The 70,640-nt window shown below is 52.6% G+C and overlaps 1 protein-coding gene and 2 long non-coding RNA genes across 4 annotated transcripts; all 3 read right to left on the reverse strand.

Moving 5' to 3' along the window:
• Positions 1-2,768: 2,768 nt before the first annotated feature.
• On the reverse strand, positions 2,769-5,037 carry LOC308634755. Its single transcript, XR_014019080.1, has 3 exons — positions 4,841-5,037; positions 4,002-4,145; positions 2,769-2,885 (listed from the first exon to the last, which is right to left on the reverse strand). It is a non-coding gene; the product is annotated as an uncharacterized lncRNA (long non-coding RNA).
• A 3,757-nt stretch (positions 5,038-8,794) lies between these two features.
• Positions 8,795-14,039, reverse strand: LOC308634754. Of its 2 annotated transcripts, none has more exons than XR_014019078.1 (3): positions 13,924-14,039; positions 12,438-12,559; positions 8,795-10,511 (listed from the first exon to the last, which is right to left on the reverse strand). It is a non-coding gene; the product is annotated as an uncharacterized lncRNA (long non-coding RNA). The 2 variants fall into 2 exon arrangements; XR_014019079.1 differs by having other exon boundaries at positions 12,438-12,570; positions 13,288-14,001.
• Positions 14,040-51,670: 37,631 nt separating this feature from the next.
• LOC308634047 (uncharacterized protein) lies at positions 51,671-53,234 on the reverse strand (the record flags this gene model as incomplete). Its single annotated transcript, XM_081267633.1, has 2 exons — positions 52,439-53,234; positions 51,671-52,292 (listed from the first exon to the last, which is right to left on the reverse strand). Exons 1-2 carry the CDS (start codon positions 52,840-52,842, stop codon positions 51,671-51,673), a joined length of 1,026 nt encoding a protein of 341 aa, XP_081123759.1. The 5' UTR covers positions 52,843-53,234.
• Between the last annotated feature and the right edge of the window lie 17,406 nt (positions 53,235-70,640).

The raw sequence follows: 70,640 nt of genomic DNA on the forward strand, positions 1-70,640 counted from the left end.
CCACCCCTCACCAAGATCCCCAAGCCACCTCTCAACACAACTGTGCAGCTGGCTCTAACACCTGCCCATGCCACCTCCACCCCCAGAACGCCCTCTCCTCATTCCCCTTCCCAACTGTCCTCAGGGAGCCCTCCCTGGCCACTCTGGGTCCAGAGTTCAGTCCATCAGTCCCCCCAGCTCCCACCTTTTCAGACATTCACCTGGCCTTGTGGCCACCTTAGTGTCCTGGTCCTTCCTTTAGGGACGATGCTCCCAGAGGGCATCAGTTTATTTGTCTCCATCTTCTGTGTCCCCACCACTCCCCTTTCAAACCTGATGCACGACTTTATGTCCAGGAAGTGCTCAAAATATGAACCATGACACCAGAGGGTCACTGCTGCCAGTCTTCTTTGCCCATCTCTACCCAACACGGTCACATGAGCATTTCTACACAGCTCTGAGGACCAGGACCAGCCTCCTCAAAGGGGCTTCTGACCCAGACAAGAACAAGGACCAAGTGCCAACGAACTTGGAAAATACAGACTTAGGAAGGTAAGAGTGTCCTAGGCTCTGACAGTATTGGGGGTGGCAGACCCAGGTCTCAATCCAAGGTCTTCTGGCACTGAGGTCTATCTCCCCAGAAAGTGTGGTGGCCCACCTGAAGTCACGTGGTGGAGGCCAGGCAGGGCCGTGAGAACCTAGAGTGTGGGCCACCTCTGCTATATCTCCCTGCATGTCCCTGACCGTCTCGGCCTTAGGATGAAAGAGATGAGTAGAGAAGAAAGCCACCTGTGGCTCAGACAAGTTCTGAGTGGAGCAGCCAGGCCAACTGTCCATCCAACCCAGGACCAGAAAGGACTGGAGTTTGGGAGAGGCCTCAGGGCTGTGGGGACCTATCAAGCCTCCCTGGACAGATGCCAAGCCATATGCGTCCCCTGTTATATAATCTGCTGGCTCTCTACAGACCATGGCTGTCCGTGGCATGGTCAGGGAAGAGGTGAGACCCCATGGCACTTGCCCACCCAGGTGCATTTCAGACTGAGCCAGCCCCCAGGGCAATGGGCAATTTAGTTCCTGAATGTAATTCTCAGACTGTTATCTATTTGAAGCTGCTCAGCATCCACCCACCATGTGGAGCTGCCCAAGCTGACCCAAGAGTCACCAAAAGCCATGTGTGAGGCCATGTAGTCCGGCCCTAGCCAGAGGCTTCCCCAAGGTGTGCTGAGGGAATGAAAAAGGCCCAGTATTGGGGAAAGCTGGTCAGTATGAAAGGCTCAGATGAGGCCCCAGGAGAAAACAGGACACATTTCTTAAATACCCTGTGTGCACATGTGTGTGTTTGCATGTGGGTGCTTGCATGGATATGCTTACATGTGTGTGTTTACATGTGGGTGCTTGATGTGCATTTGTAAGCATGAGGAGAGTTGTGCAAGGACACGTAGCTTGCTCCGCAAGGTGAGAATGATGGAGGGTGGTGACAGCTGATATTTGCTTTATATGACTCCATACTCCTTTGCACTCCAATTAGTTCACTGAAGATGAGTTAGGAAATGAGAACTGGCAGCTTTGTTTAACCCAGCCTTTCCCAAGCTCATTTGATGATGTTTTGTGCCATGTCTAGAAGCATCCACTGCAGAGGAGATTGGCACAGAATCTAGTTTGAGGAAAGATAAATATGTCAAGCTTCTACTAGAGAAGATCACGATCCCTTCTGAGGCTGAGAGGCAGAAGGTAGAATGCAGATGCCTGGTCAACGGCAGAGCCCAGAGCTCCCTACAGCCCAGCCCTGCCCCAGATGCTCTGGCAGGGGTGGTGGAGGCAGTTCAGAAGTGACCTGCTCCTAATGGAGAGAAGGTGAAAGGGCCACAGAGGAGCAGAGTGAGCCAGTGTTGGGCAATGCAAGCCCTTCCAAGAAGAGAACTGAGGTTTAGGATTGCACAGCGACACCTGGACTCATGGACCGAATCTCTGCTCCACTTCTCCTGGTCCAGCCACTTGCAAGGTGCTTGACCCCTCTGGGTGTCAAGTAGGGGCTAGGTCAGATGACCCCTAGCATTCCTGAAAGGCTCCAGGATTATGGGCTTCCCAATGATCAGCACTGGAACTATCCAGTGAATTATCACTTCTGCTTTATAAGTGAGGTAACTAAGGCTCAGAGAGGTTAATCCGATTCTTCAAGGTGAACAGAGAGAATGGAGCTCAAAATCATCATCCTGGTGTTGGCCTTGTGACCAGGAGTCCTCTGCTTTGGGGCGTCAGGAGCAACTATCTGCTGAGCCAGGCCTGAGACAGGTGGGTGGAGCTTCCAGTCCCGGCTCTAACTCCTATTGGTGTGCAAGTTGGACCAGTCAATTTACCATTCTGAGCCTCAGTTTACCCCTCTATTACTGGAAATACCATCTCACTGGTTACATAGGGTCATCCACCACATAAGACAGCCCCAGGTCCATTACGTGTAAGTCTTCACTAAATGAGAACTATTATCGTTACCCTCGCTCTATGAATTATCCCAGGGTGGAGAGAAAAGGAGACACAGGGATTTAACTCAAGGTGTGCTGGCCCTGTTTGAAGCCTCAGACCTCCCATCTATAATGGGATGACCTCTGGGAGCCCCTAGATCTATAATATGGATGAAATAAGATCTCTGTGAAATGCTTTTACACAAAAAGGTCTGGAGAAATTCACCCTCCAGCAACCAGAAATCTTTCACGGGGAAGTGGGTATGTAATTGTATTAGTCAGCTTTCTGTTACTGTAACAAGTACCTGTGACAACTTATAAGGAAGAAAGGTTTATTTCAGAAGTTCCAATCCATGGTCAGTTGGCCCAGTTGCTTTGGGCCCGTGACAAGGTGGCACATCATCATGGCAAGCTCGCGGTGCAGCAAACAGCTCATTTCACTACAGCCTGAAGGAAAGAGAAAGAAAAAGGAGCAGCCAGGCTTCCCATGTCCTCTTCAAACACATGCCCCCAGCGACCTAACCTCCTTCTACTAAGCCCCACCACCTCCCAGCAGCACCAGAGTCTGGGGCCAAACCTTTAACACAAATCGTTTTGAGATCCATTCAATATTCAAACCATACCAGTGATACATTAGGATCAGGGGACACAGGGCAGGGACAAGAGCCAAGACACAGCAAAAAGAACATGACAGACACTCCCTGTGTGCCAGGCTCTGAACTAGGAGCTGTCTGGACCAATTCATTCAGTCCCTATGAAGTCAGTACCTGTTAACCCATTTTATAGGCAAGGAGATAGACATCGGAAGACATTAATTAACAGGCTCAAGGTCACAAGTGTGGTGAAGCAGGACCTGAACTCAAACTTCCCAGACCTTTTATCTCCAATGTACACACCCTAGCCCGCTGAGGGGCACAGGCTTTGCTATAACTGCAGAGCCCCAGGACAACCGAGGCCCCTCATCACAGAGGGGAGTGTGAATCCCATGTGGAAACCAACCTGTGCCTCTTCTGGGGGCCTGCTGAGTCTCAGGATCTCTGTTCCCCAAGCAAGAAGTGCAAGTCTCTCTCCTTTAGTGCCACAGGGTATTCCCAGCCCCCAGTGTCACCAAGAAGGTGGTCCCTGCTGGCCTGAGAGAATAGCTGGGCCTGAACTGCTCTGTGTGGTGACAAAGAGCCACTGGCCGGGTGTGGTGGCCACAGGGTGGAGGGCTGCCTCATCCGTCTCCACCCTGGACGCACCAGCCCCAGCGACCCCACTGAGGCGCTGGCTCCCGAGCTTTCAGACACCGCGTGCCGAGTGTTTGTCAGCTCCTGACACTAATGTTATTTAAGGCCCAAAGTCTAATGTAAGGCTTCCTTTTAGCAAGATTGTCTCATTTAATAAAACTCTCTGTCTCTGTCCCCCAAGGTAATCACGTTGATGATAACGCATTCCCTGCGCTGTGATTTGATCTGGGAATAGAATTATCGCACAGCCTGGCTTTGCTGTCAGATGTTCTATTTGTTTTTCCCCCCCTAGAATAGGGGAAGAGGGAACATCCAGGTGAGTGGCTCTGCTCACCTGGGGCTTGCCACTCCACTCCTCATCCCCAGGAGGCACTTTCTCATTGACTCCATCAACAGCGTCCCCCAAATACCTGTGCCGTGGGCTGCCCCTACTTCACTGCGCCTCGGGCAAGCCAAGCCGCCTGAACCGCTCGAGCCCCTGTGGATGGTGGGTAAAAAGAACAGAGCCAGCACTGGAGTTGAAGAGTCGAATATAGCTGGGTTCCAATCCCGGCTCTGCCTGTCACTAATCATGTCACCTGGAACAGGTCACTTCACCTCTAAGGCTTTTGTCATCGTCTCAGACACGAGCTATATCACAGGGATATTGAGGAAAGTGGCTGAGCCAGCAAAGGCCCCTGGCACATTAGAGAGGTGCTTATCCCCGGCACCCCCTAAACTTGCAGCCCTGAGAGAGACCCTCCCGAACTTCTGTGTACTCTTAAGAAGAAAAAGTGAGATCAAGCATTTCAAGTGCTTTGTTGCTCTCTCCATCACTATCACTGCCATCAGTACCACCATCCCTCACTATCATCATCACTGTCATCATCATCACTATCGTCACCACCATTCTTCACTGTCACCATCAACATCATCAACATCATCACCACCATCATCATTACCACCATCGTCATCACCATAATTCTTCATCAACTGAGAAGGGAGAGCCCTTTAAAGCCTGCAAGGGGCTGCCCTGATGTAGGCGGGGTGGATGCAAAGCTGGGAACTCTACGCTCTTGAGCCCTGGGCTAGTCACTTCACCTCCTCAGTCTAAGTGCTTGTCTGGGAAGCAGTAGCATTCTTAAACCTAGTAGCCCAGGTACATGTGCACCTGTGGGAGTGGGTATCACCTACCCCACTTTGCTGTCCATCCCTCAGTTAGTGGACCCAAGCATGGTGGGGGCCTGGTGGGCTTCCAGGAGTCCCCCCAGCCTGCAGATGCAGTTCATGAAGTCACATCTGGCCAGCAACTGGGTCCAGCCAGCAGAGCAGGTGCTTGAAGGCTTCAGGCGGACTGGCTCCTGGGCTCAGTTGGTGTCTGCAGGGCTGATGGCTTCTTGCTGACCACAAAGCATGAGCAGCATGAGCAGCTCCTTGGGAAAGGGCACAGGATACGGAGCTGGGAGAGCAAAGTTCTAACCCTGCCTCCTGTAGGCATTCCCTGGGGGCTTGGGGCATACTGAGCCCAGATGCTTTCTATACATTTGGTATATCATGACAGTCCTGGCACTTAAGAAGGTGACAGAAGATATGATGAAAGAACTTTTTAAAAAAAATGTATGGGCAGGGTTAAAAGACACCAGAAAGGGCTGGTAATCACCCCCAGGGTTTGCAATAGAGGGATCTGCTAGCACCCTGAGGGCTAACAATGAAAGGGCAGGGAATGATTTCTGAATCCCAGCAGGATCAGAGCAGCCATGACCACAAGCCAGCAATTACTGACCTCCAGTCAGTCAATCCTGGGGCAGATCATATTTTTCAAATGGCTGCTTCAATATCTCCCCTTCTACAAAGTCTTTTTCTACTGCTTCAACTTCTTGAATCTGGATATAGTTGTGATTACAGCAGAAGTGACACTGTGATTTTAAATGTTAGGTCATAAAAAAAGAGGCCACCTAACCTCTCCGGGATGCTCTCTTGGAAGGTGGCCACCATGCTGGGAGGAAGCCCAAGAAGCCATGTGGAGAGGCCACATACAGGTGACTCCAAGCTATCACAACTGAGCTCCCAGCCCAGAGCATCCATTGTAACACATGTGAGTGAGGGAGACTTCAGATGGGTCCATCCCCAGCCTCTGCGTCTTCCAGCCTGAGATCCCAGCTGCTGTGGAATAGAGGCAAGCCATTTCCACATGTACCTTCCAAATTTGTGACCCATGGATCTATAGGCAAATTCAAGCACTGGTTGTTTTAGGCTATGGTATAATGAGTTGTGCAGAATTATTAAGTGCAACACCTCACACTGGCTGAACTCAGCCAGGAGCCAGTGAATGAGTGTATTCTATGCTTCCATCCATAGGGACCACACTCACAGAGCACGTGACAGGGTAGAAATGGGTGGTGACTGAAGATGAAGGGGCAAGGGAGGAACTAGGGAACATAGAAGGCAATGGCTTTAGGACCAGGGACCTGATGGGTACTGCATCCAGCCTGGCAGATCTAAAGACCCTTTCCTACATCAAAAGGTTAGTCCCTCTGACCTGCTCAATTGTCCCAACTGCCTAAGTATCTTTTGCATCTCCCATCTGCCTTCCCCATCCCTCGCCCAATCCAATCTTGCCCATGCAGCCTGAGAACCTGACACCCCTCTTTTCTGATCACCACTGAAACTCAGAACCACGCTGCCTCCCTGTCCTGTTCAAACTCCTGAGACAGTGGAGGCTCAGCAGTGGACATGGAAAATGGGAGGTGAGTGTGACAGCTGCCCTCAAGCTACCCCAGCCTTGCCCTCCTCCTCTGGCCTGGAATTTTCCCCTCACCACACTTCTGCAGCCTCCTCATCACAAACCCTCCAGAGAACCAAACCACTGCCACTGAAGCCCTTTGCCTCCTGTACTCCACCCCAAAATACCAAAAACAGGAGAATTTGAGGCAGTAGCTGAGTAAGAGGGCTAGTACAGATGAGATCCACATCCCCCAAAACCTAGCAGGGGCTTCTCCAAATTCCACATGCTGTGCACCTTCCTTCTGAAGGGCTGGGCAGGGTCACCGCTATGCTAGGAAGTCATTACCTATTCAAGGATATCCCCTGCTCCCGAGCCACAGCTTCTCCTGAGTGCTGCCCTCCCCACCTCCAGCTCCCGGGATCTTAGCTATTCACTTACTGAACCATGACTGCCCCGTGAGCAGGGCCGTGTCTTCTTATTGTTCCTAATAAAACAATAACTACACATGGTATTTCAGTGGCTGTTAATAAAAAAAAAATCTTCACATTTTCTTATCATGAAAATTGAAGCGCAGAGAAGGGAGGTGACTTGCCCAAGGTCACCCAGGTGGCAAGGAGTAGAGCCAGGATTGGAGGTCAAGCCTCCCCCCCCCCATAGAATGGTTGATCACATCTCCAGATCCAGCACGTGGCTGAACAAGGAGAAGGCACTCGATAAATATTTGGGGAACTGCACCAAACCTTAGCAGATTCCTATTGCATGAATAAAGCTCTGATAACGAATAGAAACCAGAGCACCTCGGTGATTTCCAATTCAAACGCTGTCATCCGCCCCATGAATTCTGATGCACTGATGTCTTTTGTTTTTTGGAGGGGTTTTGTTGCTTTCAGCAAGGAGAGTTAGCGGGAGGAGGTACGCGGAGGTCGCCTAGGGAATCGATTCTACACAGCATTTCAGATGAGAGATGGGGAAACGTTTTAGAACAAATAGATGCTGGTTATCACAACACCACCAAGAGGAAGATGCGCCAGGATTTGGGGTCCCATTTAACAGATGAGAAAACTCTGGCCCCAGGACTCAGGGGATATGTTTGAGGTCACCCAGAGAGGGACCAACAGCAGCTGTCTTGACACTCAGGCTAGGGTGGGGATTCTTGTATTTCCTCTGCTACCACCACCTCCAAAGTGACTTGCTCTGAACATTATGGCCTCATGGATGGACAGAGGGCTCAACTCTAGGAAAGGCATATGGCAGTGTCACTACATCAGAAGGCCAGGCTCTGAATGCAGATAGAGATCCTGAAAACAATCCTCCCTGAGGCAGGAAGCACATTGCCCCAAACCCAGTACCTTTTCTCATTTCTCTTCTTCTGCATACAGCAGGCAGATAATCAGAGCATGCAGACTGACTATCCTTCACCAATGATGCCTTGCAGAGCAGAAGGAGGGAACCAAGCAATCCATATGCCTCTTGGTGACACCGAATTGGTGACACTCTCTGGGCATGGGGTTCCCAGAAGATTGCAGCCCTCAATGATGCTCTCTTCCAGAAGTGCCTAGAAACTCCCCTGCCCATCTTCTGGGATGGAAGGAGTTGGAACAGAGGGCACCCAGCACGAAGCTAAGGCAAAAGTTCTCTTGTCCTTTGACCTTATAACCTTGGGCAAATCACATTTCCTTGCAACTCTATTTCTGCATTGGTCAAATGATGCTCAGACTACCCACTTGGAGTAAATGTGTACCTCCAGAGATTAAATGGTGACACAATACTACACCTGTTTTATCACCACTGTGCTTCCCCTATTACAGCTTAGCCCCACCCCTGCTATATGACTAGCTCCCAGCCCTGCTCCTGACTGGAGCTGTCCAGAGCCAGTCCTCAGGGCTGGAGGTCAGCCACCAGGCCTAGGCCAGAGAAAAACCAGTGGGCCAGCCTGGATGGCTAAGTGTCGTTGCCTATGGCAACTGGCATCAGACTGCATCCAGAGTACAAGGTCAATGTCTTAACTGAGGAGGGAGCCGAGCCAGTTTCTCAGCAGCAGTAATAAGCTTCAACACAGAAGGAAGACAAGGAAGGGGTCAGGAACCACAGAGACCAGGCCAGTCAAGAGGCCAAGAGTAGTGTGGGGAGGCCAGCAGCTTAGGAAGAAGGCCAGGAGCCAGGCCCCTTCTTGTTAGGAGAGAACCACACATGGCATAGCTCAGACTGCCAGGGGTCTATGTGGCCAGAGTCTAGAGTAAGCCAGGCATCCATGACCAAGAGTGTGGCCAGCACCCACACTCTGGGTCAGCCTGGGAGTGTCATGTTCTGGAGTATCTGTGTGTACACCTATACCTGACTTGCCTGGTCCCCCACCTCCAAAAATGACTTGGAGCCTTTACACATCTATGAGAGATTTATAAGGATACATAAAAGACCACAATAGAACATAAATTAGAAATGGATAGGGACATAAGAAGAAAACAGAACAAAGGATATTAAATGCCAAAAATCTTACTAATTCCAAAACAAAGACTCTAAAGTCTTAAATATTGTTTCAAAGTGTCAAAACCTTAAAACTAAGATTTCTGGTAGCAAGTGCAAAAGAGAAATATAATCATTTACATAAGTAACAAGGACAAGTAGCAGAGGCTGGACCACCAGAAGTCTGGGCGCCCGAGGAGCCCACTACTACCCAGAGCTGCTCCTGAAACCACAGCTAAAGGTGGCCCAGCATCTTGCCACACTGCTGGCACCCACCTGAGGCAAAAGAGTATCAAGCTGTGTATGACTGCTCTCGCCCCCTGTCTGGACCTTTCAACCCCTGGATAGTGCCTCTTCCTCCTTTCTCTGTGTTGATCTTGCTGCCTAGACTCAGGGACATGGGTCTCCTAGGTGGTTCCCAGCTAGGGCAGAGTCAGCTTGGAGAGGAGCAGCAGGTGTCCTGTGGACAAGTCACTCCTGGATACAAAAACACTAAAGTCAGCCTGAGTGTCTTAGAGCAGAAAAGGTTCTTAGACATCAGTTGACACAACTCCTTCCTCTTACAGATAGCAAAAGTGAGGCCCAGGAAGAGAAGGGAGTGATCCAAAGTCACATAGCTGGGTAACTCCAGAAGTCCTGAGTCAGGAGAAAAAAGGCCAGACCAGTAGGAAACATCATCCTCCAGAGGCTGCCATGCTGGGGGGAAGCTCAAGTTGCACACAGAGGCCATGACTAGGCCCTGATGGAGCCAATCCCAGCAGAGCTCAACCATCTGGCCTCTCCAGCTATTTTTCCAGCCAAGGCCCCAACACCATGGAGCAGAGCCACATCATCCATGCCATGGTCTGCCTGAAACTTGACTTGCAAAATCTGGGCACATAATACTTGCACTTGCATTGCAAGGAGTTGCTGGGAAGGCCAGATGGCTGTGCTCTGCTGGGACTGTCACCAGCAGGGCCTAGTCATGGCCTCTGTTTGCAACTTGAGCTTCCCCACAGCATGGCAGCCTTTGGAGAATGATCCTTCCTATTGAAGTAATGGCTCAGGACTACAAGAGCAAATGTTTTAGTGAGCAACATGGAAGTCATGCCAGCTATATTGTCGTAGTTTCTCTTTGGTCACATTCAGTGTGGTGAAGAAGTCAAAAGGAAATTAATGAGACAGCAGCCATGATTTTAAACCACCACAATCGCATTGGTGGCTCAGCAATCTGCAAAATGCACAACAGGAATCCCTCCCCGAAAGGTCCACAGAGGCTGAGTGGAGTCACAAACACTTAGGACCCACCCAGATGTTCACTTCCTGTGCCTCTGGCCTCTTGCACCCCACCATTAAGTCTGATATCCTCCCCCAAAATGATCAGGAGATTAGACCTGGTACCTACCAGGGCAGGGGATTCCTAGTCTCTGCTTGCATAGCTCTAGTGACAGGAAGCTCACCACCTCACCAGCAGCATTCTAATCTCTAGGCAGCACAGATAATTAGAAGTACGTCCAAAATCAGCCTGTCCTTTAACTTCTCCCTGTCAATCCCCAGGTCCACAGAGAAGAAGGCAACATGAAACAGGAAAAAAGGGTAAAGACTCCGGGATCAGGAGAAAGTGGCTTTGCTTCAAATCTTGGCTTTGCCCTTTACAGGTTCTTCAGCCTTGGTATCTTTGAGCCTCGGCCTCCTCATCTGTAAAATGAGAATAATGCCCATTATGAAGGGAGGTTGGGAGAGCCACATGCCATAGCACCCGTGAAAACATCTGGTACACTATAGAGGTCAAGGACATGCTATCTCCTCCACGTTCCCCCTTGGACACACCATATTGAGGTGGCTTCTTTAGGCTTACGCACCAGAGACACAATGAGATGATGCAAGTGACTGGCCTGAGGAACCACTGGTACAAAAGGACATGTCCTCTGCCATAGTAGCACCTCATGGTAAGCCAGAGGGGCCAGGCATTCCCAGCTGTCTCATGTCAGCTTCTTGGTACAACTCATTGTCTACTAAGTGTAAAAGAGTCCGTGGTGGGTGGGTGGAGAGATGGATGGATGGGTGATGGACAAGTGAATAGCTTAAATAGGTTTCCAAGTGCCATCAGGAAACACTCATCCCCTTTTAATCCTGGTCCTATTGAATGTCATCTTTTTGGTAAGAAATAGTACAAAATGGATCAGTTTAAACTCAGAAGAGGGCTGATAAAGCACAGATTGCAGGGGTTCTGACTTGGAGGAGAGTGGACCTGGGCGGCTCTGAGACTGCAGTTCTGGCCAGTTCCCAGGTGCAGCTGTGGCCATTGCCCCACAAGTCATGCTTTGAGTCACTCTTGGAGGAAAACAAAATAATTGGCTTCCAGAGGCTTTGCCAAACAAGCTCATGGTCAGACAGAGTCACCTTGCCTGAAAGAAGTCAGCAGGAGAGGAAAGGAAGGTGCCCCTCCAGTCTGGGGGTGCAAAGGAGGCATGACATGGCCCCTTCTCCCATCTCTGCCAATCTTCTGCTCTCATCTCCAGTCTGGACTTTCATGAAAGTCCCTGTGAAACCAGAATGGCTTCACTACAGCAGGGGCTAGAAGACACCACCTCCCTATGGGAGCTCAGGCTGCCCAGAAATCCCAATAAATAGACAAGGTATCCAGAGGCCAGGCAGGCCACTCACCTGCTACAACCCTGGCAGCAAGAAGAAAAAGCCCTGGGAAGAAGAGAGTCCCCTGGCTTCTCAGACACACACACACACACACACACACACACACACACACACACACATACACACACACACACACGGAGGAAGGTCTGACCTCCTCTCTCAGATATCCGCCAGGTCTTACTCACTGTAGGTCCCTTGGCCAATGGTAGCAGAGCCTTGATTCAGGATTTAGCTCAGGCTTTAGCTTGCTGTGTGACCTTAAACATATCTCTTCCCCTCTCTGAGTCTTAGTTTTTTTCAACTGTGAAAGAAGGTAGTTGAACCTGGCCTTGCCTAGGAAAGGGACTCCTATCCCAGGAACCACTAATGTCCTCTTTTTTCTCTCTCTCTTTCTTTCATCCAAAGTCCTGTGACCCAGGACTGAATCTCTAGCAACGAACGAGAGCAATGAGAGGAGCCCAGGCTCCTTTTGTGCACCTGATGCATTATCCTTATCTCATTTTGCCTTAACCTCACACAACCATGATTCTGGGAGTCACCATTCCTGATTTACAGAAAAGGAAACTGAGGAACAGAATAAAGGGAAGAGCCAGGGTTCAGAAGTTAGTGTTTCCACAGATCATCATACACCTTTAAGCTGTGATCTCCACCCCTGACCCAGCCTTGGTCCTCTAGCTCTATGCTGGGGTGGGGGTCACCCTTCCTGAGCAACCTCCATCACCCTCCAAGATCCATGCCCTACAAGGACATGGAAAGACCCAAGGCTGAGGGGTCACCCCGATCAGACTCAGGTGTTCCAAGCCAGGCAAGGGCTTCTACTCCCTCACTCCTGAGAAGGCAATGCCAAGTCGCCAAGTCAGGTTGCTCAGACCCTCCCTCCACAGTGGTCACCCTGAATCGTAAGTGCCCTGGGAGTGCTGACAGGGGCTTCCTAGGCTCCTGCCCCCACCTGGACTTCTCATCACTCACCATGAGTGCTCACATGTGTCCCAGGCCGTGGAGCAAGCCCCACTCAAGCAGTAACAGCATGGCACAAGAAATGGAATGTGTTTGGCTTCTGCACACTTATCCACAATCTTGCAATCCTGAAACTAGAAGGATGCTGTTTTAACTCCAACATACAAGGAAGTTTAGTGTCATTATGGAAAATGAACTTTATCTGGAGTTATGCAGGGTGGCAGCGTGACCTTGTCAGTGCTTGGGGCCTAAAGGTCTCAGCCACAGTAGGCCCGAAGCCTTACCCTTCCACTTTGAAGATGTGCCAGTCACTTCCTACTGCCTGGAACACTTCTCCTCTCCTCTTCTGCCTCCCCCAAATATGCTCATCTCTCATGGCTTCCTTCACCTCATGTGCCCTCCAGGAAGTTGCTCCCAACCCCATTGCCACCCATCTCAATCCCAGCTCCAGGCCTGAATTGCTGAGCTCTGGAACTCAGGTATTCCTTGGGTTGTTTTGTAGGTTCCTCTGCTATTTTTCAGGGTGAGGCAGGTGGCCCAACCAAAAGGCCCTGCGGGGACATCAGACACCATCCAAGACACTGGTTCTTTCACAAGGTCTGTGAAGTTGAAGGCCTTATTTACCAATGACGCCCTCCCTTTTGCAAGCACACTGTGGCACCTTCCAGGGGTGACATGAGATAGCTCAACAGATTGAATGCAGAAGCAAGCACGAGAACACAGCTGTCTCCTCTGAAGTAAATAACTAAAGAGTAGCACAAACCTAGTGATGGTGCTGTTCTGCTCAAATTTCTCCCTTTTAGGAAACACTTATTTTATGAAAAATACGTTACCTATGTTCACGGAATGGTACTTTTGGTACTTTAAAAGTACTCTTGGTACTTTTAAAGAATTAACAAATATTTTATAATTTCTCTATTTCAGTTACTAATATGATAAAAATTGAGAGACAGGTTGTTAGCCATGTAACCGAAACAACTCGGGGCTCCCAGCAACTTAGAAGAGTAAGAGTCCTGAGGCCCAATTTGGGATCCACTGATTGGAGGAGGTTCCCGCCTATCACAGCTGATTGGATGAGGGGTGGAGCCTGACCAAAGGTCAGCCAATCCAAAGGCAGACAGTGTTATGTGAAGAGGCGGGACAGAAAGATGACTTCCGCTGTGCTGTGCAGAGTGAATTAGGCTGGCGGGTCGCCAAGAGGTCTGGGAGAGAAGTCAAGAGGAACTTCGGGACCATGGGGCGGCCACATCTTTGAAGAGGAAGAAGGAACGCGGTAGTTTGCACGGAATAGAATCAAGTTAGAAGCAAGGGACCTGGATATACACAGCGTCACGTGTGAACTGCAGCTCCAGAACGGATGCAACCCGTGCTCCCTGGTTCCCAAAAGGTCTACACCACACACCCGGCTCTGAAACACCCTGGTTTCATTCACCCAGGCTCCGAAGATGGGGCTTGTCATTTGGCCCTCCTCCATTCCTTGAGCCCCTCTGTCCCTTACCATCTTCAGAGCTCAACCAAAATAGCCTTGATGTCTGCGCGGCTCCCGGCCCCTCCGGACCAGCAGCTGAGCAGCAGTTCCTCCCATCATCACCGTGGAGCTGATGAATGCGGCTCAGGGAGCAGGGAGGGCTCTGGAGGGCTGACATCATCACACATGGACAGGCTCTCGACAGGTGCAGCTAATATTAGGACGCTTGCTCCTGCCTCCACCGCTACTGTTATTATTAGTGGTGGTATTAATATCACAGCAGGAAATGGTCTTCAAGGTCACGGAGCTCCAGCGCTTGATTTTATTGAGGGATAAACAGGAAGGCCAGGAGTGGGTCAGAAGCAGAGCTGGAGTCAGCGCTCACTCTCCTGTCCTATCTGCAAAGTCCTAGTGAGACTGTAAGCTCCCTGGGGGCAGGGGATATCCAGCAGTGTCCACACCCTGGAGACCATCTGTTCCTTCTCTCGGGAGTCATTTCTTTGAACACATCCCATGAGCCAGGCACTATGCCAAATGCTGTCTGCCTACAACAGGGCTTGGCCCCAAATTGGTTCAATCAATGTTTGTAAATCAAACCTTGGCCTCTCCCATCTGGCTGTACACTGGGAATCCAGGCCAGGGGTGGGGGTTGGAAAGGGCTTCAAGGGCCAGCCCCCTGACCACCAGTAACCAAAACACAGCTGATACTCCCAGCAGTTCTAATGTCAGTTGCCTGCCCTGTACCTCTGGGGTGAGCAAAGCCTGAATCCTCAACCCTTTAGTAGTGGAGGAAACAAGGGCCAGAGAAGTTTAGTGCCTCTCTCAGGACACACAGCCAGGGATGGGAACATAGATCTTCCAATGTAAGTTCCAGATCCAGAGCATGCCCAGCTCAGGCAAGTGGAGGCATGTCAAAATGTGACTGAGCATGAGGAGTTGAGGGCAACTCCTTCAAGGGTCTTCATGGGCAGAGAGGTAGGCAGCGTAGACACCAAGCCACCTCTCCTACCATCTGCTCAACTGAGCAGCTCAGCCTCAGAGATTTCACACCAAGATAGCAGGGCATCTGTGCTAGGCAAAGCCTGGAAGCCTGAGAAAAGAAGAAAGATGAAACCACTGGTCCTAGGTAGGGTAGAAGGTGGAAGAGGGGTGGTGGCAGTCCCAGATCTCAGGGACAGCTCCCTGGAGGAGCTGGAGGGGCCAGCAGAAATGCAGGAGGCATTCCTGAAGGAGCAGATTAGTCAGAGCTGGGAGCAGCACCTCTCCCAGAGAGGAGATGGGAGCCTGGAAGTCTGGGTGGGGAGGAGGCCAGGTCAGCTGTGAGAACCCTTCCTGTGCACTCTTCCCCCTGCACTAGGTGAGAGGCTCCCTGCAGGCAGGGACTATTCCCAGATGCTTACATGTGCTGGCTTCAGTGAGAACATGGGGATGCTCTGGAGGCAGAGTCCTGCACACAGGAGAGGCACCAGCCCTAAGAAGACACAGGCTGAGCTGTGGTTTCCTGATTTGTTTTGGGCATTGGGATCCAGTGGAAAAGGGGGTGCAGATAACAGGGCCTGGAGGGGGTTCCCCTGACAACTGAGGGGTCAGCAAGACTCAATTACGAGGTCAGACATCTTCCCCCCAGTAACATCTCTGTTGGCGGCTGACGTGAGCTCCTGAGTCTGGGGACCCCCAACATCACACCACAGCGTGAGGCCACAGGGCCACCTTTGGGCTCCCACTGGAGCCTGGCTGAGCTGAGCCAGCCGAACAGACAGCAGGATTGGGGAACAGACGCTCTCGCCAGGTGACAAGAAGGAACCAAGCTGCTGATACCTGGGTGGCTCTTCATGTCCCTGGTCCAGCCTGTCTCTGGCTCCCTGGGTGTCCTTGGGCAAGTCAGTGACCAACTGTCCCTGAGGTCTACAAGGAGGGCTCTGCTGTGGGTTGAGGCCATGACTAAGTCCGTGCCTCCCACTCACACACACACACACACACGCGCACACACACACACACGCGCACACACACACACGGGCACACACGGGCACACGCGTGCACACATACCTGCGTGGCGCTTCATGCCCACGGGTGCCCTGCTGCAGGAAGGGCTGAGGCGAGAGCCAAGCAGAGCCCACAGCAGGGCTCCTAACAAAGGCGGGGAGGGGGGTTGGCAGCTCGAGGAGCGGGGGAGGCTGGGAGGGAAGTGGCTCAGAGCCTAACAGGCCACCAGCAGCCGCAGCATCTGCTTTTTCTCACCTCTAAAGGGAATCGATTTGTCTCTGACTGATTTCCCTGACGTCTAGTTTTCTGCTCCGCCCGGCTGTCAGCCCAGCCACCATGCAGGGGAGTGGGAAGCGCCTGGCCGCCAGCCCGCACGCCCTCCCCGCCTCGCCACATGCCCCCACACCACGCTGCACCCCGCACTCACGCAGGCCCACAAAGAAGCACACACCCACCCTACCCCCAGCAGGCCTGCCACACACAGTACACACACACACACACACACACCATGCCCCCTGCAGCAGCCCTGCTGCATGAAGCACACAACACACAACACAACACACACATACACACCACATCTCCAATTCCCAGGCACTGCAGAAGTGTCACCCTCACCCTAACACACTATGCTCACAAGGTGAGGCACACTCACTACGTGGCCACTTGCAGACACCAAAATGACATTCACACACATAGTCCTCACACTCCCAGATGGCACAGATGCTTACACATAAACGTCCACACAGCCATGAAAAATTCAGACCAAACCAACCAGCTGCAGATAATGGTCTACCTGTCCTCAGAAATGTCATGAGGCCACCAGGGTTGGCACCTCTCCCACCTTGGAGAATTTGAAAGAATCCCTCAGCCTAGTGCTGCTGGTGAGGTTTGTGTGTGGAGGTTGTGACAGTGTATGATTGTCAAGGTGTGGCCAGGTGCATTCAGAATGGTGGGTAGGGTGGAGCAGTTCCTGTTGGCAGGTGTTAGAAGGGGCTGTGTCTCCATTGGGTGCACGTGACTATGTGCAGGGCATGTGCTGCCTAGGGGGTCCAGATGTAGTAGTAGGTTCACATGCACAAGAGGATGCAGATAGGAGGGGCTGTGCAAGGGAGAGGGGACTGTGTTTGTCCAAAGATGTGCACCCTGGTGTGAGTGTGACCATGCACACTCCTCACAGGGTGCCCACTTGAGATGAGGGGCAATTCCCTTCCAAGCCCTGTCTCCTGCTCCCCTGCCCTCCCCCAGGGCTTTATCTGGCCAGGCAGCCCTGCTTTCAGCTCAGGCAGCAGATAATTGATTAATAGAACTGGTTCTTGGCTCTTCAAGGTCTGGCTGGAGATAAGAGGAGACGCGAGTACCAGTGAGGAGGGGTTGACGCAGAATCCAGGGCTGAGCAAGAGGCCACAGGCCACAGGCACTCCTGTCCCAATCCCTCATCCTCCTCCTTCAGATGCCAGGGTCCACATACCTGCTTGGATAACGTCAAGGCAAAAGTCACAGGGAGTCCCTGAAGGGCAGGGGCTGGGCAGGGTCCACCTGCATGTCCCGTGGATGTGGATACTGTGCTGAGCCCTGCTGCTGGACAAATTAGCTCCCAGCTGATCATCTGCTCCTTATCCCCCCACTTCACATGCCCACTCATCCCAACACCTGACCCCACATCTATTAGGTAAGCCAGTTGGGGGGTGGCTTCTTGAACCCCAGAGGCCAATGAAACACTCCTTTTCTCAGAGACTTTGCTGCCCCTGTGACCTCTGAGGACCCCCTCCAGGCTGGTGAGACATGTGGGGAGACTATAACACCAATCTGAAAAGTCCAGTCACCAAAAGAGAGGCCATGAACCCAGAGCTGAGGTTATTGGGGGTCAGGGACCCTGGAAGATGTCCAGAGACAAAAAGTGGACATGAAATCCAGATTCAACACCAATGGGAAGTTGTCTTGCACCAGTTATTTTCTGCTTTATGCTAGACACTGTGCCACTGAGAGGTGAGACTGATTGCCATATTACCTGTAAACACCAAGTACTGTTACTGTCCACACTCAGCATCTCATCCGTAAGACCTGAGAGAAATGCAACAGGTAGACAAATGAGTTCTTAGGAAGACATACCCCTGACCTTAAAGGAACAATAGAAAGATACGGGACCATCAGGAGGAGACACCCAGTTCTCCCAGGATGCCAGAAATTTCCCAGGATGGTTTAGGCTCCCAGGGAGGAGGGCAAGAGGCTAAGCAGTGAGTGGTGCATGATGGTGCCTTATCTCAGGTGGAGGCCTAAACTACTGCCCCTTGCAGTTTGGGGCACGGGTATGCATTCTCAGCTCCCTGGATGGAACTTCCAGAGTCCAGAGGACTTCTGAGTACCATCACTTTTCCGTCATGGAACAATGCTGGCTGGTCAGCCTCTGGAAAAGAGCCAGGGAGTCCTTCTGGAACATTCCCACCATCTGGCCTGGCCCCAACACAGCATTCCCTGCAAACCTCCCTCAGCCTGGTCCACTCTGATTTGGAGAACTATCAAAGTCAGGGCCAAAGGGTCAGCAGACCTCATTTACCAGTGGAGAAACTGAAGCTGGCATGAGGGAGCTGCAGACAGGCTGACGGCCACACAGCTGGACTGAGGCAGGCCTCACCCCTGAGCTCAGGTCTCCTGATGCCTGGATGGACCTCAGCAGGTGCAGGGGCAGAAGCCGTCTGATGTGAGACATGGTGCAATTTTCCACCCTCCTTTTCCCCTCCACTCAACCTCTGCCTGTTTCCCTCTGCTTCTGTTCCATCCCCGTGTCACCTCCTTTTCCTTTTTTCACCTTTTTCCTCTTTCTGGAGGGTCACTTGTGCCTAGGCCAAAGTTCTCAGGAGGATAGACTCAGTCTGCCAACCAGCAAGGCATGTGGACATTACGGTTTCAACTGGCTGTGTGGTCTTAGACCAACTTATGCCCTCTCTGAACCTCTGATGCCCCATCTGTACAATGGGATGGAAACCCATGAGTTCTGTGGAGAGCCACAGGGAAGGATGGTTCTCACTCATGCTCACTCCTTTGCCAACACAAGTCTCAGACACCTGCCTTCTTTCCATGTTGCTTGTCACTAGAAGAGAGGGGAGAGGCAGAAGGGAGGAGAGAGAAGAGGAGGGGAGGAGAGAGGAGAAAGGATAGGGAGGAGAGAGGAGAAAGGATAGGGAGGAGAGGGGAGACATTTGTCCCTACAGAAATTGTACTCAAATGTTTTATTATGTGCTCTGGCTCGGGCAGCACCTTAGTTAATGGTGTGTCAGATGATGGTACAAATTTATAGCTAAAGGTTTACATCACAGACAGCTGGAATGAATGACAATAAATTAATCTAAAGTGCTACCAAAGTGTTCCCCAAAGTATATGTGCTTATGAGCTCTGGGCTAATAATTTATAAATGCATGCCTTTTATAATCCTGGTCTTAAGTCTTGAAAGCAGCTAGTTAAAAAGCAGTCACATGACATAAATTATTTTTATTAATATCACAAGTGCATGATCAGGTGGGGATGGTGGTCACCAGCTCATGGTTTCTGCAGTCAACCATCTCTCCCTTTACTCCCCATCTTCTCATCCTGAGGGGCTTGAGCCTCACGGTCCCAGACTCTGTTGTGGCCCAAGACCCCCTCAGGCTGCCAGGGCCCAAGGATACCACCATGCCCTGAGCTACCTTTCCTGGGGGTTGGAGTGAAATTTCCACCCATTATGGGGTCTCTCCTCTAAGGAGGTCATGACATCTTCCTTCCCCTTGGGCAGAGCAGATATCTTTTGTGTGTTTGCAGAAAATCAGCAGAAACACACACAAGAGTAAGAGAGTAAGAGAGTCGCTTAAACTCAGTTGCTTAACCTGTAAAATGAACATCACAACGCTTACCTCCTAGGGCCATCAGGAGAATTCAGGCCACCTGTGAGAACTCAGTATGTTGCATTGTTATTAGGGGATTCTCCACTACTTACAAAGGGAGGGGAAATTTAGGAGTGGATTATACCACTGGGATTATACAACTTGTGGTCTGGTGGCCTGCTCAGACCTTTTTGATAAAATGCAAGATGTCCCTCCCCTTCTGGACCCCATTGCAAATCCTCTGAAGCCAAGCCCAGAACATGGACCCTGCACCCCATGCCCAGCAAGTGTCTTGGTGGACCTGTGGATCATCCTCTTGTGGGCTCACACTGGCCTGTGTTACATTAAAAATGGCCAGAATGCTTTGCAACTCCTCCCACCAAGAGCTAGGGTCTATTCTCACAGTCCTTGAATTAGGCTGGTCTGTCACTTGCTTTGACCTATAGGATGTGGTGGCAATGATACTGTAACTTTCAAGATTAGATCTTAAGATGTCTGCAGCTTCTGCTTTGGAATATTTGAAATACTCCCTTCTATAACCCAGCTGGTGTGCTGGAAGAAGCCCAGTCAAGGCTCAAGGACCATGGGAGGAGAGACAGGACATGGTATCGGCAGCCCAGCCAAGCTCCCCGGGCAGCCAACCATGCAAGTGAGCATCCTAATTGTTCCAGTCCCTCCCAGGCCAGCAGTCAGAGCCCACACCTCGTGAACCAGAAGAGGCAGCTGGCTGAGCCCAGTCAACCCAAAACCTGAGTGACAGTATGTGGCTGTTGCCTTCAGGCCCTAGGTTTTTCATGCTTTGCTCCACAGCAGTGGGTAACCAGGGTGCCCCTCACCACTGGCCTGGGCATCTCAACAAGCCCCATCAGAAACCTCCCTGGATCCCACGTTCCCCATCAAGCTCCATCCACCACCAAACTGCAAGGGAGAGAAATGCCTCTGCACTGTCCCCTGCTCCCCGCTTCCTCCAAGAGGGTCATTGCCAAGTCACCAGGCACTGGCTGTCCTTGAGTCCTGCAGCCAATCTCAGGTGACCCTTGGCAGTCTGTATCTGGGTGCCCACACTCTCTTCTTTGGATGTCCTCCTCAGGACTCTTTGACACAACCCTCTGGCCCTCACCTCTACCTTTCCCTGTCATTCCCTCAAGTTTCCCTCCTAGGTCCCCGTTCCTCCTCTTGAGATCTTGGCCTCTGTCTCGACCCTGCATTCTCTGCCCTCTTCATCGCTTCCAGGCAAGTTCACCCAGTGCTTCCCACGTCTGGTCGTCCATGCAGGATTCCCTCCCCAGGCCACAACGCACAACTGGACTTTTCACCCTCACACCCTGCAGACAAGCTGACCGTCCCCCATGCCCACATTTGCTCATTGTCCCCATGCCTCTGCCCTGTCCTCACTTGCCTCCCCTCCACGGATTGGTGCTACCATCTATTTTGTTGCCCAAGTCCCCAATGGGGGAATCCAGTCTTGGTCCATTCTTCCCAACCCCACATGCAATCAGTCTCCCGGTCCTGGCGCGGAAACCTCTAAATTGTCCTAAAACCTGTGGTTCCCGTTGCCGCTGCCCCTTCCTGACTCCCCAGCTTCCCTTACTGGGTCACAAGGAGCCCTCCCCACCACCTCTGCTCACACACTCAGTCCTTTCTCTACTCAAAAGTAGAGACACTCATTATATCACTTACCAACTTCAAGTCCATTGGTGGCTCTCAGCTGTCTTTCTAATCCAAGCCAAGCTCGATGTTACTTACGGGTCCTCCACATCTGTCCTGAGATGACCCTCCAGATCTGACCACTTCCCACAGTCACACTGAGTCTGCTCCCATGATCTGCTGTGTGTCTTTATGGGGGCCTTCACAGCACATTTCCTTCTGCCAGGACACCCTTCCCTTCACAGGCCAGCAGATACCACCTCCTGCCGGCCTCGGCCTCCCCAGGAAGTCTTGCCCGACCCTCCACCCTCCCTTGAGTGGTGGCCCTGCTGGCTGCCCACGGCTCTCCCTTGCTCCTGGCTCTTATCTCCCTAGTGTCGGTGAGTTGCTCCTCTCAGCTGAACTGGCAGCTTGGGGCGAGGGAGGAAACTATCACAGTCTTGCACAACGACTGGCACAGACTCAGAACATACCTGTGAATTAATGAATGACAAACCTCATCACCTTGCCTCTTCAGTCCCCACCAGGCCCGGCTCTTGCAGATTTATAAAGGAGACTCCGCCTCCGTCTTCCCTTCACCCACTCAGCCACTCAACACCCATTTACTCAGCACTCGTCACATGCCAACCCCCGAATGGACAAGCAACTGACAGATGAACTGGGTAACAGCATCCTCAGCTGTAAAAAGGAGCAGGGTTCTGAAACATGCAGCAGCATGCTGGGATCTCAAACAGCAATGGGCAAAGAAGCCAGAGACCACCCTCTGGATGACCCCACCTATGTGACATTCTAGAAAGGGCAACCCAGAGGGACAGAAAACAGACCAGGGATCCCAAGGCTACGGTCTCAAGAGAAAGTCACCTGGGAGCTGAGTTGCCTTTAAAACAGCCTCGGGAACCACCCACATCACTCTGCCCTTTTTTCTAGAATGGAAGCCATTCACTAAAGCAGCCCTCACTAAAGGGGAGCGGAAGGAAAGGTCACCTTTGATGGGGACATTGTCAGATTATGTGAGGACCTGTTCTAAAACATCATCGCTCCCCACTTGACAGCCACATCCACCAGGCGCGGTGACCGGTGCACACTCACCGTTCTGCAGGTAACACCCACAGCAACAAAGGCAGCTCTTATTGCAAGAACATTATTCCAGTCAGGCTAACTGAGTATTTGGGAAGAAAATCACCCCTAATTACTACTTAGCCTCTGAGTGACTGTAAGTTATGTGCCGTCTCTGTGCCTCAGTTTCCTGATCTGTAAAACAGGCATAATTATAGTCCCTAACATGTAATGTTATTGTAAGGATTAAATGAGATAATTATGTGATGTGTTTAGAAAAAAAAAAAAAAACATGGCACACAATAATTTCTAATAACATTGTAGTGGCTTCCGAGCCAGCTGGAGAAATAAATGAGATAATTTATGGAAAGAGTTTAGAGTAGTATCTGGTGCATGAAAATTAATCAGTTACATATTACCGTCATTATAGTTAGGATAATAATTACTAGTCATAGTCTCCTCAAGACCTCCAGGATAACATGCAACACTCTAGACTACCCCTCAAGGACCTTTGCAGATATGTCCTTGCCCATCCTCTGGCTCACCTCTATCTCTCCCCACACAAGCGTCACAGTCGCCATTCTGAATGTGCCTGGAATGCCACATTCCCCACTGCAGCCCCTTCTCCTAATATGCCCTCCTCCAGGCTCTTCCTATCACAAACATCAGACTGGGAGTCAAAGAGAGATTGTCAGGAAGGCCCTCTTCTTGCCATGCCAGAGTAACTGGTAGCCACAGCAGCCCTACCAAAAAGAAAAGAAAACAAACAAACAAAAACAGAAACACCAATTTTCACATAAAAGCACAGATCAGTAGTTTCTGAGAGAAGGGAAACAGATAAGGTAAGGTCTACAGCTGTCTCACTTTTCTAACTGAAGACATGTTCCAGATCACTAAACAAACAGAGGGAATCCAAGGAGAGTTCAACAATCTCAGCGAGCTGTTGGACAGAGGTTGGAGCAGAGGGAGGCTGAGGATGCGGGAAGTTGTGGGCAGAGCACCAGAGAGGAGGGATCGGGCCAAGAAAGAGTTCCAGGGATCTGCATAGGGTTCTTTGTGAGACTTTGGCTGAAGTATAAGCTGTGTGTGCCTATAGCAAGACTCAATGAGGCCAGGCAAAGACAAAGGAAATCACTACCGGAGTTGGACGGCTACTCTACCCACACAGAGCTTGGAGACTTGGAGACCCAACTAGTCAGAGTTGAGAAGCCTCATTGATCCGCTCAACAAATCTTTAAAATTAGCCTCCAAAAGAGCAAACTGATCCACAAGTAAGCTAACTGCCTGTCAAATATCTTTAACACTCTTTAAAGGAAGACAAGAAAATCCAATCACTTGGCGACATATTATCACAATGTCCAGCATCCAAACAAAAACTACCAGACACACAAGGAAGAAACCCGCAACTAGGAGAAGAATTAAATGGAAACAGACCTAGATAATAGATATTATAGCATTAGCCAACAAATGCATTAAAATGATTACTATAAAAATATTCAAGGATTATAAAAAAATAAGAAAGTAAAGAAGAGGTAAATGGAAATCATAACAAAGAAACAACTTCTAGAGCAGAAAAATAAAATATGTGAAGTGAACATTTCACAGGAAGGAATTAAGAGCAGATAACCCACTGAAGACGAATACACCTAGAAACTTGAAGACAGGGCAACAGAAATCATGAGGGAAATGAGAAAATAGTTTAAACTAAGTGAAACCATGAAAACACAACATATCAACACTTGTGAGATGCAGCTAAAAGGTTGGCTAGTGAGAAATGTGTTGCTTTTTATCCTTATGTTAGACAAAATGAAAATCTTAAAATACTTGTACAGAAAGAGTTGACAGCGCAGGCCAGAGACAGTTTGCCATAGAAAGTCCTCACAAGGTGGGCCCTTGAGTGGCATCTGGCAGTTTGGAATTCAGAAAGGTTCCTGTCAGTCCCTGATAAAAGTGACTTCCTGTGCCTCGACTGCTATTGTAAACAGCGTGGTTTGTGTGGAATGCTGCTTTCCTCCTGGGAGACTAGGACGCTGGTATATGCCACACAGAAGGTGCCTAGGTGGTGTGCCCCTAGCCCTGGTAAGAACTCCAGGTATGGCGTCTCTGATGAATGCTCCTGGTGGAAGGCATCCCACATATGTTGTCACAACTTGGTGCCAGGATCATCAAGCGTGACCTGGGTGACTCCACCCTCAGCAGACTCAGAGGCCTGTGGCTGGTCTCTTTCAAAATTCACCCATGTGTCTTTTTCCTTTGCAAATTTGCTTTGTGTCTTTTGCCCTAATAAATCTTAACAAGGAATATGACTGCAGGCCAAACCTGTTGTCTGCCTAGAAAATTATTGAACTTGGGGTGTTCTTGGGGACAGACTCCCAACACACCATGGATTCACCTCAGAAAATTTGCAAAAAGAAAACCAAATAAAATCAAGACTAGAAGGACAGGTACGCTAAAGAACAGAAACCAATGAACTAGAAAATGGGTCTCTATTAAAGATGAAACCAAGAGCACGTGCTTTTGAAAAGAACATCAGTAAAAATGAATGAAACTAGCTGGACTGATCAAGGAAGAAAAAATAAAACACAATTACCAACGTCAGAAATCAAAGTGAGCTCACTACTACAGATCTTAGAGAAATTAAGGATGATAAAGGAATATATTATGAGCAACTTTATTAATTAGTAATTTGGCACCTGAAATAAAGTAGACAAATTCCTTGAAAAACTCAAAATACCAAAATTGACAGAACAAAAATAGAACCTAAGTAGTTCTGAATCTATGATAGAAAATCAATTCATAAAGCCTTCTCACAAAGGAATTCCAGGCTGATATAACTTTGTAGTGAATTTCATCAAACTTTTAAGTACCAAGTAATCCCAAACATAAACTCTCAAACCTCAGGGCAGGTGGGAGACTTCCCTAGTTGGTTCATGAGATCAGCATTACCCCAACACCAACATCAGACAAATATATTAAAAGAAAAGTACAAACCAATGAAAAATCCCAGCAGACCTTAAAAAAAAAAGAGAAGAAAATTGACAAGATGAATTCAAAATGTATGCAAAAATGAAAAGAATCTCCTAGAAAAAAGAGAGGACTTGGAGGACTTACATTGCTTGATTTAAAGACTTACTATACCATAAAAAATAGCATTTGGCACTGGTATCAGGAAAGATATGCAGATTGATGGAATAGAATAAAGACCCAAAATAAATACATACACCTAAACAATTGATTTTTTTTTTACAAAAATGACAAGGTTATTCAGTGAGTAAAGAATTATATTTGTAAGAAAAAGTTGTTTAAGCAAATGGGTATCCGACTTCCGGTTTCCATTCTAGCACATAAAGAGTTTGGGAGTTGTCACTCTGATTCCTAACAATAAAAAAAAAAAAATAAAAAAAATAAAAAAATTTAAAAAGCAAGACAAATTGAAGATCAACAACTTTTCTTAGATTCATCAGAGATTTAAAGTAATGGGGCAAACTGATGTTCCCAAGGCCAGAGAGTCACACACATGAATACCAATAATCACAAGTGACAGAGCAGATACCTATGAGCAGACACCTCTGCAGGGACAAGGGTCAGGCTCGTTTTTCTCAGTACATCAGGCCTAAAAATTATGAGACATTACAAAAAGGCAAACCAGACAGCATAGAGACACAATTTGAAGAGACCAGAACAAGACTCAGTTATGGCAGGGCTGTTGGAATTATCAGACCAGAAATTTAACATAATTGTGATTCACATGGTAAGGCTCTCAAAAGAAGTGGACAAATGCAAGAAAAGGTCAGTAATATGAGCACAGATATGGAAATTCTAATAAAGTATCAAACACAAATGCTAGAAATCAAAAACACTATCATGGAAATGAAGGATGTCTTGGATAAACTCATCATACTGAATGAATTGAGCTTGAGGAAATGACAACAGAAACTTCCAAAACTGGAAAGCAAAGAGGACAAAGACTAAAAGAAAAGGAACAGGCTGTCAAAGAACTGTAAGTGGGAATATTAGAAGGAGAAGAAAGAGAGAAAGGAACAGAAGAATTATTTGACACCATAATGACTCGGAATTTCCCAGAATTAATGTCAGACACCAAACACAGAGTCAGGAGGCTCAAAGAATAGCAAGTAGAATCAATTCCCCCCAAAAAAGCCACATTGTCATATTGAAACTGCAGAAAATCGAAGATAAAGAAAATCTTGAATAAGCCAGAAGAAAACAGAAAACCCTTATGTATAGAGAAGCTAGGATATGAATAACATCACACTTTTCGGAAATCATTGGTGCAAAAAGAGAGTGGGATGAATACTTCATGTGTTGAGAGAAAAAAAATCAACCTAGAATTCTGTTTTCTGCCAAATTATCCTTCAAGAGTGGATGAGATAAACACTTTCTCAGATGACAAAAATCAAGGGAATTTATCTCCAATAGACCTGCCTTGGAAAAAAGTGTTAAAAGAAGTTCTTTGGAAAGAAGGAAAATGGTATAGTTCTGAAACTCAGATCTGCATAAGGAAAGAAAGATCATGGAAAAGAAATAAATGAAGGCAAAATGGAAAGGTTTTTTTTTTTTTTTTGTATCAGATATTGAGCATTCAACCACTGAGCCACATCCCCAGCCCTATTTTGTGTTTTATTTAGAGACAGGGTTTTACTGAGGTGCTTAGCACCTTGCTTTTGATGAGGTTGGCTTTGAACTCAGGATCCTCCTGTCTCAGCCATCAAAGCTGCTAGGATTAGGGGCGTGCACCACCATGCCCAGCATTTTTTAAAAATTTTTAATTGATTCAACCAATGATAGTTTGTTCAAAATAATAACAAGAATGTATTCCACAACTATAGTATATGAAGGTGAGGTGTGAAATGAAGGACAGCAAGGATGCATAGGATAGGAGGGAGGAATACTTTGTTACTAGGAAGTGCATGAACCACCAATGAAACAATGTAACATTCTTTGCAAATGGAATTAGATTCTTTGCAAATGTATTGCATTCATCAGCTAGCAGCTATAGCCCCATGACTCTAGAAGCTGGGGCAGGAGGATCCCTTGAGCCCAGGAGTTTGAGCCCAGCCCAGAAAACATAGCAACACTCCCCCACTCCTCTAGTTATACATGGACACATATCTTCATTTTGTTTATTTATTTTTATGTGGTGCTGAGGATCCAACCCAGTGCCTCACATGTGCAAGGCAAGCACTCTGCCACTGAGCCACAACCCCAGCCCCTCCATCTCTTTTTTTTAAAAATGTATATTACATATTCTAGAGCAAATAAAAACTAAAATAAGATTTTTATTAAAAAATGAGTATAATTGATATATTGAGAAGATGAAATCATATAAAGTGCTCAAAACCACAGAAAGTAGAAAAAGAGTAGAAGGCAAAACTAGTAACAAAGAACAAGGGCAACAATCAAAAATAGAAACAAATGTAGTGGATAAAACACCTGGCTGTTTGTTTGAGACTCATATATACTTCACCCCATTCACAAAAATAAATTCAAATGGACCACACCTCTCAACACAAAAAAAAAACTGAAATTATAGAACACCTAGAAGAAAACTTAGGAGAAGATCTTTGCAACTTGCTGATAGGCAAATATTCCTTAGGTTATCAAAAGCACTAACCATATAAGCAAAACCTCATTAATTGGACTTTTGTACTTCACACAACACCATCAGAAAAATGGGAAGACAACATACCAACTGTGGGAAAATATTTGCATTACATAGATCCAACAAAGAACTTATATTGAAAATTCATATGAAGAATGCTCAAAACTCAGTAATAGGAAAACAACAGCCCAAGAAATTTGGCCAAAAGAGTCAAATACATATTTCATCAAAGAAGATATTTGCACACAAAAAGATGCTCAAACCTTCAACATGATTAGTCATCACAGAATTGCAAGTTAAAACAGCAAAGAGTTAGCATTCCATACTCACCAGAATAGCTCAAAGGGAAGACTAACCATATCACGTGTTGGCAAGAATAAGGGCAAGTAAAACTCTTCTACACTGCTGGTGAATGGAGTGGTGTGAACTCTTCAGGAAAAGAAAAAAAAAAGTTTGGCAGTTTCTTATAGTCAAACACATAGATAGCTACCATACAACCTAACAATTCCACTTCTAGGCATTGGCCCAAGAAAAATGAAAAGTTATTCATCAACAAATTTACACATAAGAGTTTGTAAGTGTTTCACTCATAAAACCCTGAAGATGGAAAGATGGCAAATATATGTTGATTGGTAAATGGGTAAACTATAGTATGTCCATTCACTGGAATACAACTAAACAATGAATAAGACCAAGCTGCTCATGCATAATACAACATAGATGGGTCTACACAGAAGAGAACATACTGTTCAACTACATTTATAGAAAGTTCTAGAACATTCAAAGCCAACTTATAGTGATAGAAATCAAATCAAAACTTGCCTGTGTGGGGGCAGGAGGGGATTGACTAAGAAGTATCAGGAAATGTTGAGGGATGATGGAAACTGGCTACATGTCTGTTGTGATGGTTTTTGTCCCACTGTATACATTTGTCAAAACTCACTTGACTGCACAATCACAGTGGGTGCATTTTGTAAATTATTCCTTAAAACATTGACTTTCAAAGAGGGGGGAGGAGCTTGGGCAAAGCACTGGGAGTACCAGATCAATGGTGCAGTCCAGGCCCCCAAACAGGCTGTCGGGTGGGCGACTGAGCTGTGTGAGCAGCAGTTACGGTGCTCGCGCAGCTACAGGAGGCGACAGTGGCCAGTGGTTCCTAGAAGTGGTACCCGCACCACAGGATGGTGGGAAAAGCACAAGAGTCAGGTGAGTAGGAGGGACGTTCCAGCCCCAGGGAGCAGCATGTGTTGGCAAAGGCACAAAGTAGGCCAGCAGGTAGCAAAGCCACAGCCCACAGGGAGGTGGCCAAGGAGCCTGGAGGAGGTCCCGCCTACCAGGAGTCTCTGCCTGAGACCCCCAGAGCTCAGGTGCCTGCTGCTCAGGCCCCTGGGGAACCAGATGGAGGAGGTGCTCCTGGGAGACCCCTCCTGCTCACAGATCAGGGACCAGGCACTTTACCCTGTCCTTCTAGGCTCGGACCTGTTACCCCCTCCTCCAGGAAGCCATCCATGCCTGCACCTTGGCTCTCAGACCAGAGGGCCACAAAGTGAGGTGATATGAAAGAGCTCAACCAAACTTTGCTCTTGCCTCTGAGTTGGGCTCACAGCTCTGTGTTGAGGAAGCCATGGGACAAAAGGCATCCAGCATAGGGTGGACCTCCTAGGGCCATTCAGCAAACATCAGTGTCTGCAAGCATCGAAAGAGTAGACTCCATTCCTCTCATTCTATACAGGAGGAAACTGAGAGCCCAGGGAGCTTACTAGACAGGTTTATGAAAACACATGGCTTATAAGTGGAGAGAGGGGAATTCAATTATCCACACCCGCTGGCTCCCAGGACCATAAATTCAGGGTCGAAAAACAGGCCCAGAGAGGGCAAGTGATTATGCAAGGTCACACAGTTACCGACAGAACCCACACTTGGACTGTGGGTCTCCTGACACCAAGCCTGACCTTTCCCAAGGAGCCTCAGACAAGACCTAGGCGTTGCTCCCCCGGGGATGCCCACGTGCCCTGACTACGTGGGCAAGAGGCGGCCACGGCGAGCCTGGGCAGGTCCAGGGCTAGACCTGCTGCCGCCCGTGGGATTGAGACGGCTCAGGAGGTCCAGAGCGGGCTCTGCAGCCAGCAGAGGCTGTGGGAAGTGTCAAGGAGGGCCAGGGCCTCTCCCTGCTAAACAGAAGGCCAGGAGCCTGGCATAGCTGGCCCCAAGCCCCAGGAGGATCCTCCATGAGCCATGGGCATGAGTCTCTGAGCACAGACGGGGATCCTCCCTCGCTTCCTGGCTATGGGTCTGCCTGACTGGGCCTTCGTTGTCCCAGATGTCCCCCAGGTCAGTGGTCTCGCTGGTTAAGGAGACATAAAAAGGCAAAAATCTACAGGAGCTTGAATACAAGCGAACCAGGGTTCTGGTCTCTGCTCCACCAGCTCCAGGGCACCCACAAATTCTCTAAGCCTCGGTTTCCTCATCTGTCAAATGAGACTAATACTATTACTAGGGCCCGATGCTAGACAGAAATTTACAGGTCCATGAAATGTCGCATTCCACCCCACCCTGGGCTCGGGTTTTATTTGTTCCTGTTCTTGTTTTCTGTGTTGAGGAACCCAGGGCCTCACATGCGCTCGGCAAGTGCTTTACCACTGACCTACATCCCCAGCCCAAAATATCACATTCTTGATTTTTCCTTCAAGAAACTTAATTGTGGTTGGGCTTTCACTCAGGACAGAGGCTTCATAGTGCCTGGGAAGAAGGGTGGGGCCCCTGGCATTTGTGGTGTCCTGCTTCACTGGGCTGAGGTTAGAGCCAAGTATCAGAGCGGCCTCCCAGAGGTGGAAGAGACCAGGCCCAGGCCCAGGCCCAGGTGTCTGAGCAGCCCAGCCCTCTCTTATCTGCCTTCCTCCCCAGCCTGCCCCTCCACACTCCCCCCTCACCGTCTCCCGGGGCCTCGCTCCTCATGACATCTTGTCTGAAATGCCCGAGGAAGCCCTGGGCTGGGAGCAGTTCCTGGTACAGCCCTCAAACCCCAAAGTAAAGACACCCAGCCCAGCATCCCCGATCCACAAATCTAAAATCCAGACTGCTCCAAAATCCCCAACTTTTTGAGTAGCAACATAATGTCTCCTGTGGAAAACAGCCACATCCTGAACCTGTCTCATGCACAAAATTATTTTAAATATTGTATCAAATTACCTATATGTGTATGTGTATCAAGTATCTATATGAAAAATACTGAATTTCATGTTTAGACTTAGGGTCCATCTCCAAGCTGTCCATTTACATTCATGCAAATATTCCAAAGTCTGGAAAAATCTGAAATCAGAGGCAGGTCCTATGCATTTTGGATAAGGGATCCTCAGCCTGGTTTAATATCTGTAAAGATCCTCCTGAGCTGAGGCCCCCCTCAGAGAGCTGCTGGTAGAAAGCAGATCCGCAGTCACCAGCTGGGTGTGATGTGTAGGGCGGCTGTGAAGACAGAATGAGACCCCACAGGAGGGGCCTGCCTAGCCTACTGGCTGCAGAAGGGGCTTCCAATCCCTTGTACCCACATCTGTGGGTCCCTGCCATCCCACAGGCAGGCACAGAAATGAAGGAGAGACCAGAGAGGGTAAGGGCCTTTGGGGATGAACACACAGCAAGAGAGGGTACTCATGGCATATGTGCAGCAGTCTCTCTTTTGTCCCAGAGACTTCTGTCACCAGGAGAGAAGGCAAAGTGGCTTCTTCTCCAGGTTTCTGATTGCCAGCCTCCTGTGGGACGCAGGCCTAATGAGAGTTAAAATTAGAACGCTTCGAGAAGCAGTTTTCTTACCCGAGCTGAGCATACGGGCAGTAGAGGAGCCCGGTGTTGCAGGAGCAGGCCAGGGCCAATGAGGAAGAGCCCCTGCCCTGCCCTGGCCAGACATCTGGGAGATGGGTGCCGTGGCCTCGAGCCTGCTGTGGGCCTCCAGCCCTCCTTTCCCTGGCCATTAGAGAACTTTTGAGAACAAGGTGGTCCCTGTCCGCACAACTCCTCCTTCCAAGAAATTTGGAAAAGGAGAAACTCTTGTTTTCCTGCCTCATTGACCACTGTAACCAGTGGGTCATTTCCAAGGAAACCCCATGCAGGTCTCATCTTTAAGAACACTGGGGCACATCAGGATTTTTTTTTATGTGGTACTGAGGATTGAACTCAGGGGTGCTCTACCACTGAGCTCCTCCCCAGCACCATGTGTTTGCTTTAATACAGGGTCTCACTAAGTTGCTGAGGCTGGCCTTGCACTTGTGATCCTCCAGCCTCAGCCTCCAAAGTCGCTGGGATTATCTGTGTGTGCCATGGTGCCTTGCCTATTACAGAAATTTTTAACTTTGCCAAAAAGCTCCACCATCACAGACGATGTCCCCCAGTCCCTGACATCCTGAGCTCCCCTCTGCGTCCTGCCAGGGCCTCAGAGAGACCTGCGGGGTGGTGGGTAAGATCGGACCAGCATCCAGCTTGCCCTGCTCTGAGGTGGAGGCTGCAGGGAGGGGGCTCAGGGCTGGGCTCGGGGCTGGGCTTGGAGCAAGAGTCCCTGGGAGCCTGGACGATGGGGTCAGTGAGACACAGGTGCCAAGGACCTCAGAGGGGCCTGCCCTTACCCACAGTCTCCAGGACACCGGGGCTGCCCTGAGTACCCGGGCCCCACACCTGGCTGCGGGAGAAGGCTAGGACTCTGTCCTGGCAGGAGCCTGGTACAGGCCATGTGGGACAGCCTGGCCTCCGTGTTTGTGCGCCTGGAGGGAAGGGGTCGTTTCATTTTTGTGAGATGTCTTCATTTTCTCCTCGGGTGACCTCCCATCTCGCTCCTCTGCCCTTTAGTCTTTCTGCACTCAACTGGACCCCCTTTTCTGAAACAAGATCACAAAAGCACTCCCTGGGCCCCCCACCTTCAGTAGCTCCCCATCATCTCAGTGGTCTCCCCAACCAGGCTGATGGCTGAAATCCTGAGGCTCCTGCGAAGCATACTAAGACCCCAACTCCCTGCCTCAAAGTCTCCTGGGAATTTCTCCCTATTCCCCATTTGATAGCTAAGCCATGGATGATCAGAGAGGCCCAGTGACTTGCCCAGGACCACACAGAAGGAGAACTTGAAGTTCTAATCCAGCTCACAAAGCTTATGCCCCTGGGCTCAGGGTCCAGGACAGAAGTTTCAGGAAGCTGTGTGGCTTGGCTGGAGAAAGCCAGGCCCTCGTCTGGGTAGGGAGAGAAAACCGCAGGTAAGGAAGAGGGAAACCAAATGATGAGCTTTGAAAACAGCCCCAGATGGTGAATCCAGGCCTCAATTGCCTGCTTTGAGAAATGATTAGCCAGACCCAACCTCACAGGGACCTCATAGGCCTCGGTGGGAGGTGACTGGACAGTGGTGCCACCGAGGGACGTGCAGGAAAGCTCAACTCCACATTCTGTGCCTTAGCTCAGTACCCAGAGGCCGGGGATTGTGGGCACAGGCTCAGGCGCCCCAAGCCCCACAAGTCCCCAGCCGCCCCCCCCCCCGGGGCTCTGCAGGCCCAGTAAACAATCCCTCCCCACAAAAGGAAACCTTAAAGCAACAGAAACGAACTTCTCTGTGTGTCGGTGGCAGGAAAGGAAACCTCACTTCAGAAAGGAACCGTCCACGGGCTGGGGGCGGAGCCAGCGGCGGCTGCAAGGGGGGAAGGCAGATCTGATAAGGGGGCTGCTCAGCAGGAGGCTGGGGCTTTTGCCTGGGGAGCCTCAGCCCCCTCTGGCCCCTGAGCTACAGCTAGGGGCCTGAGGTGGACTGGAGTGGCCCCTACCCTGCTGGGGCACTCAGGCCACAGGCCTCAGCAGTCTCCCCTCCCTGGGGCTGGCTGTTCCTTGGGTGTCTGTCCAGCTCTGGGTGCTGATGGCTCCCGACCAGCTTTGCAGCTGACTTTCCCATGGCCCCTCTGGGCTCAGCATCCCCCATAGGAGAATGTGGACCATCTCCAGTGAGGGTGTCAGGGCAGGAGGCTGGGCTGAGGTTCAAGGTTGTGCGCTGGCCCTGCAGCTTCAGGAAGGGGGACAGAGACTGTTCCAGCTCAGCACTGGAAGTTCTTTATCCCAGGCTCTGATCTGCGCTCACCGTGAGAGCTGGTCCTTCTGACCCCCTCTGGGTTGAGATTTCCTCTGCTGAGATCCTAGAGGTCCTGCCTAGCTCACTGCGTGGCCTTCTCCATGCCAAGGACCCTGGCTGGAGTGAGGGGCATAAACCTTCCTGGGACAGCCAGGCAGCTGGCAGGCACCCGAGCCCTGACACTGGACAGGGGTGCAGATACAGGTGCTGGGGCAGCAGCTGGGCTAGAAGGAAGGTTCCTGAGGGCCTGGCTGCGTGGCTACAGACGGAGGAGCAGAGAACAGGAGGGGCATTCTGGAGGGAAGGAACAGCATGCACAAAGGTGGGAAGGGCTGCAGTGGGAGTGAGGAGTCTGTCCAGCTCCCTACAAAGTGCTCCGCTCAAGACTGAGTCCCAGATGGTCTCAAGGACCCCGCACTTGAACCCCTAGGTCCACTGCCTTCATTTTCAGGATTCCATGGCTGCGTTCACTGCCAAGAGATTTGCACCAAAATACACACAACAAATGAAACTCAATACACCGTTTGGGGTTTGTTGGTTTTTGAAGTGAAGATAGGTTTTTCCCAGAAATTAAAAACCCCAAGAAGGGTTCTGAAAGTGGGTGCCTACCTCCTAATGCCACCGGATTCCCAGTGCACCCTGCAGACCACCCTGGAGTGAACAACCAAGGGCCATATGGACAGTGCCTGCCTGGGGTGTCTGTGGGTCCACTCTCACCAGAGGGTGGTGGCAGGAAGCAACCAGCCCATCCTAGTTGTGTGTGCTCAAGGGACCTTGTCTTTAGGTCTCAGTTTCCTAGCTGGGCTGCCTTGAATAAGTTGCTTGTCCTCTTGAGCTTCAGTTACCTTATCTGTAAGGAGGGGTTAAGATTGGTTGGTCCGAGCTCACAGTAGGTGAAACAGCAGGCCTGCTTCTGTGTTGGGGGGAAGGGGCAAAGGAAGGGGCTGCAGGATCTGGGGACAACAGTGTTCAAAGTAAGCCAAGGGCCCATCTCAGCCAGTCCAGGGCCCCTGCAGGGGGCACGTCTGCCCACTCCCTGCTCAGCTCCTCCTGAGGATCATGGCTGGATCCCAGTTCCACTGCGTTTCCATGCATATCACGCCTGATGGCTCACTGCTTTCTCCTGACCCTCTGGGAGGCCTTTGGGTCCCCACTGCTTCCCTCCATAAACCAAGGCTGGAAAAGTCCAAGCGACTTGCCCAGGATCCCACAGTTAGAGCCAATGGCGGACCACAACAAGGTCTGCCCAAGAGGTCTGGGTTCTTTCCAGCACCTGCCAAGGAACCCAGAGTAAAAGTCTCTGGTAGGAAAGAGGCCCCTGGGGGCCACCAGTGTCTGAGAGGCCTGATAAGGTGGGTCATGGGAAACTGGACCAAGGGCCTCAAGCCTGAAGACAACAAGATCAACAGAGGGGCTACGGTGAGCCTTGGGTAGCTGGGGTGCAGAGAGGAGCAAGGGGTGAAGGAGGCTGGGAGGTCGGGCCGCCTGGGTCTTGCCTCCTCCTCTGAGGGCCTTATGGACAGTGCCTGCCTGGGGTGCCCATGGCAAGAGAACGAAGAAAGAAAGAAGGTGACCGGGGTGGGAGGGTGCCTGGAATGTGCTCCCAGCATTCCCAGCGCCGTGTGCCCGGCGACCTCCCCAGTCAGCAGTGGGGCCCCGGGAGACGGCGGTGATGCCCCGGGGAGAGCCACGGGGTGCCCTCCCCCCCACGCTGGGCTCCTGTGCCCACCGCGTCTTCCTCCGCTGATTCCCCATGCTGGATTGATGAGCAACGTAATAAAGGGGGCAATCACATTATTCCTGAATGCATTTTAATAAAAATCAAATAAAAGCAATTATGTGAATTTCCAAGAGGATCACCTCTCCTCCTTTCCCTGAGGTAGGAAGCGGAATGAATTCAGGAAATCATTAAAATCAGAAACCCGAGCGGTCTGTCACCGCGGCGCTGCGGCTGCCACACAAAGGCAGCGGGGAAGCGGGTCCTGGCGGCAGGCAGCGTGGGCGCCTTTCTTGAGCTCTTTGAGTGGAAATTCCACCTATGGGTGAAGAAGGGTAATTAGGGGCCAGGAAAGTCGCTTTGAATGCAGGTCGCCTTTGCCCCTCCAGTGCAAATGTCCCAGCTTCAAAGGGGCCTCAGACGTCCCCAGTGGGAGCGCAACAACCTGGCAGCTCAGGCTGGTGAGGATAGCAGATGCAGGGCTCTGGGAGGGTCCCTGAATGAACACGGCCCCCACTCTGTGGGGGACATGAAGCTCACCCCCCAACTGGGAGCCAGAGGCTGGGTGCACAAGGACAGGGGCACAAGAGTGTCAACAGGTAACTCTTCCTGTCTCCCAGCATCCTCCAAAGGGCATAGCTTTGTGACTTCGAGGCCCTCTGATGTCAGATCTGTCATCCTTGCCTCATGTGACCCTGGGATCCGTGTGCTCATTTGGGACTGAGGCTGCTACAGCCTGGGGGAGCCAGAGACATGCCCAAGGCCACCCATCCAGAAAGGTAATGAATGCCAGGACTGGGTTCATATTTCTCTGAAGCCAGGGGCAGACCCAAATCCTGTGGTGCTGGTGGCCGAGACACCATAGAGCTTGACCAGGCATGGTGCTTACAAGCACTGGCCACCCCAAAGGCCATCTTTTGAACCCTGGCTTTGGCCAGCACGGGTGTCCAGACTGCCATGTGAGAATGCTTGTCCCACATGGTTAGGGGACAAGCACAGGTTAGGGATTACCTTCAGCCCTGTGACATGGCCTCTCCGCAGTCCCACAGCTGGAAGCAAGGAAGCTGGTGTTCTGCATAGGACATCAGCGTCCACAGCCCTGGGCTCTGCCTGCCAAACCCCACTCGAGCTCCTGACAGGGACAGCCTTCACTCAGGCTTCCAGCCACATTCGGGTACTGTAAGAAGCAAAGACTGGGATGCACCAGCCCCTGTATTCACACTGGCTAATAACCCATGTCACCCTGCCACCTGAAAGGTATGCTGAAGGTGTCCGGGGGGGAATTCTCTGCTATGCCTCAGTTCGTCTCCCTCAATCTCCAGCATTCTGATTCTCAGGCCAGACAGGCAGAGGGCACAGGAAAGCTGGCAGCCATAGGTCTGCTTTGGGGACAGCCAGAGCAGATGACAGAGTTCACCAAGGCTGGGCGGCAGAGAGCTGGCTTTGACTCTGCCTGTCCTCAGGTAGCTCGCAGGCCTCCTCGGGCACACTTACACATGCATGTGTGCATGAGTGTACGTGTTGGAGCAAGGGTGACCTGGTCTCCAGACATTGGTGTCCGTGTCCCACTGTAGCTCAGCTCAGAGCTGCCCTTAATCCCTGCTGCTGCTAAATGCTATGGCGCCCTCCTAGAGGACACTCAGGGAAAGTCTCCGCCAAAGTGCAGTTCCCATCAGGGAGCAAGAGGAGCACAGGGGAGGTGTCAGGGCCCCCCTTCCCATGCCAATTCCCTCCTGGAAGTCAGGGGTTTGGCAAGCTCTGAAGCATCCTGCACTCGGGATAGAGAACAGAGCACTGGACACAGGCTGCTGATCTCATTGTCCCAGACCCACTGTAGATTCAACAGGTGCTCACTCTGGCCTCAGGACCTCAGGGTTCTCATCTGGGGAGTGGAGCCAGGGGCAGCTGGTCTTTAGGGCATAAGAAGACAGTGTATGAGTGTTCGGTCATTCCTGTCCCTTCAGGGCCAGCTGCCCTGCACACAGCTCTGTCACAACCCCTTGGTTCTTGCACACAGCAGTTACTCCATAAAGGTAGGCTCAGAGAGAAAGCAGGCCTGTCCAGGACAGGGAATTGAGAACAGGAAAAAGAAGCACCCCTACATGCTCCGCAAGGTCTGTGGACTTCAGGCCATGTTGTGCACAGGTGTGTGCAAGCACACGAGCAAATGTGAACATTCCTTTGATCACACCTGCCTGTGAGCAGGCCCACTGACCTGCCCCCATAGCTTGCACCTCAACACAAAAGTGTAGCCCCAAGCCCCAGGCCATCTCCCATAGCCTTGCCTCTCAGTCCCGGTCCAAACTGACCTTGGAGAAGATTGGTAGGATCACGGAAGAGGTTCAGGCCCCTGGGGTTACATTACACATGGATGCCCATCCACCGTTGCCCTGGATTCTGTCGTGATCTCTCTGGGAGTATCAGTTTCAGGTGCAGGACTCCAAGGAACCTAGGAGCTGGGCACTGACTACAGGTGCCTCTGCCCTGGGACAAGGGCTAAGGGAGGGATGCCCAAGGACAGGGTGCAGGAGGCAGGTCCAACAGGAAGGCCTCTCTAACATGAACCCTTGGAGCTGGAGTTGGACGAAGGATCCGGATTCCCTGAGCAGCCCAGATGGGAAGGGTGCCCCAGGGCAAATGCAAGACGGATGGAGGTGTGGAGGCAATGTTCCTGATGGCTGCACCAGGAAGAAGTGGTTTTGTTCCGAGCACAGGCTGGAAGGGGGAGGGGGCAAACAAGGTATTGGAGGGCACTGGAGGGAAGAGACACACGGGGCGGGGGGGGGGGGGGGGGGGGGGCAGGTTGATCCTCAAAGCTCCTCCTCTCTCCCTTTTAAAGAAGGCACTTCCCCTGGGAATGCAGAATAGAATGACTCAAAAGTGCACGGGACCCAGGGGTCCTCACATTGCTAAAATTATTTGTCAAAAAAGAGGAATGGAGCCATTAACAAAATTTGGGTAGAGGTTCTCTCCAGGAATTAGGGGACCAGGAGGGGTGGATTTTTCCTGGTGTCCGTAATCATCCAGTTCTTAAGTGGAGGGGTCATGAGCCTTCCTCTTCATGTGTTTCATAGCTCACAAATAGTCTTTTATATGTATGAAATATAATGTAATAAAATTTTAATTGTGTTTATGCACAAGTTTATGGGGCTGTTCTGAGGCTAGGTTGACTGAGATGGGTATCCTCCATCACTTGAGCTGGGTATCCTCCCAGGTGTCCCATCCCCTGCTCTGGAGAGAGAGTTCGGGGGCCGACACTCTTGTTCCAGCTCCACTAGGTCCATAGAAGATTCTAGTCATTTTCAGAACAAGGCTGGGTATAGGGGATGATGGGGGCTGAATTCTGGCCAACAATTTCCGTGAATTTGGACACATCCCTTCCCTGTCTGGGTCCATGTCCCCTCTATATGGTGAAGGACTCTGATTGGCTTGTGTCCTGGGCTTGGTCAGATTTCACCACTTCCTGTATATAGGACAGTGTGTCCACCTATCAATCAAGTCTAACAACAACAGGATCCTGGGAGAATTATACGAAACATATATGTTCAGGCAGCCCCTGGTTTGGAGAGAAGCCTTTGTAAATATTGGTTTCAAAAAAAAAAAAAATCATCAAAATAAACAAAGACCCTCCAAGGAAACAGGGCAGAATTGGAGTCTGGAAAGTCTGAGCTGGTAGCCTGGTGGCTCTGCTCATGGCCAATGCCTGGGGGTCCTTGCTGGGCTCCTGTGAAATATGGGAAAACCAGAATCCCACTCTTGGAAAGAAGAGGAGAGGGCTGGCCTAGGAGAAACAGAGAGAATGAGAAAATTCCGGCAAACGAGTGTGCCTTGCAAAGGCAGGTCAGCAGCCAGGGCTCTAATCCCCCAGTCCCCTCCCAGGGACAAAACCCCAATCTGCTGCTTGGAAGGATATGCCTGGGGGCTTCACCCAGGGCAGCCCTAATCTCAGGCCAAGCGCGGCACCGGGCTCTAACTCAGAGTTAGGGGCCCAGGCTGGGGAGGGGGGTGGATCAAAGGCAGAGAAAATTAACATCATAGTGAGCCCCCAGCAAGCATCCGAGGCCAGGATTAATTCATTCTCCTCTTCCTGCTGTTCCTTCCAAAGCCCAGGGAGCCTGCCTGGGTTGGGGGAAGGGTTACCTTCCATCCCGAAAGCCCCTACTGTGCACCTGAGTCCCAGCTCTTACTGGAGGAGGCAGTGCAGGGGCAATGATTTGGGTGGGAGCTTCAGGGGAGAGGGAAGCCCTGACTGAAACGGAGAGAAATGGAAATGCCTAAGCCAGAGCCTGGACACGGGACCACTGGGAGCCTTGTGAGTCCTCAGATCCTGTGTGTGTGTACGTGCGCAGGCACACACTTGTATGCATCCAGGCGTCTGGGAGCCCATGGGTCCTATGTGTGTCTGTGCAGGGTGGGCACACTGCCTGCACACACATAAGTGTCTCTGAGCCTGTGATTGTGCATGAGTGTGAGCGTTGTGTGTGCCTGTGAGTTGTAGTGTGTGGATGTGTGTGCCCATGTTTGTGTAAGGGTAGAAGGACTGGTTCTGGAGCCGCCTGAGAGCTCTGAAGTTAGCACAAGGCACAAGCGTGCGTGGGACTCAGGACTGTAACGTTTCCCGTGGAGATTCAACTGACCAGCTCACCTCCTCCTCCCAGGCTCCACAGGGGTCCCCATCCCTCGACCTCCCTTTCCCTGTCATGGAGCCCCTGTGGGACCACCTGGATGAACCTCTCCTGCCTCAGTTTCCTAATTTGGGATGAGGGCACCTCTAGGGTGGTTGTGAGGATTTACATGAGCCCTTGGTGCATGGTGAATGTTCTGCAAGGATTCTTCAAACCATCAGTGCTACCCGGAGGCAATGTGTTTGAGCTGCACTGAGTTGGCCAGAGGAACAGGGTCCAGCCCAGAGCTGTCCTTGCAGAAGCCAGAGAGGTGGGCAGCCTTTGGCAGTGCCCAGAAAACAGAGCATGCAGAGCCAGAAGAACCCAACTCTGCTCCCACTGGCCAGGCACAGGGGCTCCTTTCACTCCCCCTCCCTTCCAAGTAACCACCACCTCCTGTGTCAGATAGACTTTCCACAGCCCTGCTTCATCCTTCAACTGACTCCCCAGGTCCATTCTTCATACCCATTCTGCAGAAGGGAAAACAGAGGCTCAGAGAAATTGAGGGATGTGACCAGTTCAGGAATCGAGGACTGTAGAATCTCACAACAGCTCATAGAGAAGACAAATGCCAACCTGCCTTCAGAGCCCCCCAGCTGGCCTCAGTTCTGTGGGGTCGGCCCTGGCTTCCAACAGCCTCTTCAGCTGTTCCCAAATCACAGACTGCAGCTCACAAGGCTCTCTCCCAGTACATGGCTTCAGATCCATCCCACCCACGGAGACCATGCAAATGTCCATCTTGACACCTAGACAAAGCCCTCCTAAGCCCCTCCCATCTCTATACCTTTGCTCCTGCTACTCTTTCTGCCTGTCCACTTGAGGCCAAATACTCCTTTGTCAAAACCGACTGCAAATGCCACCTCTTCCATGAACACTCTTCCTATTGCCTTACCCAGGAGAGACCTCTCAGTCCCCTTCCTCTGATGGGCACTAATCACTTTACCTTTTACCTCTAGGATCTTCTAGAGGGCCGAGCAGGGCTTTCTCTGTATCGCCCCACTTCTATCCCACAAGTGAGAGCAGGGATGTGCAAAGACAGGGATGCATCCACACCTCACTCGCCACCCCACTCCATAAGCCACCAAAGACTTTGTAGCACAGTCATATAAGATGAAGTACAATAGCTAAGCCTCTAGAGCAGATTTTCCTGGGTTCAAATCTCAGCTCTTCCACTCATTAGCTGTGTGACGTTGGGCTTGTCATGTAACCTCTCTGTGCCTTACATGGTCACCCATGAATGGAAATGAAAATAGAATTCCAATGTCACAAACTTGCAGTGAATTGACATAACGCTGTACATGGCATGGCTATTTTCATGGATTAGAGGTGAGATGACAATTTTGACAATGCCATCATTATTAATATTGGTCTTTCCAGAACACTACAAGGAGGCATTGAACCCTTTCTTTTTGCAAAGAGGATGGGAGTCCAAGCTGGAGCAAGAAAGGGGGTCTACATCTTTAATCCCATGTCATGGACCACCGTGTTGGAAGTAGTTATCACCATCCCCACTTTACAGATAAGGAAACTGAGGCTCCCAAAGGTGGTGTGAGCTCCTCGGGATGGAGGGCCAGGTCATGAGGCTCCAAAGTCCACACTCTTTCAACAAGCCTGTGCTGCCTCTCTGTCTGGCAGGGAGATAAGCCATGTACACAAATAGCTGTAATCCAAGGTAGAAAGTGATAAGTGCCAAACGGCGAGATAAAGGCTCTGGGAGGGCGGGAGCTGCCGGCTGGGGAAGGGAAGAGGTGGAGGTCAGCACAGGCTTCGGAAAGGGACAGCATCTGACCTCAGTCTGGAAGGTGGGCCAGCGGAAAGGGAGGGTGGTATGCTGTCTCCTCTTGGCTCCAGATCTTCCCCCTCTCACAGGAAAAGTAGCCGCTTCATGGGGGTCCCCCTTCAGACTGGAGTTCCTGACAATCAGATGCTTTGTTCAGTACCAGAAAGAACTTTCCAGCAAGTGAAGCCAGACAAGTCCCCTCTGTGGACTTGTCTGTGTGGTGTGCCGCCGCCTGCTTGGACTGACTCGTGAGAGCTGACTGGTAAATTTCAGGAACGCTGTAAGCTGGTGTATGTTAAACTGGCTGCTTGAAATTGGCCATGGTGGGAATATTTACACTATGGAAATCAGCAAATACTACAAACCAGGTTGTCCCCACTTTGGAGAGCCAGATGTTAAACATTGACTGGCACACCACCGGGCAGAGGTCTGCTCTAGGAGGGAGCAAGTACCCCGTGTCTGAAACAGTAAAAGTGAAGAACTTCGCTTCTCAGGAAGCCCGAGGCTGAGGTGCTCCTGCTCAGCCAGGGATTCAAATCAGATGACCTCGGAAGTCCCTTTCTGGCTCCAAGTGCCCATGAAAAGTTGAGTTTAAGAAAACACTAAATCAGGGTAATTATTCATGCCAGGAAATCATTAACCACTTGACCCAGAAGGTGGGAGTAGGCAGGAACCTGAGAAAACGTGCAAGAAGCCACGGGCTCCCAGATCACACAGGTGGAAAACCTCATCCAGTGTAACACTGACAGTTAGGGGTGACACTAGGACAAAGACCTGTGTGTCCAACCTCTCAGCCCCAGGCTCCTTCTAGGGCATGTGGGCTGGAGCCCTGGGAATATGGCACAGCAAGAGCGTCTTTCTGCAGAAAGTTTGGCATCTGTCTCGACCACTGGAGTACCCACTCTGTGGATCTGCTTCTTTACTCTTGGGGACCTGCACCTGGTTTCGTGCCTGGCACAGCACCTGGTCTCCACATTTGTTGAATGAATCAATGTTCCTACGTCCTGTCTCCTGACAGCATTTGAGGGGCTGGCAGAGCTATTCTCTGAGACCACCAGGCCTGGATGTCCATTCCTGCTTAGTGTCATGGAATCAAGACCAGGGTTCAAATCAGAGCTCTGCCCTCGGCCTCTGTGACCCTGGCCAAACCTCAGGCCTCTGAACCCCCGGTTTCTTCCACTATGAGGTGGGTTGTGCAGTTAACCTACCTCCAGAAGCTGCTGCAGCATGCGCAGGTGAAAGAACGAGCTTCCACAGACTCTCAAGTGCTGGGTCTGCAGGAGGAAGGAGCGAGCGTGGGAACCTGGCTGTGGTGGCTGCGTCAACCCAAAGGTTCCTGGTGGACACTGGCCAGCTGCCAGGGTGTTGCTGTCTCAGGGTTGATGTGTGGGGTAATCTGGGTCAGACCAACATTCTCAGGGCCTGGGGAGATGGGGCCCAGGTGCCAGACGGCTCACAGGAGGGGAGGGGAAGGAAGATGAAGTAAGATGGGAAGTATTGGAGAATCATTTTCCTCCTTAAACCAAAGGTAGAAGGCAAACTACAAAAAGCTTTTTTTTTTTTTTTTTTTTTTTGGTCCCCATAGAGCTGTTTATCATGTCACTTTTCCTCCAAGGTCTTCGCCACTGCAAATGGCCTTAATGTGCTAGTGGAAGCCAGGCACATGGGGTTGGGGTGGGAAATCCTCATAGATCCATCCATCAGCCCTGGAACCAAAACAGTATTCCAAATGCTTCCTGGGAGGAGGGCATCTGAAGTCCTCTCCTGAAAGGGAGGGAGCCAGGCTGGCAGAGAGGGGGATCCAGCTCACCCCAGGCTGAGGGGTGGATGTAGAAGATAAGCACAAGGGTAGGGGTGGTGCAAAGCTCCTCTGGCTCTCCCAAGTGGCTCTGATTTTTGCAAAGAGGGAGAGGACAGAGGGAGGCTCAGAGCCAGGGCCAGAGAGGCAGGTGGAGAGTGTCCGTGGAGGGGGCGCAACATCAGCTTGGGCCCCCAGTGGAAAACAAAACAGAAAGGCCCTGTGTCAGCAAGCAGGCCCCTGGGTGGCCAGCGCCGGTTCCATTCCGTTCAGCAGATCTCTGGTTGGCACCAGCTGCAGTGAGGGACAATGCTAGGTGTCTTCCTTGCTCTCTCTCTTATTTCTCTTCTCTCTTTTCTTCTTCTTTCTCTTTTCATTTTACTAGAGGGGGAGAAGGCCCTGAGTCACTCATGGAAGAGCTCAGCACCAGAGGCATCAGGGACGATGTATCCTTGAAAGAGTACAGTCACAGGTGCCCCACAGTTGGCTGCGAGGTGCAGGAAGGCACATCATGCCATGAGCCCCGGGTTTCAGCCCCACTATTGTCCCACCAGTGCTGTGTGACCTTGTGCAGTTTCATGCTCCACTCTGGTCTGTCTCCCTACAGCCACCAGAGCTCACCTTCTAGGCCCCACTCAAAGCTGATGTTTCTCCTTCTCCAAATGCTTAAAGTGGTATTTGATGTGGGTAGTCCTCCCTAGGAGTCTGGAAGCCCCTGGAGGGCTGGCTCTGGTCCATTCTTGTGGGCTCCTATACCCCACACTGTACTGGACCACCTGCCAGCACTTTAGGCCACAGCTCCATACCTGTCCACTTTGTGTACCTCATGGCTCAAAGGATGGAGTAAACCATCCTGCAGCCGGGCCCCTGGCGAGGAGGCCAGTGAGTGCATACCCAGTAACTAGCCCATGGTGTCCTGCCGGGCAAGTGACAACTCTATGCCTCAGTTTCCTTATCTGTAATATGGAATGGTTAATGCTAACCCTCAGCTCAGACAAGGTCTGAGAAGTTCAAGAGAATGACTACAGGGATTCTTGGCACATGGTGAGAACAAATCTTGCTACGGTCACACTGATGGGGAGGCAGGGCCAGCAGCATGTGGGGCTGAGACAGGAGGACAGCTGGTCTCTTGGAGGCATCAGGGTAGGCTCTCAGCAGGTGGCTGAAGATATGGCCTCAAAAACTGGGAGGGGTGTGTCCCAGGAGGCAGGAAGAACTTCAGCAAGGACCCGCAGGAAGGAGCCTGTATATAATTCTAGCAAACCTGGAGGCCACCTGGCATGACTACAGGGCAGGGGTGCAGGCCTTGAGGCCTGGAGTGTGTGCCTCCCTGGGTGTCCTTCTTGCTCTCTCTTGTTTCTCTCTCTCTTTCCTCTTCTTTCTCTTTTCATTTTAATAGAGGGTGTTGCTCTGAGCCCTTCTCCCCCCCCAGCAGGATGGGGAAGCAGAGTTCTTCCGGAAGGGGCCCCCTGTGGCTCACACCCAGTCTCTGCCTCAGAGCTCCATGAAGAAGTGCTGGGGCAGGGAAGGGGGCTGCACGTGGGGATCTGGCTCTCACGCCAGCTCTGGTCCTTTGCAGCTGTGGGGCCCTGGGAAAGCCACCACCTTCCTTTGGAACTCGCGTTAGTCACCCACACATGCCATCGTGCAGCTCAGAGGATGAGAGGCTCCCGTGGGGAAGACTTCAGAGGCCTAGGTGGTCCTCACCCTTCCTGTACCTCAGTTTTCCTGCTCCTACACCCACCAAAGGGGCCCTGCTTCCCAAAGAAGGGCCCCCCTCCAAGTGAACTTGAGGTTAATCCAAAGGTGAAGATTCACAGGACAATCAGAGCCACAGCTCCATACCTGTCCACTTTGTGTACCTCATGTTATCACACATGGTAGATGGGGAAACAGGCACAGAGAGGCTGTGATGTACCCAGGTCACACAGCGAGCCAGGCAGTGGTAGGTTAGGCAACCAGGTATGGCAGGCTCCTGAGGCAGGCTCTTAGGGCCTCCCAGCAGGGGAAGGGGATGTTGGTCGAGCTGGGTCTCAAATCACAACCACAGGTCAGAGCTCTCTGATGGAAAGTGAGTCAGTTTGCTGGGGGAAGAGTCCTGGAGCCAAGGCCAAGTGCTGAAGGGGTGGGCTTAGAATGGAGGGGTGATCCACTTGGAATACCAGGAGGAAAACAGAATAGGGGAGCCCAATGTGCTAAGGACACAAGCCCTCTCTGCTGGACTTGACTGGCCACACCTGAGACACATAGGCTCAGGGCTCAGGGAGGGCTCAAATGCTTTCTAGATTTACCAAGGGATGAAGACTAAATGTACTCCCCCTAACCCTCCTACCATGGGAAGGGCCCCGATCATGTCCTGGTAGATGGGTGAGTCTTTGCCCCTGGAAGTACCGGGAGGGTCATGTCCTCTGTACCACAGCCTGGTGACGAGTGGAGGGCAAGAACCCATTCCCCCATCCCAAGGCACAGCCTAGACCTGGAGCCCATCCTGGTCTCGCTTACTCAATAGCCCCAAGATCCTGAACAGATCACCAAACCTTTCTGAGCCCCTTCCCTCCATGGGGAAAGGGTGATTTGGGGGAAAGGATGAAAGAAGAGAATTTTTCAAAGTTCCTAGCCCACAGTAAGCCTTAGGAAAGGGTGACTTTCTTCCCACCTCTAGAACCAATTCCAGTGTCTCTTGGCTCCTTAGGGGGAGTGAGGGTCAGAGACAGAGAAGGCAGCTCTTAAAGAGCAGGAATGGTGTGCCTGCACCCACCCCCAGCCCACTGAGGGCTTCCTAGCCCAGAAAGTTACAAACCATACTCTACAGAACCCTGTGTCCCACAGGCACCTCAGGCCTCCCACCACCACCTTCCTCCTGGTCTCTGAACTTCCTGCCTTCTGAGACCTAGACCCAGGCCGAAGCAATTGCCTTTTTTCCTTGTTGTGTTGATAGATTCTGCAGGGCAGGGAAATTAATAGCATTGAGCCTACTGGGAAGGTGGGTGCCAGCCCAGCCCAGCATCAGCACCGGCAGCCCAGCCCCATGCAGCCCACACCCCCCTAATGGGCAGGCCCTGACGCTGCCTCTGGAGCCAGGTGATTTATGGGCCTGCACTGTCTGAGCAGAATGTATCTCCCACCTCTCATGGCTGGGATGTGATGGCATCTTCCTTCAGCTCCAGACTTCCTGGCCCAGAGAGGCTGAGGCCAAGAGACGGGAGACTCAGGACACATATTCACATTCTTCAGCAAGGTCTGATTACTGCCATGAGAACTTGCCCCTAAACTACAGAAGCTCAGAGAGGGAAACAGCTTGCTTAGGGCAACACATAGTCTCTAGATTAGGATGCAGAGCTGGGGCTGAGGGGTCAACAGAACACTTTGTAAATGAAAGCCTGAGTATGCACCCACCTCAGGAAAGTCACTCGGTCCAGTCTCCTCGGAAGGGGAGACAGGAAGAGCTCCTAAATGGAGTGATGTACGAATTCAATAAGCTAAAGCCTACCATGCTCTCGCCACAGTGGTCAGCACACACCAGACACTAAATAAATCATAGCTTCTTCAAAGATCCCAGAGGGATCCAACCTGCCCTGTTATGTCCCTTAGAGATGAAGAGAGGTGGCAAGACACTTAGAGCTCAAGGACTGGGGCCCAGGCTCTACGTGGCCTGAACAGGATTTCTCAGATTTGCTGCCCTAAGTGCCAGGCTTGCACAGCTGTGGAGGGTTGGCATTACCACTGGCTCCTTGTCACTAAGACTTGGTCCTACTTGGCTCTCCTGCCCTCTGCAGCCACTTCCTGGTTCCCAGATGTAAATGTTGGCTGGAAAATGGGGATAGGGGACTTCTAGGCAGGAGGTTACCTGCATTCCCTACTTCCTGGAGGTGGCCAGTTCTGTACTCATTAAGGGATTGGGTAAAATGTTGAGAGTGCTGGGTGTCCTAACTTGGTGGCTATCAGGCGATAGGAACCTGCTCAGTTGTCAGCTAGGGCTGGAATCTTGCATTGCAAGTCCTTAAAACACTCAGAAACTCTGTACTGGGATTTTGGACCTGGGGTGGGGGTGGCTTTCTGGTTGTTGCAATGCAGTGTGTCCCTGGAGGTGGGACAACTGTGGTTCCAGCCACCATCAGCAAACTGAATTTCACCTTCAAGACAGGTCTTCCGGGATTTCTTAGGCTACCCCCTACCCTGCAGTGAACTTGGGTCTCCCATAGGTTGAAGAGGGCTTCCTCCTACAGGAATGTGCTTGGATCATGCCTCCCTGTTGTCTCTATAGAGTCTGGAAGTGATTTCATACCACCCACCCTCCCCAGGGATGCTCAGCTGCCACCTGTGGGTGGGTGGGGGAGCAGCAGTGGTAACAATCCATTCATTCCATGTGACAAGTTAGAAGACTGGGGACCGGAAAGGGCCTCCTTCAATGGCAGAGGAAGGCAGAATTTCCCTGGGAAAATCAAACAGGTATACACACACACACACACACACACACACACACACACACACACCCAGCCGACCCTGTGGACCTGAGCTGCAGTTCTCTGAGCACTCAGGAATTCCAGGCTGAGTTCACCTGCTGTCAGACCATCAGGGCCTTGAGAATGAATTCAGAGCTGGCAAATTCATTTTGCCTCCTCTTTCTTGTGGTGGAAGGAGTGATCTCTCCGGCCCTAAAGGAGTTCAAGCCGAGGTCAGAGCAGTCCTCTGAAGGATGTTCTAAAATGGGGATCTGCGGTGGAGGGAGTACTACGGCCTGCTCCCCCTGTTGGCCTGGGATCCGCTCTGATCACAGCCCACGAGGCACAAGCAATCCGCGAGTCTTCGTGGCACGTCTGCGCTCCCATGCGGACCTCGTCAATCAGGCAGTAGCCCCGGAGAGGCCAAGACTTCTTCCGCCAGCCCCAGGCCCCGGGGGAGACCCCCACCCGGGCCGCCTCCCGGTGCCCGCCCCCGGCGGTGTCATTGTTCTCTGACGTCACGCTTCGACCCCGCCCCTCGCCTCCCCCAACCTTTCCTCCCCACCTCCGACTCCCCTCGTCCGCGACCCTGCAGCCTCCAAAGCCCGGGCAGTGCAGGGCTCCCCCCGCGTCCCGGCCAGGGCTGCGCCCCCTTGCGCTCTCCCCAACTTGCCTTTGTTATTCCAGCTCCCTTCCTAGCCTCGCCTCCGACACTGCGGCGGCCTGCAAAACGCGGAAAGCGGAACAGCCGCCACACCTGGATTCCGGAACGGGCTCGGGGCCCAAGCCTCCCCCGCCTGCCCCGGAGGGGAGTGCGTGCGTGCGTGCTTGTGTCCAACCCCCGCGCTGATTGTGATTCGGAATGGGAAGGGGTGCAGCTAATCAGGGGTGGGGGACCTTGAGAAATGGGTGTGAAAGGGGAGGGGGTGTGTTTGTGTATATACGTGAACATGAGATTTAGTGCACAGGGGAATTTTTTTGTGTTTTTTAGTGTACGTGGGGTTGTGCACAGCGATGTTAGTGTGTGTGTGTGTGTGTGCGCGTGTGTGCAATTGCGAGTTTTTGAGTGTGCTTACTGAGGCCATGTACTCAGAGCATGTTTGTGAGAAAAAATGTGAGTGTGTGCGGGCGCGTTTGTGAGTGTGTGGCGTGGTAGCATGTTTGCACTGCTGAGGGTGGGAGTGAATGTGTGTGCCATTTGTGTAGGAGTTTCTGTGTGAGTGGCAGTGGACGTGAGCCAAAGTGGGCACGCTCTTGGATGCTCTTGGAGGTGGGTCTGCGAGGGGGAACCCCGCGAGTGGGCGCATACAACTGCGCCTCGTGAGTGCTATCGCTCTCCGCCACCCCTGGAGCTGTTCCCAGGCCTGGACAAGGGCTGGGTCCGGGTCTCGCTGGACTCCCTTCGAGGCCTTGGGGCATCCACACATCTTTGGACTGTGTCTGGTGCCGAGGATGTGCGGCGCGCACCGCACCCTGCTCTTTCCCAGTCGTCGAGGCCGGGAAGGGGGGCGCGGTGGAGCGCGCTCCAGCCTCCCGCAACATCACCTTTGGTGGTGAGGGAGGGGGGTCCCTTCTCGCCTCATCCACCAGTCCCAGAGCTTTAGGAACAACCCCCAAATCTCCTCCAGGGAAGGTTTTGGAGATCTTATTAGCAACTCGCTCACCCCAATTCAGGTACCTGGCAGCGCCCGCGGCCCCGAGTGCACTCCAGGCGAGGGCGTACGAGCGCGGGGTGGGGGTGGGGGGATGCCGGTGAGCGGGTAATTTTGTCCTCCTCCCCAACGTGGTCCCTTCCTAGATTCTGCATTTCTCCGCTACTCAAAACTTGCTGGGGTGGGGAGGCGAGGGTCGTTAGAGAGCTGCGGAGGGAGGTGGAGCAGAGGTTGGCGAGTGAACGGATGGTGGGTGGGTGGGGGGTTTTGACGCGGAGTCCGTCTGTGCCAAGAGGGTGAAAGCTTGGGAGCGCTGAGACTGGGGAGAGGGGAAGAAAGAGGGAAAGAAGCGAAATGAGAGAACGAGAGGAGGCAGAAAGGAAAGGGAAAGAAAGAGCGCTGAGAGAGCGCAGAGAGCGCCAGTCGAGGCGAGGCGAGCAGAGCACTGGCGGCAGCGGCCGCGGTGCGGCGCTCCGCTCCGGCCCTCATTCCGCGCCGGCTTTTGCGAGCGGCCGTCGGCGCGGGGCCCTTTGGAAATAGAATAGCCAATGTAATCTGACACTTCAACTTGCTCGGCTCCGGGCGAGTTGATTCACTTACTCACCCCCTAACGCCGAGTTCCTTTTCACTGTCTGTGGACATTAAAAAAGCGAGCGGCGGCGGCGGGCGCCCGGGAGAGCAAGCGGCCGGGCGGCGGGCGGGAGGTGATCAGCGATCGGGCTGCCGAGCGAGCGAGCCGTACCGGCGCAGCGCGGTGACCCTAGCCCCGGCCGGCGCAGAGCAGGAGCCGGAGCCGAGCCGATCTCGGCGCCCTCGCTGCGCTCCTCCCGGCCCCTGCCGGTCCTACCCGGTGGTGGCGGCGGCGCGTCCTCCAGCGGCGGCAGCGGTGCTCGCAGAGCCAGGTAAGTTTGGGGACTGAGCCAGGCGCCTGTTAGCCCCCAGGCTTCCTCCCGCTCCCGGCGGCTACTCGGGGTGCGAGCTGAGTCCTGGGGCTTTTCCCTTAAAGGGTTCGCCGGGGCCAGGCAAGTGGAGTGAGCAGCCCGCTGCGCGGGCTCCGCTGCACTCCGCTCGTCGGCCGGGGGCGGAGGCCCAGGCGACCTGCGAGCACCGGGCTGCTGCACCGATCCGGCTCTGGTTGAGCGCGGGGGCCGGGGTTTATCGGGTGTGCGGGGTTTGAGTTCGGTTGTGAGCGCGCGAACCGGGTGCCCGCCTCCTGCCGGCGCGCCTACAGCCCTCTCTCTGAACAGTCGGGGGCCGGACCGGGGACCTGGATTCTGAGGAGGGAGGGAAGAACAGGGGCTACCGCCTCGGTCTCCCTAGTCTCCTTTGGGGAGACGCGAAGTTGTGCGCCTGTGTGCATACGAGAACCTCCAGGGAAGGCGCTGGATTTCAGGGTGACCAAGGGTGGTGGCGTTAAGTTGTGCATCTGAATTTACAGGGAAAACACACTTTTGTAAATGAAAGGTGGGGACGCGGTTAAGTTGTTTGTGTGGGAATTGCCCCGGGAACTGCCGCGCGCGGTATGAGCAGGGAATGTCGAGGGGTGTGTGTAGGGGCTTCTTGTGGGGCTTTGGAAACCGGAGGGGCTTTCAGGCCAACGCCTGGACGGGGCTGCCCCAGCCAGGAGGGGAGCCCAGAGGAAAGATGTGCGTTGTGTGCGCGCGCGCGTTGCAAATACGAAAGTAATTTCCCCGTGTTCTTTCTTCCTCTCCGTCTCCGGCAGCGGTGGCCCCGGGGGAGTGGGAGGCCGGCCGGGGCGGAGGTTGAAGGGGCCGGGCCGGGGCTGGAGCTGGGGTCGGGGGGCGGGCTCTGGAAGCTTGTTTCACATTCCTGGTGTCTGGGTTGGGGTGAAAACTGGAGAGCGCGGTCTCGATGTCTGGGGCGCAGGCAGCGGGCGCACGTCGCCCTCTCGCCGGGGACATCTGTCCAGGAAGCCGGTCGGACTGGGAGAGGGCGCGGTGCGGAGGGCAGGCTCTCGGCCCCGGAGCGGTGGGGGCGCAGGCAAGGGGCGGCCGCCTTCCCGGCCATTGTGCGCCAGCAGATTTTCACGGGAGACTGCCCCGGAGCCGCCGGAGAAGGCCGGGAGCCGGCCTCAGCCCTGGGTTTAAAAGACACTCCAGGAATGTAAACAACCCGGGCGGGAGGGCGGGCGGACGGGAGCGCGCCCGGGCAACCGGCCCGGGCCCCCCACCCCTGCCCCGGGGGACAGCCCAGCGGCAGGGCCGCCCAGTCCTACCCTTCTACCTGCCGCAAACTTTTCCCTCTGCCTCCCTGTTCCATCTGGCCCCTTCAGCTGGGTACAGAGCGAGAGCCTCTCCCAGTGGGACCGAGAGCGCCGTACCCGGGAGGTCTGGCGGCAGCGTCTCTCCTTCGGTGCCCGGAACCCGGGCTGCGCCTGCCCGGGAGCCGCGGCTTCCTGGGCAGGCAGTGCCCGTGTAACTGGGGCTCTGAGCCTGCCCGCCTTCCTCTCGCCCTCCCTCCCGCGGCTCCTTCCCCCGCTCTCCCCCTTCCCCTCTCCCCTGACTGCTTTTCCAATGCCCTGACATGAGGGAGGAAGATTTAACTTGGCAGCCCAAACAAATGTTCTCTCTGAGGTCCTCCAAGAAGCTGGCGGCTGGGCTGGCGGGGTGAGGGCACCGCTCGGCCATGCTTGCCTTCCTCTCTGCTCTGCCACGGACATTTGGAGCTCCCTGGGTGGACAGCCGCGGGCATGGGAGAGTAGAGCCCGTCCCCAGTGATTTAAAAGGGCAGTGGGCAGTGCCCTGGAAACCCCTGGTTTGGACGGTACAGAACTGTCCAGCTTTAACTGGCTCCTGGTGCCAAGGGTTTTTTGAAGGATTTTCTTGAGCAACAGTTTGCCTCCTGCTGCAACCTGGGAACCCAGCCTGGTGGACCAGAGGGTTAACTAGTGCAGTCTCCTCCTCCTCGTGGGTGTGAGGACAGGCTGGTTACACAGGGCAGGACAGGAGGCCAGAGGCTGTTCCCAGAGGTGCCTGGGTTTGCTTATTATTGTTTTTTGTTTGTTTGTTTGTTTTTTTGTTTTTTTGAAGGTACAGATAAAGGGACAGGCACTGTGGCTGGAGAACTGGGCAGCTTGTCTGTTGAAATCCAGCTTGGCTTGGCTTGCTTTTGTGGTCCCTGGAGCCTTAAAAGTTGCTTGCAAGCTATGTGGGAAGTTTAGATCAGGCAGCAAACCTCTGGTTTTCTCTGTCTCCACCACTTTTTGAGGGTCTTCAAGGTAGGGACACTTCTGAGTCCCTCTCTTGCAGGCTTTCTGGCTCCTGTGCAGAGGTTACAGGGGTTTGTGGATACCCGGGAGCCTTGTGCTGACCTTTCCCTCTTCAAGTTGAGGATGTTGAAACACCAGCATCAAACAAAAGACATATTGAGAGCCCTATCTGCTCCGGAGCACGTGTGACTTTGGCGGAGGGAATGCACTTGGAGGAGTTGGTGTTTTCCTCTGAGTTTTATGATTTCAGTTGGGTTTTGTTTTTCCCAAAAGGACAGAAGCATCTCCTTGTCCCAAGTCACGAGGTTATGAAATGCTGTTTTTACATGTAAATCTCAAAAGTTTAGACTTGGGAGAGTTGGTGGCCATGGTGGTAGGGAGGAGCTAGAGAGTTTTCAGGAGTTGGATGGGTTTTTGAGGCATTCAGAGTCCAGCTCACAGAGACTTGGGAATTAAAAATTGCTGGATGTATGAAGAATTTTGAATAAATACCTTTGTGCAAAAAAGGGTTACTGGCTTCTTTGTAGGGACAAAATGTTCTTTTTCCCTCCTAGAAAAGCAGGGAGGAGGATCCAGGAGCAAAGTAAAGAAAGGCCCAGAAACTGGGGTTTGGCCACAGAACCATAGTCCCCCCCTTTAACTAACACACACACACACACACACACACACACACACACACCCTTGGCTACACTAGCAAAGCACTATCTCCATCCCTGGTCCCCATAAGTATGACCCAACATAGGACAGGTGTCCACAGTTGACTCAATCCAGAAAATTGCAGGGGGAAGGACCCAGAGAAGTGTTGCAAACTTCACTTTTTTCCCTGATTGACAGGGGAGGAGTGGATAAGGAAGGAAGATGCTTGGAGGTCTGCATGTCCTGAGAACCTGGTCACAAGAGAACCTGCATATGAAACCATGGATACCGAGTTCTCTGGTCCTGCCCAGGGTCCAATGAATGTCTGTGCTGTGGGTCTCAGAGCAAGATGTTGCTATAAGAAATTTCTGTACCAACAAGTTTATTTCATGGAGGTTCGGTGCGCTCTTATGGATGGAACCAGGAAGCAGGGCCCGCCAGGTTGTGACTGGGTCCCACACAATTTCATTTATAACTCTGCTCCCGTGGGCCCTGGCCTGGCTCCTATCACGGCCACATCTTTATGAGGTCCCTTAGGTTTTGTGTGGACAACAAAAGCTGGGCTGCCATAATTACCCTGGACGCCAGCAGCCTTGCCTGGTGACTGCCCTGACCTCACAGCAGGACATGGTGCCCTTTGGCCAGGCCCTCTGAGTGGGGACTCTTTGTCCTTAAGAGTCCCTGAGGCTGGGGGAGGGCAGGGGCCTGCCTGGGCTATAAGCTCCAGGAATGAATCTGAGGCTGGGCCTTACCCTCAGGGATGAAGGGAGGCGTAGAACAAATCTCGGGCACGGTTCTGGAGTTCTGGAGTCCACAAGCCCATCATGATTCTGTGGGTCTTGCCATTTCCTGGGGAGATGCAGGAGAAGAAAAGATGTAGGGGGCCTCCACTTTCTGGCTACTTGGGCCAGTTAGTTTATTCTGCTGATCTGTAATATGGGCTCAAGGGCAAACTTCTACTATCTCACTTGGTAGCGGGGAGAATGAGGTAGATACTGGCACAAGAGTCCCCAGCACGTGTCCACTAAAGGCCCCAGCAGACTGTGGAGCAGAATGGGTAGAACACAGAGGAGCTGGACCTGGGGTGCAGAAGCATTTTCCAGAGCCTCTCACTCATCCGTGCTTAGCCCCCTGGCAACTGACTGTCCAGCTTCAGCTTACATGGCCCCTGTGATCAGGAGCTCACCACTTCTGGGAAGTCTGCTTCCCATGCATGCTGTGCATGTCGGGATGCTCTGCTACGTGCCCTCTGGAATCCACAACTCTGGACCTTCACTCTGGGCTTGGGGTGCTGGGGGTCCCCCAGACCATAGACTCATCTTTGAATGATTATGGGTTCAAGGCCAGTGACCAGGCAAGCCATACTGACATAGGGTCAGGGGATATCCTTGAAATGGCTGCTGTCATCCCCTATTGGGAGTAGCCTATGGGGAGGGGGGAAGCATCTACCTGAGGGGCTCACTGTCATCTGCCTTTGGGTACCAGGTTTGCTTGTTGATACTTTCTGTCCTTTGAGCTGATATGGCAGAGAATGGTCATAAGAGGGTGGAATCGGGTCAGGGACCGTCTCTCATGCCACTGAGAGTCTATAGTGTGAAAACTGAAGCCCGTGGAGACACCCAACTTTATAAGACGGTTCTTGCTCCTTAGGAGCTTACTTCCAGCACAAGGAGGAAGATCGGTCTCAGTAAATAATTAACCACTGTCAGCTGGCCACCTGCCATGGGGCACACGATGACATTAATAATCATAGCCCCTTTTCTTTGTATGGCACTTGGTAGATCTAGAAGTGGTCTCTAAATCTGTGAAACCCCAATAACAACAGGGTAAGCTAACTGCTATTTGGAATCACCCCCATTTAACAGAGAAGGAAACTGAGGTTGAAAGAGGTGAAAAGTCAGGGCTCAGCTCTAGACCTTACAGATACCATTGAGCAGTGGTAGGGCTTATGGTCCACTGAGCCAGAGCCCCAGATACAGAAGCTGGTATGGACCCCAAGAATAGGGAAAGGAGGTTAAGCAGGAGCTGTTCCCGGGAAGGGTGGAAGGAGAGCCTCCCCTGTCCACCCTCCCCCCATCTGGCAGCACAAGTCCCATGCTCCCTGCAGTGTTGCTCCTCTTGACACAGAGTCTTCCTGCCAGAGCTTGCTCTGAGCCTCGGGTGCTGTAGTGACTGCCTGAGACACACATGTACAAGGTGTTGGGGGGCTTCTGTGCATCAGATTCACCCCAGGACCTGACTCTGGAACAGGATGCAGAGGGTTTTCCAGCCCCGCTCCCAGTGCAGCCCAGAGAATACAGACAGTGACTCGGATTGCCCCTCCTCTGGCTGAGACAGCCCCCAGGCTATGTGGGATGGCTGTCCTGTGGGGCCCTTGGGTTCTGTTGGCCCTGTAGCCTGTAGCCATACATCTGGTTTTCTGGAGCTTGGCTGAGTGTTACCCTAGGGCAAGGCTGCAGCCCATGGGGCAGGACAGTGGGCACCTCCCCAGAAAGCCCAGCCCAGCTTGGCACACCTGTGCAGGTAATGTGTACAGCCTGGCAGGGCCTGGGGCTTGCCCCTCCCATCCAGCCCAGCTGCTGGGGTTACTACAGGATTGTGCTGGGGAGGCTGGGGTGTCTGAGCTAATTAGATTTCTTAGATTTCAACGCTCCCCTAATCCTGTTAGCCAGGCTGTAATTGTAACCACTTCAAGGTTTCGGCTGTGGCAGGCTGTTGAGGACAGACGGTGTGGGGACTCTGCTCTGCTTCAGCCCCAGCCCTAGACAGCCGGCTGGGGACCAAGGACCACCTTTCTAGGTCCCCCATGGTGGGGACTTGAATGAGGGCAGGGGGATGTTTTTCTATAGCATCTCAGCATCTTGGGCTTTCAGAGTAGATGTGTCCTCGGAGACTGCCCAGATCGAGCCCTTGGCAGTACAAAGGCCTTACAGCACAAAGGGAGAAACTGAGGCCCACAGAGGGACAAGAATTGGCTGGGGACTGTGATGGCTGATAGTGGCAGTGCCCATGGTCTGACTGTAATCTTTGTTCCTGGAAAATTCAGAGCAGGTCTGGAATTCTGAGGAGCTGGTGGCTCCAGAGACATCTACTCCCAGATACAGAGGTTGAGGGCCCTCATTTGTCTTCCAATCTCTCCCTAGTTGGCAGCTACCCACCCTATCCTCCCCTCCCCCATGTGTATGTTGGTGCCTGTAAACACACACACACACACACACACCCCTACTGACCTCCTCAAGGCTCCAAGAATGGGGGTGCCCCCACCCCTACCCCAGCAGTCTTTCCCATCTTGCCCAGTATAGTGCAGATCAGGAAATGGCCAGGCTACTCTGATGGGAAAGGGTATAAAAATACGATCTCTACTTTCAATGGATTGTTTTTACAAAATATTTGTAAGTGTGTGTGTGTGTGTGTGTGTGTGTGTATGTGTGTGGTTTGCATAGAAACTGCACCCAGTCCTTACCCTCTCTCCTCCATCCCCTTCACCATTCTTCCCCCCATCTCTACTCTTCTCCTCACCAGCCCCCCTTCCCCAACAGCCCCACCTTGTCCTCTTAGCTCTGGAGCAGTGAGGAGGGACTTCTGGAATCATCCTTCCAGGTTTGAACCTCCCCATCTCTGGACTTTGAAAACCTAAGCATGTAAAATTAGGGGCACATTGGGTTACCAGCGCTGACCTTTCTTTTAGTCCAGGAAACCGAACCTTATAAAGCAGTGATCAGCTTCATCCAAGGTCAGCAGCAAACGATGACAGAGCCCAGCCTGGAACCCGGTGTTTCCCAGCTCATTAGTTCATTAAACATTTATTGAGCATCTACTGTTGGCCAGGCACAGCCCCCTTAAATGCTTCTGAGTGCATAAATAAATGCTCTTCCTGCCAAGGGAGCCCAGCTGAACCTGGGGAGGGCAGGGTTTGCCTCTAAACTCTCATGGTGAGACTAAGGATGGGACATTTTCTGAGGTACACCTAGGTCCCCTGCAGCTTGGGGAGGATGGAGTCCTCCTGGGCAGCAGGTGGCATTGAAGGTTGATTGAACTGCAAATGTGATCACTCTGAGGAGGGTACTAGGTCTCCCATCTGCCAAGGCCTGGGCTGGGAAGGCCTATTGGATGGGTGACTTCCTCCACCTGCACCTCAGCCTTTCTGTGCTGACTTTGTCCTTTTCGGGGCAATGGCTCACTGTTCTGGTCCTGCTGTCACTTCCTCTGTGCATAGGGAAGCAGCGAGGGAACCTTATCGCTCTGCCCTGGGAGTCACCTGTGTCAGGCTCAGGTGACAGCCAAGGAGGAAGAGCAGGAGGAGATGTCAGTGCCTGGACCTTGCCCTGTCCACAGGGCTTCTGCACAACTCCTACCTCTGCTCCCTGGTGAACCTTGGACCCCATCGGGAAGCTCAGCACACAGCTCCGACCAGCCAGCAATCTGACCGAGGGGTGGGCAGGGTCCAGATACCTCTGCGGAAGAGTGCTAGAATTTTCTTCTGGTATTTGCCAGTGGGAAAGGTCCTTCCAGGGTCTCTGTCCACCCCTCTGGCATGTGGGTAGGGAAATACAGTGCCTAGGTGCTGCAGTCTGGCTGGGCACAAATAACTGAGCCGCCACAAATCACTTGTATGTTCAAACAGGAAACTTTATTGCCAGAACTCCACCAGCACTCCACGCACACTTCCCGGGAACTCTCTCAGCTCTTCCCCGGCTCCGCGCCAACTCTCTCGGACCCCAGGAGAACTCAAGGGGAACTCCAAAGTAGCGGACGCCCGAGGCAGCAAGAGCCCCCTATTGCCAGACAGCAAAGGTTTATATACCACTGAATACACAGCTTAACTTACCCATCATCATCTCAATGGCTCGCTGGCTTCACCTTTCAACCATTCCCTCTGGCAAAATGCCAGGCGTCCTTCTGACTTGGCTGTGGCCCTCAACACCTAGGGAGGTGCAGGGACCAGCCACAGGTTGAACAGCAAAATGACTTTTCTGCAACAGGGTGTCTCACTTCGTGGGCTGTGGGGGATGGCTGGGAAGGGGTGGAGTGTGCCACTGGTGTCACACTTGGGTGTGACATCATTATACCCTTGAAACAACATGCCTTATCATAACAGAGTGTGAAAACTTCATTTCAGACTCTGCTGGAACTGCCTGGGGTCACCTCTTTGCCCCACCCTTTGAGAACTGAAGGATTTGGGGCAGTGTATGTTTTACATCTCAAACCTTGGCCTCCACGTCTGTCAAAAACTTACTATAACAATAACTCACATACTTCCTTCCCCCTAGGTTGACAAGATGGAGTGTGTGTAGTGCCCTGGGCGTCCCAAGTGCTCAGGAAGGGCAGCCTTCCTCACTGTGTCAGGACTGTTGCTCTCACTACCTCAACTCCAGTTGACTGACCGCCCAAGGTCAAGTTGCCTCAGGACAACCAAAGCTTCCGGATCCATTGTCCACAGTCTGTCCTTTGTACCCGCACTGATAACTCAAGTGCATTTTCATTCAACTCACCAGGAAAACCTGTCCTCCTTGGATGCAGATCTCATCCTGGTTCATGCCTTAGAACTTCTTTTTACCTCCTGTAAACTGAGGCGGATGAAGATAGAACTTCCCTTTAGGCCTCTTCCCACGTGAACAGGAGACCAGGGATGGACGGGGCTTTGTTGTCTGTGCAGATCGGATGTGAAGGAGACTGACGGTGGGGACCATGGGCTAGTCCCTGACCCCGCTGAACCTCAGTTTCCTCATCTGACAATCATGTGCTCACACTACCTCTTGGTTTCCTAAAATGGGTTCTCAGGGTGGCAGGGCATGCCCTGTTCTCCTGGGACGTTGTCCACCCTGTTTGCCTGCAAGGGAAGTCTTGGAATGGGCAGCCCTTTGCCTCACCCCATGCTCCCAGACCTACAGGCCACTCCTGGTACCCACATTATTATGCAAAATAGCTACTAGAGATACCAGTGGAACATTTGGGGAAATCCTGGGCTAAATGCTCTGGTATCCTTGGATCTATCCATCGCTGACCTGCTACATAACCCCCTTCCCAGGGGCTCTCTCAAAGTGGGAAGGACCAGAACTAGGTCCACACACACCGAAATCCTCCCCAAAGCCTACTTTCTTAGCAGTTTTGCCAAACTTCTGACCTCCCTCCTACACCTGTCAGCACACGTTTTTGCAAATATGCATTTTTCTGGAGATGGTCCACAGCTTTTTCCAGATCCTTCAAGTGTGGACACTGAAAGCAGTGTCACCACCGTGGCCCTGGTCCCAGGGTCTGCTGTCCCCAGCATCAGAGTGGAATGGCAGTGTCATGCTGCTACCTTCCTCCTCCCTCCATGGGCCTTCTGTCCCAGTTCAGGTGTGACCTCTGCAGCCAGGAAGACCCTTGTTTTCATGACCCCTGTTCTGGGTCCAGCTTGATATTTTATTGATGAGGAAACCGGGGAAGGCCAGGGGAGGGGAAGGGACTTGACAGAGGCCATTGATAGTGGAAGTCCTCCGGGATCCAGACCTGGCAAGGAGTCTGGGGTGGCCCCGGAGGATGGAGGTTAACTGGTGGTTGGGTGTGGCCTCCTGTGCCCGTGGACCTCTCCATGAAACCACCTGCCTCATCCTCTATGAGATGTCAGGTTTCAGTGTCCCCAGAAGGAGCCGAGGATTAGGGTGGAGGAAGTCCCTCCCACACCCTCCTCTGGGAAGGCTGCTGGGCAGGACTGGTTTAGGGCTGAGCTCCTCTGGGTCAGGAGGTCAGTTTCAGCCTTGCTGGTGGCACTGCCTGTTCATCCTGCCTGGGTCAGTGTCTCCTCCCACAGGCTGGGGGGCTCCCTGAAGTTGACACAGAACACCCGTACTCATCCGATGGCCTTGCTGCTGTAACTCAGGGGTGCTGTGTTTGGGTGTCCTTCTGGTAGTAGGGAGAGCCTTGGTCCCCATCTGTGATGGTGGAAGAGTCGGTTGCTTCCCTGGCCCACAGTCCTTAGGACTCCAACTTGGGTCTGACCAGTGCACTTTGTGTGGCTGTCAGGGAGTGAGCAAGGGGACTCCTTGGCCATCAGTTCCCTGGTGGGTGTGCATGGCCCACCTGGACTCCAAGGACCCCCTTTTGCCTCAGATCTTGGGCAAAGAGCAGAGAGCTCCTGTGTGCTTTCTTGTTCTGTGCTGGGTGTTGGGGCTCTAAATTCTGCACCTAGCTATAGAAGGTGGCTTCTGGTTCCTGCCCCCTGCCCTGGGCTGTCAGCAGCGTTCTGCTTGTGTGTCATCTGCAGATGAGTAGGCCTGTGGTGGGGGACGCGATCCTCGTGGGCCCCTGAATTCTCAGGGCTTTACCCTGTAGATGGCCTCCCTCTTAACTATGCCCCGGAGGTGCCTGGGCAGCGGGACCTGCCCCACCCAAAGGTCATGCTGCTCCACACACTTCTATTTCTGGTATTCCTGGGACCTTAGATTCCCAAGACCCCAAGAGACCTTGGCAGCTCCTCACCTGATGCCATCGGCGGCATCCCCACAGATCATGTTCCTGGGTGGGCCTGCACACCCCCAGGGACGGGCTGCGCCTGCTTCCCTCCCAGCCTCTTCCATCCAGGAAGTTCCACAGGCTGTGGAACCTAGGAGGGTACCCATGCCCTGGTTCTCATTCCACGACCATGAAGGGTATGGTGACTTCTGTTCTCAAGAACTCCCTCCTCTACCGTAAGCCAGGGATGGCATCCTCAGAGGCTCCTCCCTCGGCTGAGAATGAGACTGGAGTAGGCTCGGAGAGCTCCCTGGAGGAGGTGGCTTTCTTATACCCCTGGACCTCCTTGTTTCTTCTGCCTCTGCTAGGAGTCTGGGCTGCTTGGAGATGTCAGATCTGACGGGAATTAACCCAGCTCAGATCATGAGGCATGCAGATAGGCTGGGGAGGCCTCAGCAGTGGGTCACTGGGGCCCCAGGGGAAGACCGTAGCCTGGCATCTGCTGATCGAGCAGGGTCAGCTGGGTAGGGTGGTTTGGGAAGACAGTGTGTCTTCCTGGCCCCTCCAGGCAAGGCATGCTCATGTGTCACTGGAACTAGAGCCCTTGCTGGGAGGCGGGGAGGCTGTGAGCAGCGCTCCCTCCCTGGCCTGACTCTGCCCCTGTCCTTCTGTCCGGGGCCAGCCTGCCTGAGTGTTCTCAGGCTCCAGAGACCAGGGCTGTCTGCAAGGAGCACCGGATTTGGAGTCAGAACTTCCAGTACTGCCTCATGCTCCGGCATCACTTGGGGCCCTTGTGAGTCAGGTGGTGGTAGGGCAGGCCTCTAGTATGCAGTGAAGGAGTGTCACTGTGTCAGGGAGCACAGTGGTTTATTACCATGTACAGTGACGATAATGTCAGTGCAGAAAGGCTGTGGAGACCGTGCAAGCCAACCCCCTCATTTAGCTTGTCCCTGGAGGGGACAATCCCTGAGCAGAGCTGGAACTAAAACCCAGGCGCCCTGACCCAGGGCTTGGCCTCCACCCTGTCACTCCTTGGAAGCCCTTCGCTGGAGAGAGGTGCAGGGAGAGCTCTCTTAAAACTGTGGCAATGACGTTGGCTGTCCTGGGACTTACCACTTCATCTCACCCCAGGAACCCACCCAAGACCCCTCACTGAATTGCCTGGCCTAGCCACCACAGGATGGTGCCTTGGACTACACCATGGCTTGGATTGTGGCTATGGTTCCAACCTGATATGACCTCCTAGAACTCCCAAGACCCAAAGATGCCCAAACTGTTGGAGCAGGAGGGACCTGGGCAAATGATTTATCTCATCCACTTCTCATCCCCATCTTACAGATGAGGAAACTGAGGCCTAGAGAGTGAGGGAATCAACCTGCAGAGCTGGCAAGATGCTAGGTCCTCCCGTTCTTGCCAGGCCTGGCCTTACTCTGCTTCCACCTTCTGCCCCCTGAGGATGTCTGTGGCCTGTCAGGCCAAGTGCTCACAGAAATGAGGAACCCTGGGCAGAGCAGCCACCGCTCTGCTGCTCTCAGGACTCCTCCAGTCCTCAAGCCAAGCCCTGCTCCCCTTTGAGGTCTGGGGTGCACGGGCACAGGGAGAGCAGTTCACGTTTCCTGCTAGTGAACCCTCACGCCAGAACAAGGTTTCCTGGCTGGTCTCAGGCCCCCAGTGCTCTGACCCTGGGGACAGCACTGCCTGGAAACCTTCTGTGTTACCATTGCCCGGCTCCCAGGAAAGATGGGTTTACTTACTCGTTCATCCTGTTTGTTGAGCACCTGCTAAGTACCAGGTGCTGTTGCAGGCCGTGGGGACAGAATTGAACTTGACTGAAGCCCTGCTTACATTCGAGTAGAGGGGACAGTCAGTCAATAAGTCAACAGCTTAATGATGTCCTGAGTTTTGATAAGTACTTGGTGGAAAAATAAGGCAAGCTAAGGTGACAGAAGAAGACGGGTGGGGTGTGAGCCTCTTTCCATGGGGTAGTCAGGGAAGGCTTCCATGAAGAGGTATATTTGAGCAGAGCCCCCAGAGAGGTGGGGAGTGAACCTTGTGAGCATCTGGGAGAGAAGCTCTGCAGGCAGAGGGACGGCATGCGCAGAGGCCCTGCAAGGGCACCCGTGCTTGCATGTTCTAGGAAGGGCGGGAAACCAGTGCGGCTGGAAGGAAGCAGATAATCAGTCAAGGACTGAGACTATCTGATGTGCCCTCCAAGAAGATCCTTCTGGCTGGTGAACTGAGGGGAAACTGCAGGGGACAAGTATGGTAATTGAGCAGCTTTGTGTGTGTGTGTGTGTGTGTGTGTTGGGGATCGAACCTGGGGGGCCTCGCATAGGCTAGGCAAGGGCTCTACCACTTAGCTACACCCCAGCCTTGCTGGGTGACTTTTAGTGAAACCCAAAAGGAGGCTGGTACCTTGGACCAGAGGGGTCATTGGGGAATGATGAGAAAGGTCAGATCCTGGATGTGTTTTGAAGATTGATCCTGAGCCCCGAAGCCCATTGGGACTGAGCCAACCGAGGGTGCTGAGGCTGGAGAACCCTCCAGCCTCTGAGTCCTGGGGGTCTGAGTCCTTTTATGCTGCTTACCTCTTGTGCTCCGGCTACTCTGTCACAAGCTGCCCATATAACCATTGGCACAACAGGCATGGAGAAGCATTCCTGGTACCGAGGTCTATACCTGGAATTTAGACACTGCATTTGGTCTCCCTTCTCCTCTCCAGCTACTTCTCTTCCCTTCGCCACCTCTGCTTTCATATCCTCTGCTCTGTGTACTATAGTTTTCTAACATGAAAGTCACCTTCAAGCCCTGGGCCTTTGCACATGCCAATTCCTGAAGCCCCCACAATTCAACCTGGTAAACTCCTACTCATTCCTATGCACCCAGCTCAAATGCTGCCTCCTTTGAACTCCCTCCCCTGAAGCTCTCAGGCCCTGGGGATTTCGTCTCCACCAAAATTACTCCCCCTTCTCTCCCTCCCATTGCCTGGGATCATCCTAGGCAGAGACTGGGCCTGTGCCTCCCCTCACACCCGCTCTGTCCGCTCTGTGTCCTCACAGCCTGGCCCAGGGCCGGCACAGAGGAGGGAACAAAAACATTTCAGTGTATTCCTGGAGCAGAAGCTGGTTACTATGGAAACACGGAAGTGTTGCAACTTCCTGAACTTGAGGTTGGGGTCAAAGAAGGCAGCACTATCTTGGTTCCACAGGATCAAGCCAGGATGACTGAGCCGTGGTTCTTATCAATTCAGAGTCACCTTCAGCAGGCCTGTTCCCATTCCTGAGCCTCAGTTTACCTATCAGTAAGATGGAGACTTTGAGGGCTGGGGCATGGCTCAGTGGAAGAGCACTTGCCTAGCATGGGGGAGGCCCTGGGTTTGATCCCCAGCACCACAAAAGAAGGAAAAAATGGAACAGAACAAGCAAGATGGGGACGTTGGTGTGACTGGACCCTCTGCCCTCACGTTCCAAATCCCTGTGGCTGCCGTCTTCCCACATGACTACAGACAGGCTGTCACCTGGCGGGCATCAGTTTCCTCCTCTTGTCCATCCCTCTTCCCAGTGAGATACCTGCCTGAATCATGTGCCTCCAGAATTGAGTTCCAGCGGCCTGGCCGGACACTGGTAACTCACATGGGTTTTTTATGACTTGCAGGGGCACACAGAGGGAATCCCGATTGGCCTGCCAGGGTGCTGGTGGGTGGAGCAGGGGGGGTGGGCAGGTGGGGGAGATCAGCCCGGCCGACTCTGGTCTGAACCTGCGAAGGCCCCAGCTCACCTTCCCTCACCTTGCCGGTGGCCTGAGCCAGTATTGGTCTGGGTGGCCCTTGTCTCTGCTGGGCCCGGCCCGCTCTGTGTTTTTGCTGCTCTATAATGTAGACCCCGACCTGGCAGACCCTGGGGTAGCTCCAGAGCTGCGCCCTACCCACAGTGGTGGGGCTGAGTGAGTGGGCAGTGCCGTCCTGTCTCCTCTGTCTACTTCATTGCTCAGAAGGGGGTGGGCCTTTCCCACAAGACCTGGGAGGAGTGGCCCTGTGCGGCTCTCTGGGCTTGCTTGCTCATCTGTGAAATGGGTTGAAGGTGCCTGCCTCCCAGGGCTACCAGGAGGGAGGCTGAGGCAGGCAGCCTCTCTCTCTGGAGCCCGATAAACACTCGCTAGGACCTCCAGCAGCAGGCAGTACAGGCTGCATGTCCCTGGAAGTCTCTGCTTTGGGAAACTTAACCCTGAACTCTGAAGTAGGAGAATCCTGGGCTGGGACTGTGCCTCGGTCGGTGGTAAAGCCCCTTACCAGCACCACCATAATTAAAAGTGATTGAAAAACCAACGAGACTCCTTTTCTGTGTGCAATGGCCTGTCCCTCTCTTTCTGACCCATGCCCCCTGGCCAGTGACCAGAGCATCCATCCTGAAGGACTGTCCCTGCCTCTGGCTGCTGCTGTGCATCTAGTCTTGGGCTGAATGAAACCCCTGGGGCAGCACTGGGACCTGGAAGGGGCTCTGTGAGGGTCAGGAGACACCTTTCCCACCTCTGCCACCAGTCCACTCCTGACTGGGTCAGACCCTGGTCCTCTCTGCCCGTGGTGCGCTGAGGCCCCCTCTGGCAGGTGGGACTTTGTCTGGAAGAGTATTTTGCCTCCTGGGTAGGTGAGACTCTGACACCAGACGCACGCACAAGATTTCATGGTGTGCATCTCACCTCTTCTTGAAAAGCTCTCGCTTTTGTTAAACCAGGGCTTGCCATCAGCCGAGGTCGGCATCTGGCAGTGAGCACAGGGAAGGAAGGAATGACCCACCCTTCCTGCCCAAGCAGCGCTCAGGCTGGTGATGGCTTCCTCCCAGGGCCTCTCAGGTGTGCCCCTCTGGGCCCTGCCAGCCTCACCTCCTCCCCCACTGGCCTCTCTCCCTGTGAAGTGCTAGCCGTGTCTCATTCCTGCATCCCCAGACAGTACCGGAGCAGAGAGGCCCTAGATGTGGCTCGATGCATTATTGAATGATTGAATGAAAGCCCTCAGCTACCCAGATAGTTCTGTTGGTCAGAGAGCCCAATTTTCTCTGCAGAGGAGCTTCTCTCAGTTATGTGCACTTGCTAGAGTTTTGCTAGCATACAGGATTTTTTTTTTAATCATCTTTTTTGGGAAGCTCCATGACCAAGACTGATTTTCTATACCTTTGGCCAATCCCCGTCTATCACAACCAGTGCTTTCTGGCTTGAGTTTTTGTATTTATTTGCCTTGTCTGAACTTTTTTTTTTTTCTTTCCTCTTTTGGATCCCATATAGTAAGTAATTACACTTCTCATTTTATTAGATTTCTTATGCCGAAAGACAGGGAGGGCTTAGTAAATAGACTTCTTTGGTTGTTCTTTGCTTTGTTAAGTGTTTTGACCTCTTTGTGGATTAGACTTTTGTCTGTCTTTTCTGCTGCCTGAGCCCCCAGCCTCCAGCCTCCTTACTGCTTGCTTAGTGGCCGTTTATCTCCTAGGATGGCCGCGTGTGGTTGTGTATATCGCTCACAGCACAACTTGGGTGTGGAACTCCCACTGTACTTCCCACAGATTGTAATTTTCTGGCAGATGGTGGTACAACATTTTGAGGAAGGGCTCATTTTGAGGAAGGGCCCAACACCCACCTTGTTCTTGCCTGCCATTTAGGCGTAGGTCAGTCTTCTGGTTCCAATTCTCAGAGCCACTATAAGGACAAAGAGTAGCGCTGACATTGCCTCATTGCTCAGGCTGAAACTTGGAAGTCACCTTGACTCCTCCACGGGACTGCTGACCATGGCACTGGGACTCTGTCCCCAGTGCCCTAACCAGAGCATGGCCTGTGGGAGGACGGAGTCAGGAAACAGCTCTGAACTCCACCTTCTGGATGTTTCCAAGGCCACCCCTCCTCTCCACCCCCTGTGCAGCGTCCTCCCCCTCACCCCCTGGTCTCCCTCCAGCTTCTCCTTTCCTGTCCTGCTTCCAAATAAAAGACACCTCTGCTCCTGTTACCTCCTCCGATCTGTTGCAAGCTCCTCTGTGGCTCCCACTGTCCTCTGCCTGGCACCTGTGCCCCAGCTGGACCCTCCTGTGTGTTGTTTTGTGCTCTCTGTTCCCCTCCCTCCGCTCTCTGCCTGGCGAGCTCCTGGGCATCCTGCTCAGCCTGCTCCAGCCTCAGCTCACCCTGTGCACCAGCTGGGTCGAGTAGATTGGCATCCCCTTGCCCTCCTCCCACAGGCACTCTTTCCTGGCACTGTTCCAGCCCTGGCCTGGCAGGATGGCAGGGTACCCCAGCCACAGGCAGGCCCCAATTCCCCAGCACCCAGCACCTCATTTGGCATCTAGCAGACATTCCGAAATGCTCCCTGCATGGGTGAATAATGAATGGTGGCTCTCCCTGACACCGAGCTGGTAGGCTGTGTGGTTTGGAACACACATGGATGTATTTACACTCCAGAAGTGTGACTTGGAAATGGCTTGCACACTTTGCTTGAGAAAGAGTTCAATAACACCAGGCTCACAGCTGGGTCTGGTCTGACCCTTGGGCCCCTCTTTGCCTTCCCCTCACCAGTTAAAACCAGAGGACCAGGCTGGGCTCTCGGGGCACCTCCTGGGCCCGGCAACGCAGCCGGGCTCTGAGCACAACAGTGAGTCAGTGTGCCCGTGGTGCTGCCCGCCCAGGCTCGGCTTCCTGGGAGAATTGGCTCAGAACAGCAGCTCGGGTCAGGCCGCAGGGCCTCTTGGGCAAGACTCTGGGTAGGGCCAGGGGATCGTACGCGCAACCAACCTACGCACCAGGAGAGTCTGCAGGCAAATGGGCTCCAGCTTGCCACGGTGCTGGGGGAGGGCGGAGGGAGGGAGGGCCACCCTTCTGTTGGGTAAACATGGGTGTTCAGGCCTGCCTAGGCACGTCCGTGCACTGTCAGTTAAAGGTGCAGGACAGCATTTTACTGAGCAGGGAGTTGCCAGGTGTCAGCGAGAGGGTGACAGGGAGGAACACATGGGAGCCTCCACAAACCTTGTCCAGGACGCAGCTCCTCCAGCCCTTGCCAGAAGCAGAGAAGAGGCTGCAGGAGGTTGGAGGATTCTCAGTCAGCCTCTGACTGCAGTCCTAAGTGTCTCTGGCCGTCTTTTCTCTGATGCAATGCTGGCAGCAAACTGAGTCCCCGGGCGTGAGTGGGTCGTGAGCAGGTGCGTGGGCTAAGACAGGTCTGAGACCAGAGATTCCAGTTAGCTGTCCCCACTGCAAACACATTTCAGTCACATTTGCCAGAGGCAAAGCTCCCATCCTTGGGAACGCCCATAGTGCACCCAGCATCGAACTTCAGGATCCTGACACGGTCACAGCAACCCTCTGAAGTGGGTGGTAGGAGCCCCAGTTTTCAGAAGAGGAAGCCGAAGCTCAGAGGAGTGAAGTTGCTCCAGGTCCCTTGACTACGCAGAGAAACCTGGCCCCGTTCTCTATCTACATGGTCCGTGTCTGTTGGTCCAAATGAATGAGTTTATAGGCACAGTTGCCTGCCCCTGCCCTCTGACAGGGCAGCCTCCAGCAGGTGCCTGGGCCTGTGGTGTGCTGGGGGAGGTGGGTGGCAGCCTCGGGGCAGCTGGCAGAGTTCATGGCCACAGAAGGGAGCCTCTCCATGCTCCACGACTGGAACATCTGCATGGTTGGCTCATTCAGTCCCCACCCAGCTGGAGCTGAGCAGGCCCCACTTCATTAGCCCTTGGTACTTGTGTAAACAGATTTAGGGACACTGACACTGACAAAGAAAGCGGGGTGCTACCCATTAACCTGGCTTATTTTCCTTGTCCCTGCTGGTATTTTTTGGACTTCTCTGTCCTCTTCTCGTTTGGTTTTGGTCAATGCTATTGGAGTCCCAGCCTCCCCCCAGGGCAAGCACAGACCCTCTCCTGGGGGACCCTGAGGACCCAGAGGAGTCCTAGGATTGCTATGGCAGATCAGACTGGAGAAACTGGGGATGCTGGGACCACAGGGCACAGGAGGTGCTGTGTGCCGTGTGCTCCTGCAGTTGGAACTGTTCATGGGCTCTGTACAGGGGGTCTCCCTGGCCTGGAGGTCTCCCTGCTGAGCCGTCACTTATATGGGCATCACAGCCCTCGCTGGCTACACCAGGGACAGTTGCCCTCCCAGGACAGAGGCAGACCTGCTCTTGCTTTGTCCCTCTCCCACTCCCCCCAGCCCCCACCTCAGGCCACCTGCTCCCTTTTTGCCCGTGTGTGTCTGTAGGAACTCCTGGTTTGGGGAAGGGAGGGGACAGATTGCAGAGAACAAGATGAGCGGAGTGTAATTTTATTTCTGTGGTTCTCCTTTCAAGCTGTCACAGTAAATCTATTTTACTTGTCACTTTGTAAATCATTATGCAGGATTAAGGCTTTTACCAGCTCTGAAGGCTTCTGCAGCCTGGACAGCCCACCTCACCCCCATCCTACCTTCCTCTTCCTCCCACCTGCCTTTGGAGCATGAGTTTGCTCTAGGCACATCCCTGCTGCAGGCTCTTCAAGTCAGAATGCAAGTGGGGACTGGGAACAGGGTGCCCCGTTATTGAGTTTTGCTGCCCCACTTTACAGAGGGGGGACCCAGCCAGAGGAGGCAGGAAGGGGCACAGGTCCCTTGCCTTCCATACTCCACTTTTTCAGATGCCCTGAGTGGGGGTAGGGAATCTGCAGAAAGTGACATGGGGTGGCACAATGGAGCTGCAGGGATCATCCTCATCACCAGGGCAGCCCTGGGGCCCCCAGTGCCTGTGGCAAGATTGCTCGAGACCCCCCAGGGAGCTCCAATCTGGAAGGGGAGAAGTGCTTGGATCAGCAGAAGGCTCTTCTGTCCCCTCCCTGGTGCGGGCCCAGGGGGCTGCAGTGGGCCCAGGACATGAACTGGGTAACAGAGCTGGAGGTGGGGGTGAGAGAGGAGGCGCCACACTGGCATGTAGGATCCCATTTATTTATTTCTCCAGAAGTCTGTGCCCTGCTCCAGAGAAGGCTTTGAGAGGCAGGAACAATGGAGCCATTGGCTGAGACGTTGGGAGCGCGGCGAGGCCGGGCTGCTAGGCCAGGCGCCAGCGGTGTGCAGCCGGGCATTTCCGATGGCTGGTCCATCTGGAGAGGCCTGCTCAGAAAAACAGAAAACAAAAAGGTGCCCACCCACTCG

Source organism: Spermophilus citellus (genome assembly GCF_964194105.1).
Source record: "Spermophilus citellus genome assembly, chromosome: 15".
Lineage (NCBI taxonomy): Eukaryota > Metazoa > Chordata > Mammalia > Rodentia > Sciuridae > Spermophilus > Spermophilus citellus.